The sequence below is a fragment of the Chionomys nivalis genome, chromosome 3 (assembly GCF_950005125.1).
Source record: "Chionomys nivalis chromosome 3, mChiNiv1.1, whole genome shotgun sequence".
NCBI classification, from domain to species: domain Eukaryota; kingdom Metazoa; phylum Chordata; class Mammalia; order Rodentia; family Cricetidae; genus Chionomys; species Chionomys nivalis.
In genome coordinates, this window is record NC_080088.1 from 98,141,348 (window position 1) to 98,201,345 (window position 59,998).

General features: G+C 48.1%; 2 protein-coding genes across 2 annotated transcripts in view; both read left to right on the top strand.

The window, feature by feature from the left end:
* Ssc4d (scavenger receptor cysteine rich family member with 4 domains) overlaps positions 1-5,785 on the top strand; it is an 11,454-nt gene extending 5,669 nt beyond the window's left edge. The window contains exons 6-10 of the mRNA XM_057765561.1: positions 1,195-1,272; positions 2,191-2,265; positions 2,378-2,689; positions 3,673-3,750; positions 5,042-5,785. Of these exons, the coding sequence (XP_057621544.1) occupies positions 1,195-1,272; positions 2,191-2,265; positions 2,378-2,689; positions 3,673-3,750; positions 5,042-5,358 (860 nt within the window). The 3' untranslated portion in view covers positions 5,359-5,785. The remainder of the gene's footprint in view (positions 1-1,194; positions 1,273-2,190; positions 2,266-2,377; positions 2,690-3,672; positions 3,751-5,041) is intronic.
* A 27,094-nt stretch (positions 5,786-32,879) lies between these two features.
* Ywhag (tyrosine 3-monooxygenase/tryptophan 5-monooxygenase activation protein gamma) lies at positions 32,880-56,286 on the top strand. Its single transcript, XM_057765502.1, has 2 exons — positions 32,880-33,195; positions 53,014-56,286. Exons 1-2 carry the CDS (start codon positions 33,109-33,111, stop codon positions 53,668-53,670), a joined length of 744 nt encoding a protein of 247 aa, XP_057621485.1. The 5' UTR covers positions 32,880-33,108; the 3' UTR covers positions 53,671-56,286.
* The last annotated feature ends 3,712 nt before the right edge of the window (positions 56,287-59,998 follow it).

The following is a 59,998-nucleotide window of genomic DNA, read 5'->3' on the forward strand; positions in this document are numbered from 1 at the left end:
TAGTGAGACCCTGTCTCAAAGTGAAATAAAATAGATGTGATTTTTGTCTTGCCGAGGCAGAGTCTCTGTCTAGTCCAGGTTGGCCTTCCTCCTATATTAGCTTCCCTAGTGCAGGTATTACATACACTAGCCCTCACACCCTGTCTAACAGATGAGTTATTATCGTTGTGTGCTGGGGAATCAAACCCAGAACGTTGTGCATATAAACCAGGCACTCTACCACTGTGCTAAATATACCCTTAGCCCAGCAAATAAGATTTGTGGAGCCAGGACACCATTTCACGAATGGATTCTGTTCTATTAGATGGAAAGTGTTTGCGGCAAACCAGGTTATCATTCCCATCTTAGAGATGGGAAAGTTGAGGTAGTAAAAGGCAGAGCCTTACCCAGAGTGACCCAGAGCCCAAGCAAAATCACCACTGACCTTGCTCAATAGAGTTCACGCTCTCTCCCTTTCTAGCCTCATTTTATCTAGAGAATAGGATAAAGATTTTATCTTTTATTTTAGCCTGGCCTTGAACTCAGTACTTAAAGGGTGACTCTACACTTCCGATCCTTCTGCCTCCACCTTCCTGGTGCTCGGATTACAGACATATACAACCACAATCATTTCACGAGATGTTAGGATGGACCTAGGGCTTCGTGCATGCTAGGCAAGCACTCTGCCAACTGAGCTATGTCCCCAGCCAGAAAATTAGTCTTGTTTTTTGTTTGTTTGTTTGTTTTTTGTTGTTGTTGTTGTTTGTTTTTGGTTTTTCGAGACAGGGTTTCTCTGTGGCTTTGGAGCCCGTCCTGGAACTACTCTGTAGACCAGGCTGGTCTCGAACTCACAGAGATCCGCCTGCCTCTGCCTCCCAAGTGCTGGGATTAAAGGCGTGCGCCACCATCGCCCGGCCTGAAAATTAGCCTTGTTATATTCTGTGAGTCCCTCAGAAATGAGCAGAGGTCCCTAGCAGGCAAAGCTCTGTATCTTTGTATGCTGTACACATTGGGCTTCATAAGAACACGGGACACAGAAATGAAAGCAAGCAACAGGTTTGCACCCATCTGTGTGCCACACAGATTACTAGGGTCAAGGTTGAACGGGGATCTTCATGTCCTGGCTGGGCTCCAAGTCCTGCGAGCCAAATTTGTTTTCTTTTGGGAGACAACCTCAGTCCTATGTCTGACCCTCTGTCTTTTCTCCTGCTCCAGCCCTGGGTCCTCCAACTTTCACTGCACCGCCTTCCTTGGCCACGAAAGAAGACTGGGCATGGCGCACTGAGCCAGCAGGTGAAGAGCCCACCTTCCCAGCTGCCAGGGTTGGGACTAGGCTCCAGGAAGGGGTAGGAACTAAGGAAACTGTTCTAGAAGACACGGGAAAGTGACTTCGGCTAAGGCTTTGGAGCAGATAGTAGACATGGGTAGAAACGAGCAGGTGGGAGCATGCATGACATTCAGATTCTCTGAAACAAGAGTGGGTAAGAGATTTCTTTAAAATGTTTGAGTCAAATCAGGGATTGCTGCTGAGGTAGGGAATTGAAAGTCCATGTGAGGGAATTCAAATTGAAAATCAAGGTGAGAAGTTTGGAATTAGAGCTACAACTATCACTATGATTCCAATTAGTATATTTGGGGCTAGAGGGACGGCTCAGTGTTTAAGAGCATTGGCTGCTCTTCCAAAGGACCTGGGTTCAAGTCCCAGCACCCACGTGGCGGCTTGCACCTGTCTATACTCCAGTTCCAGGACTTCTGACACTCTCATACAGACATACATGTAGGCAAAAACACCAATGAAAATAAAATAAAAATAATAAAAATTAATATATTTAAGATTTGGGAGTTGAGGGTTTTAACTCAGTTATATCCCAGCACCACATAAACACCAAGTTAAGGCCTGACGGCTTTGGAGTCCAAAGCCAACTTAAATGACACAGCAAGACCTTGTCTTCAAAACCCAAAAGATTTTAACCCTAGAACTCTGGAGGGAGATCTGAGCTCAACCCTGTCTGTATAGTGAGTTCCAGGCCATTCAAGGTTACAGGAGAACCTGTCTTGAAAAAAAAAAAAGGAAAACCTCAAAAGATGTTTATTTTTATCAAGTTTTCTGGCGACTTCACAGATAGCACTGTGGCTCTGGGCAGAAACGTGGGTGTGGTAAAATGGCCTCCTCGTCCCCCACCCCCTTCAAAGGCTCCCCTGTCTCGACAGCTACAGGAGTTGGTGCCCTGCCTTCCAGGGATACCATGCGGTTCACCACGGCAGCCTGGGCCTCGGGGAAGAAGAGTAAGTGGCCTCCCGGGTCCCGCCCGGGGTGGGAGCGGGTGGGATGCGGGCTGCAGTAGGGATCCCGCCGCCCCAGCCCGGCCACTCTGGCACCGGCCTGTGCGCCCTGCAGGCGGCAGGCTGCGGCTGGTAGGCGGCCCGAGCCCGTGCCGCGGCCGCGTGGAAGTGCTGTACGCCGGGGGTTGGGGCACCGTGTGCGATGATGACTGGGACTTCGCGGACGCGCGCGTGGCCTGCCGCGAGGCGGGGTGCGGGCCCGCGCTCGGAGCCACGGGCCTTGGTCATTTCGGCTATGGCCGAGGCCCCGTGCTGTTGGACAACGTAGGCTGCACTGGGACCGAGGCCCGCCTCAGCGATTGCTTCCACCTGGGCTGGGGACAGCACAACTGCGGCCATCACGAAGACGCCGGAGCCCTGTGCGCAGGTGAAGCTGGCGGGAGGGGTGGAGTCCGAGGAGGAATGGGCGGGGCCGCCCGCGGGCGCTTTGCGCGATGTGGGCGGGGCGCGGGCGAACGGGACGAGACGTGTAGACGCACACGCTGGGGTGTGCGCATGCGCTCGCAGGCAATATGGGCGGGGTTATGCGTGGGGCGGGGCATAGGCACACACAGCCTCGTGGGCGTGGCCTCTTGAAACCCTGCAGCGGGGGTGGGGCCAAGCCTGAAAGGCATGGGTGGGGTGGTGCGCCTGCGCCTACTGCCCCGTGGGGACCTGCGTAGCCTTTAGGGCCGGTCCAAGATTGAAAAGACGAGCAACTGCACGCAGGCGCCCACTGTTTTGTGGGCGGGTAGTCGAGAGTGGGCGGGGCTTCGCCGCGCATGCTCTGTGATAAGGGCTAAGCGGGGTCTGATGAGGAATGGGCGTGGCAGTCTCTGCTGCACTGCAGCGGAAGTATTACGCACAGGGGAGTAGCCGCATCCTCCAGGCACTGCTTGCGCCTGTGCGGTAGCGGTGTGACCGGAAGGGCGAGTCCTCTGCAGGGAGAGAATAGGGTGCGACGTAGGGAGGGTTCGTGCTGTGCTGTCTCCGACTTGTATAGGGTTGTGTGATTCCCTCCCTGCTGAGTCAAGGTTCCTCCTAAGTACTAGTGTTGGAGAGGAAGCAGGTGGAGTAAACTACTTTCCCAGAGATAGCCTTTGACTTTTCAGAGAAATCAGTGAAAAAAGGCTGCTTACAAAGTCTGACGAGACATGGTGTACTCCTTTTGTTCATTGCTTGCTGAAGAAAGTGGCATCTCCATCTTTATTGGCTGCCCAGGCCTCGGGGGCCCTCCTTTGTCTTGGCAGTTCATTGGGGTCCTTTCTGTCTCTACAACATGGGAAGGTTAGGAGAGGTGACCTGGCTCTAGGGAGCATGTTTCCCAACGTGACAGCCCCCTACTTTTTTTTTCTGCTCTTGCTGAGCCAGGCCCAGAGGAGCTGGGACTCCAAGTCCAGCAGGATGGTTCTGAGACCACCCGAATGCCCAGTCCTCGGCCCAGAGATGGTAGGTGCTTACTGCCACTGAAAATGAGGTTGGAACCTTGGGGTTAAGATGAACCTGGACTGAGGAAGGGCAAAGCAGAACTGACCAGGTCCTAGAACACTTGTCCTTTTGTGGCTGTTCCCAAGCCTCACTGATGGGAGTATAATACCCAGGAAGGAGGAGGTGGATTTTAAACTAGAGTAGTCTGGAACTGGGGGGTCGGGAGTAGGGGATATAGTCCTGTGGGTGGAGTGCTTGCCTGGCTTGCAGGATCTTCAGGTTCAGTCTCTAGCCATGTCATCCGTGGACCAGCCCTTTCTGACCCCTGGCTTTATCTATGACACAGCACCTCATAAATTGGGTGTCTTGGAACACCCCTGTAATCCCAACACTTTGACTGAGGCAGAAAAATCAGTTCAAGGCCAGCTCTGTGTATTTGAAGCCCAAGTCTAAATACTAGAGCAATCTAGAGACTTCTAGTGTTGGGGTGGGATCGAACTGAAAGGATAGAGATCCAATCTAGGAGCTAGAGAATGCAGAATTAGCGTGATGGGCCCATGGCTTTCATCCCGCCATTATGGAGATTTAGGTTGGAAGGATAGCGAATCCAAGGCCAGCCTAGGCCACATACTTCTCAGAAAAACAACTAGTTATCTCAGGGAATCCAGGGTGCAGAAGGGGAGACAGGAAACTTTGGGGCATAAGAGAAGACATGGTCACAGCCCCCAGGTAGCTAACCTATGGCTAAGGGACTGAGACTGTGAGCAGAGGCCTTAGCAGAGAGCACAGCACTGAGGCACGAGTTGTTTCTTCAGTCTCAAGTCCTGCTGCGCAGCTTCAATGTCACGTACTGTCCTGAGGGCTCCCAGGGCATCCCTTGACCTAGTCTAGCATGGAAGTTTCCAGCATGTCAGTTCCTCCTTTTAAAAACAGTTTTTTATTATTGTCTCATGAGGATCTTACTACATAGCTCTGGTTGACCTGATATTTGCTCTGTGGGCCAGGCTGGCTTCAAACTCGCAGAGATCCGCCTGCCTCTGCCTCCCTAGCGCTGGGATTAAAGGTGTGCACCACCGTGTCCAGCATTATTTATTGGTGTCTGTGTGTATGTGCATGCATGTGTTCACACCCATGTGAACACACAACAGTATGAATGTGAAGGTCAGGGGACACAACCTGTGGGAATTGCTCTTCTTCCTTCACTGATTGGTTCTTGGGGGTGGAACTCAAGCCACGTGACGTGATGGCAACCATGGAGCCATCTCTTGAGCCTGTGGGCTCTTCTGACCTTCCGGCCTTATCTCCAACACAGGGCACCTCCGCTTGGCTAGTGGAAGCCACCGATGTGAGGGGCGTGTAGAGCTCTTCCTAGGACAGCGGTGGGGCACTGTCTGCGATGATGCCTGGGACCTACGGGCAGCCATTGTCCTGTGCCGTCAGCTGGGATGTGGCCAGGCTCTGGCAGCCCCCGGCGAGGCCCACTTTGGCCCAGGCAGAGGCCCCATCCTCTTGGACAATGTCAAATGCCGAGGAGATGAGAGCACCTTGCTACTCTGCTCTCATATCCGCTGGGATGTCCACAACTGTGACCACAGCGAGGACGCCAGTGTCCTGTGCCAGCCATTGTGACACAGCTGGCTGTGCTCTCTGGATCGTTTCAAAGGAGCCTATTGGGGAACTGCCCCTCCTTTTCAAGGATCCCCTCCTGTGATTTCTGCAGCTCCTGGTGCCCCTTTATCCCTTTGCAGGGGGAGCTACACTGCAGTGCCCACCCCCGTCCTCTTGCTGTGTGGCCTCAGACTCTTGTCACCTGCTAGAGACCCAGTACAGTGAACGTGGTCATGTGCCCAGTCAAAACAGACGTGGGAGAATGACCCACCTCTTCTCTTTGGGGAAACTCATATCGTACCCCCAACCGTTCTTCTCTCCACCCATGTCCACAAGGCTTGGGCTTACGGCAAATGCCCTTAAACACTTCTAATGACCGTTTTGGTCCCCCCCCCCACAAGAGGGGAGGCAGAAGGGGTTGGGCTGTTCTTTCTACAGACTGTCAGGGAGGGGACTGCAGAAGGTCCTAGGTCCTCACCTTCCCTGCTGGGTGAGGACCTGGACTCAGATGGTGCTCGGCTGAACAAGGGGGCTTCAGGGGACAAAGCAGGGACAGGAGGAGCCCCTTCCTACACCGTCTCTGATTTCCACTGCCCCTGGCACAGAGCCTCCACTCTGCGGTAGCAAAGAAGCCTGGAGGCCTGTGGCCACTGTTTATAGGTGCCAAGTCAATAAAGCATTATTCCTTGGTCTTTTAACTGAGGTCATTGTTTGAGAACCTGTATTGGGGCAGCTGGAAAGACTCCAGGCAGGACTTTCTGGAGAAAACCCAGCGTAGAGATGAAAGGCTGTGGTCCAAGAGCATCATCCAGGAGTTCTTCACTGGCCCATCACAGCCTGGAAATGCTGAATCACCATGGAGCCTCAGGCTCCTTGAGGAGCTTCTGGTCATCCTCCCTATTCTATCACACACTTACAAATCTAGATCCAGGAAAGGAGAGGAAGTCCAGCTTCCAGTCCCTGTACTGAGGGTGCTGAGGAAGCAAGAGCGCTGAAAGTTTCAGGCCAGCCAGAGTTAGAGTGAGAGAGCCTGAATGAATAAACCAGGAAAGTAAAATGACAGAAACAAAAGCCTCTACCCGGGTAGTACCCACTTGTGCTGTTACCTCTTTGAAGGAGTCATTGGCAGGAGGATCAGGAGTTCAAGGTCAGCCTGAGCTACAAAAGACCTTGTTTAGAGGGAGAGACCCTGCCTGAATTGGTGGTGATGGTAGAAGTCTGTGATCCAAGAATTTATAGGCTGAAGCACGTGGATTAGGAGTTTAAGGCAGCCTGGGCTTTCAGAGAGGCCCCAACACCTTCTTCCCTTTTCCGCCTATGCATTTCTAGATTGGGTTTTTGTTTGTTTGTTTGTTTGTTTGTTTTGTTCTTCAAGACAGCCCTGGCTGTCCTGGAACACACTTTGTAAACTAGGCTAACCTCAAACTCTGGAACAAGAGTTGGAAACAGTGTGAGCTGCCATGTGGGTACTGAGACTTGAACCCAGGTCCTCTGGAAGAGCAGCCAGTGCTCTTAACCGCTGAGCCATCTCTTCAGCCCCTATTCAGGATATTCTTTACTGCTTTCTTTAGACTTCATTTCTGCTTGCTTGTTTTTTTCTGTTTGTTTGGTTTTATTTTTGCAGGACTGGTGATTGAACCTAGGACCTAATTCATGGAAGGCAAGTATTCGCTGAGCCACAACTCCTCCAATTGTTTCTCCCCGACACAGATTTTTTTATTGTGTGTGTCTGTGCTCATGTGCATGCGTGTGCACTCATACGTATATACAACATGTTTGCATGTTCCCCTGGAGATCAGAAGAGGGTGTTATATCTCCTGGAATTGGAGTTAGGAGCAAGTTGTGAGCTACCTGATTTAGGTGCTAGGAAATGAACCCAAGGCCTCTGGACGAGCAGCCAGTTCTCTACACTCATTCATTTCTCTAGCCCCTCCCCATTTTATTCTTAGGTTAGCATACAAGGTATTAGATACCCGTCTCTCTGTCTCTCTCTATATATAGTCTCTCTCTTTCTATTTTTTAAAACAGGGTCTCACTCTGCAGCCCTGGGTGGCCTGAAACTCATTATGTAGATTAGGCTATCCTTGACCTCATCTCCTAAGTACTGGGATGAAAGGCCTGTGCCACCATGCCTGGCTATTTATGCCTTTTTGTTTGTTTGGTTGGTTGGTTTTTGGTTTTCGAGACAGGGTTGCTCTATAGCTTTGGAACCTGTCCTGGAACTAGCTCTTGTAGACCAGGTTGGTCTCGAACTCACAGAGATCCGCCTGCCTCTGCCTCCCAAGTGTTGGGATTAAAGGCGTGCGCTACCACTGCCTGGCACTAATTATGACATTTTCAAACAAAGTGTGAAATCGTGGATTTTCCTCCTCCTTACCTCCGTCCCTCTTCCCTATCTCTCTTACATCTGCCCAGTCTCTTCCTCCTGTGTCATGTCACTGATGCTTATCCCCTCTTGGTTTCCTCTCTAGAGGGTTTTGCCCACAGCTGCATCCTAGAGGAGCAGTGTGGGCTCTAAACCACTGAGCCATCTCTCCATCTTGTCCATTTCTCAGTTGGCATTTTGCTCATAAAAAAAAAAAAAAGAATTTATGTGTATGGGTGATGTGCCCGCATGTATGTCTGTGCACCACATGTGTACCTGGTGCCCGAGGAGGCCAGAAGAGAGCATTAGGTCCCTGAAGATTAGCGTTATAGACAGGTGTGAGCTTCCTGTGAGTGCTGACTCAGTCCTGGGTCCGCTGAAGAGCAGCCAGTGCCACTAACTGATGAGCCCTCTCTCTGATGCCCCTTACCCACTATGCTAAATAAAAACTGGGTGTGGGCCGGGCGGTGGTGGCGCACGCCTTTAATCCCAGCACTCGGGAGGCAGAGGCAGGCGGATCTCTGTGAGTTCGAGACCAGCCTGGTCTACAAGAGCTAGTTCCAGGACAGGCTCCAAAACCACAGAGAAACGCTGTCTCAAAAAACCAAAAAAAAAAAAAAAAAAAAAAAAACTGGGTGTGGTGGCCCATGCCTTTAATCCCAGCACTGGGAGACAGAGGCAGGTGGATGTCTGTGAGCTCAAAGCCAGCCTGGACTACAGATCGAGTTCGAAACCAGCCGAGGCTACAGAGAAACTGCCTTCAAAAAGCAAACAAAAAACTAGTTGTCCTCTGGCCCCTACATTCTGACCCTACATGTGGATTACCGCACACATGTGTATTTCCACACACAAGATAAATATGTAAAAGCAAACAAAAGGCCGGGCCTTGGTGGTGCATGTCTTTAATCCCAGCACTTGGGAGGCAGAGGCAGGCAGATCTCTGAGTTTGAAGCCAACCTGGTCTACAGAGGAAGTTCCAGGATAGGCTCCAAAGTTACAGAGAAACCCTGTCTCAAAATACAAAACAAAAAAGAAAGAAAAAAAAGAAAGGTATTTCGTGCCTGTGTTTGGTAGAGGTCATGGGAGGTCTCTCCTTCTACCACGCGGGTCCCAGAGATTCTTACAGAATTCTAGAGAGAATCCCTTTTCCCACTGAGCCGTCCATCACGCCAGCCCTGGCCCCTCATCATGTAGACATGAAGTCCTTGTCTCTAAGTTCCTGCAGCTTGCTATCCTCCCTGATTTATTTGTTGTTACACCTGCCTGACAACCTGGGCTGGAGCCAAACATTGAGGATTGAGGGATTACCAAAAAAATTAAAATAAAATAAAATTTAAAAAAAAAATGAGGCAGTTGAGGTTGTCTTCCTGTAAGGTCAAGCTCCAAATTTCCAGGGCTTTGCACTCGAAGGCACTGCCCCGGGAAGTGTTGATGTCTCCTGTGCAAAGGAAGGAAACAAAAGCCCAATGACAGTTCTAGGGTTTTGCTGGGTCACCGAAAAACATCAGGGACCAGGTGCTGGCATTCCCACTCGAGCCCCACAAGCCTCGACGACCTGGACGCGGACAGGGTAGCAGAGGACGTGACGTGGCTGTTCCCTTCCGTCCTACTCAATTCGTGCCTTCCTGCTGAGTCACCACAGGAGCGCAAGAAAGGCCAAGGCCACGCCTCATTCTCCTTGAAGGATTCTGATTGGATGGCCCGGGAGCTGGTACAGCCAGTCACAGCAAACTGCAGGTTGCTGCGGGGTGGGCCGGAGGGGGGCGAAGGAGCCGCCCTCTTTGGGACAACCCCCCACCCCCATTTCCCCCAGGAGAGTTCTAGGTCTGGTCGGACAATGGTTTGTGGTCCTAGGTTACAGCATCCCTTCCCAAGAGTTTATGCGACGTTTCAGCCCTGCAGACATTGCCAGTTACCGCCACCAACATCTGGGCCACAGGGCAGCTCTTCTTTCCTTCTTCATCTTTTTTTATTTTATTTTATTTTTTTGTTGTTGTTGTTAATAACTTATGTTTTATACTGGGCGGTGGTGGCGCAGGCCTTTAATCTCAGTACTCAGGAGGTAGAAGCAGGCGGATCTCTATGAGTTCGTGGCCCGAGTGATCTACAAAGCGAGTTCCACGACAGCTACCACTGGTACACAGAGAAATCCCGTCTAGAAAAAAAGGTTGTTTTAGTCAAGATCTCAGGTAGCCCAGGCTAGCTTCCAACTTTCTACACAGCCACAGATGACCTTGAACTTCTGTTCCTTCCTCCTCTACCCACCTCCCCTGTGTTGGGTGTTAGCTTGGGAGCCTAGGCCCCGGTCCCTGGCATCTATCTCAGCCACTAGGCCTGGTCTGGACTTCAAATCCTAGAAGGCCAGGTCCTGACCCCACCCCCAGGGTACTTAAGTGATCCCCCCCCAAAAGAAGAACACGTGGTCCCCTCCCCCTTCCTTCCGGGGGTCGCTTTTCTGTGGCTTCCCGTTTCCCCTTCGGGGCCACCCGAGAGCGCAGATCTCCCATTAAACCTGGATATTTCTTAATTCGGCTTGTTTTGATTTGGCTTGATTGGGAATTTTTGCGTCGTCAGAGAGCTGGGTTAGGAAATATTCCTAACATTGGGATTACTGACGTGCGCCACCACCCACCCGCCGCTCATTTATGCTGTGCTAAGGAACCCAGAACTTCATGTAAGCCAGCACTCTACCCACCGAGCTGTATCTTAACCCCTACTGTCGTTTACATGGAGGACTTTTTCTTTCTTCTTTTTTTTTTTTTTTCTCAAGACTGGGTTTTAAAAAAAAAAAGGCTGGGCCGGGTGGTGGTGGCGCACGCCTTTAATCCCAGCACTCGGGAGGCAGAGGCAGGAGGATCTCTGTGAGTTCGAGACCAGCCTGGTCTACAAGAGCTAGTTCCAGGACAGGCTCCAAAACCACAGAGAAACCCTGTCTCGAAAAACCCCCCCAAAAAAAAAGGCTGGGTTTCTATGTGTTGCTCTGGCTATTCTGGACACTAGCTCAAAACATACAATAAACAAAAAGGGTTGGAAAAAGTTACCCACCTCTGGCCGGCATGAGCAAGAAACTGAGGGGTTTTGTTATTTTGTTTTGTTTTGAGACAAGATAATGAAGCCCATGCTGGCCTGAAATTTGTCATGTGACTAAAAATGAACGTGACCTCCTGACCTTGCTTATCCTCCTAGGTGTTCAGCTCTGCACAACCATCCTTGACTTTGAGGTCTCTGAGGCCTGAGGCGGGGTCTCACACTGTAGTTAGGCTGACCTACCTGAACTCAGTTTTCCTGCAGGTCTTACCAGGTGTTGAGCTACTCGGTGTATGTTAAGTTTAAACCCAGGGGACAAAAGGCTGAGGTATCTATTTAACATCAAAAGCGAACCTGGCCACCTCTCCCAGTCTCTCAGTCCTCACCTGTACCTGGATAAGGCTGATATTCCCTGCGCTCTACCCTGAACTATCCAGCCCGGAGCTGGACTGCCCTTAGGCTTTTCCTATATAACCCAGACACGTTGGTTACCCTCCCTTTTGCACCTTTGGCCTCCTGGCTGCTGCACCTGGTCTGTCACCATCACCGTTGTTGTCATTTTCCCTACCCCACCCCCATAACCCAGCTCAGTCTGGTCATACCCACTCTGGACTTTCCCAGATGTTCCCGCCTCTGACTATGCTCTCCGACCACACCTAGGAGGGTCACGTCCGGTTAGTCTGAGGATTTTAACACGGCCTGCTCTATCACAGCAATTTATGTGTAGGATCACCCTAACGGAGCCTGTATGATTGGCCCTGCCACTCCAGTGGAAGTCTTTAATAACTCAGTCTCAGCAGAAAGAGAAAGCAATGTGCAGAGCAAGGACTGACCTGCCCGAGGTCACCCACAGGCCGACTGGGACACGGTGTTTGCACCATCATTGGCTTCTATTTCCCCTGTCTGATTGCCCCTGTGTGAGAGGCTTCGGGCTAAGAGAGCCCCCCTCCATCGCTTGTCAGGTAGGCTGAGAAGGCTGCAGACAAAGTGGCACCTGCTCTCTGCCACCCTGGTTAATCTTCTGTCTCAAACCTTGGCATGAGTTGGAGGAGCCTGTGTCCGTGCCTAGTTTGGCAGCAGTCAGCTCATGGGAGCGCTTTTCCATGTAATATCTTGTTCGGTCCACTTGGACACCTTGAAAAGTGAGAGTTGTCTCTACTTATTGTGAACAGACCGAGCGTCAAAAATACAGCTTTGTGAGGTGTGGTGGTGGCGCACGCCATTAATCCCAGCACTCGGGAGGCAGTGGCAGGCAGATCTCTGTGAGTTCGAGGCCAGCCTGGTCTACAAGAGCTAGTTCAGAGAAACCCTATCTCAAAAAAACCAAAAAAAGAAAAAAAAAAAGAAAGTAGGAGAGGACTGACCTCCTAAAGTTATCCTCTAAGTGCCTCATGCACACATCTGCACTCTTACCAGACACCCACGTATCCAACACACACACACACACACACACACACACGTTCTTACATGCTCACATGTGTGAACACACACTTGCAGAGCATGCACCATAAAATATTACTGGATCTGGGCATGGAAGCTCATACCTATAATCCCAGCACTTTGGAGACAGAAGCAGAGGCAGGTGGACCATTATGAGTTTCAGGCCTGGGCTACATGGTGAGAACCTATCTGGGGGAAAAAAACAAACAAATACAACAACAGAAAAACTTGGCCTGGGTTGTGGCTCAGTTGGTAGTGTGCTTGCCTAGCACGCATGAAGCCCCGAGTTTGATCTCCAGCACTGCTTGAACTGGGTGTGGCAGCAGACAACTGTGGTCAGAGTCCTAAGGAGGTGGAATCTGGGGGAGTCTCAGCAGAGCAAGTTCAAGGTCAACCTGAGTTACTTTAGACTGTCTCAAATAAACAAATAAATAAAAATAAAGAGTGTTGAAGGTCATGGATGTGAATAGATGGAAGATGGGTTTCTCCACGTCTGATGGGCTGCTTTTAGTCACTATGACAAATACCTGAAAAAGAAAAAGATTAATTTCCATTTTCTGTTATTATTGTGTGTTTGTGTATATACTGTCTATGTAAGAATGCAGGCAGGCCTCTGGCCACCACACACAAGTGGGAGGTCAGTTCTCTCCTACCTCCAGCCGAGGCTCTTTGGTCTTTGCACGAGGCACCTTTACCCAGTGGACCACCTTGCAAGCCCCAGTTGGTAGGAATTTTAGAAACTAAGACTCCACCGGGCAGTGGGGTTGCACGCCTTTAATCCTAGGACTTGGAAGGCAGAGGCAGGCAGGTCTCTGTGAGTTCAAGACCAGCCTGGTCTACAAGAGCTAGTTCCAGCTACAGAGAAACCCTGTCTTGAAAAAAGAGAGAAATTAAGAATCCATGGGAGCTGGGGTCACAATCAAACTGCCTGGCTAACTTCACCCCCTTAATTTTGTTCATAAAGCAGGATCTCCTATGTAATGCAAGCTGCCCACAATGCCCTGAGCCTCTTGCTGCCACCTCTTGAGGACTGTGTTTACAGCATAGTGACTTGAACCTTTGATCCTAGCACTGCTGAGGCAGGAGGATCTCTGTGAGTTCCAGGATAGCCACATATATATATATATATATATAGCGAGATCCTGTCTCGAAATAAACCCAAAAACAAACCCAGAAATCTTTGCACTCTTTGTCTTTCTTTTTTTTTTTTTTTTTTTTTTAGTTTTTCAAGAGAGGGTTTCTCTGTAGCTTTGGAGCCTGTCCTGGCACTAGCTCTTGTAGACCAGGCTGGCCTCGACTCTTTGTCTTTCTTTTAGCTTAAAAAAAATGTTTATGGGGGCTAGAGAGATGGCTCAGCAGTTAAGAGCACTGGCTACTCTTCCAGAGGACCTGGGTTCAATTTTCCAGGACCCGTATGGCAGCTCACAACCATCTGTAACTACAGTTCCAGGGTATCCAACACCCTCACACAGATATATATGCAGACAAAACACCAATGCACATAAATTTAAAAAAAATGTTTATGTGCATGTGTGCCTGTGTGCATGTATGTGTTACATGTGTGTGCAGGAGCCCTTGGAGGTCTAAAGACATGTCAGCTCCTCTATAACTGGAGCTTGTGAACTACCAGGTGGGTGACAGGAACCAAAACTAGGGCGGTAATCACTTTTAAAGACTGGGCCATTTTCTCCAGTCCCCCCCACACACACACTTTTTTTTTTTTTTTTTTTTTTTTTTTTTTTTTTGCTTTTAGAGGAGCCTGGTGTAGCCCAGCTGGTCCTTTCTATGTAGCTGAGGATGACCTTGAATTGCTAATCCTGCTTCTGCTACCTAGTGCTGTGGTTACAGGCTTGCACTACCCTACTGTACAGTGCCTGCTCCAGGCTGGGCTTTTTCTGCAGATCATACTGAGAGAAGAGACAGGCCAGCTGCCTAGACTGGTGGCTTTTACCTTCTCAAAGCAGCCATCCATCTTGCCCTGATTGGGTCCAACCCAGCCGTTTCCAGGATGACCCTGGCATCTGACCAGCTTGTTCAGCACCTTCTCTTTCACCGTCTCCATCAGGTTGACTTCCTGCTTGTTCTTCTGTGGGCTCTCTCTCTCTCTCTCCCCCTTCCACTCCCCCCACCGCCTCTTCCTCCCTTCCCCTCCAGAGTCTCCTATTTCATGGGCTATCCTCCTCCTGTCTGTGGTGTGGCTAAGACTGACCTTGAACTCCTGATCCTCCTGCCTCTACTTCCCCAGTAGGAAGGAGGACTACAAACCTACTTCCCCTGCTGTCAGTACACAGTCCTAAACCTTGTTTCTTTACATCTGCTCAAGGAGGGGGGGGAACCACACAATTACAGTCAAGGTGCAAGCCCCCCCCCTTTTTTTCTTTTTCTTTGTTTTTTTTTTTTTTGTTTGTTTGTTTGTTTTTTTGGAGACAGGTTGCAGGTTTTCTCTGTGTAGTCTTGGCTGTCCTGAAACTCTGTAGACCTGGCTAGCCTCGAACTCCAGATCTGCCTCCAGAGTGCAGGGAATGGAACTTGGACCTTGCTCATGATGGGCTGGGCTCTACCATTGAGCCACACCCCAGCCCCTCACTGGGGGATTCTAGGCAGGGGCTCTACCACTGAGCCACACCCCAGCTCCTCACTGGAGAATTCTAGGCAGGGGCTCTACCACTGAGCCACACCCCAGCTCCTCACTGGAGAATTCTAGGCAGGGGCTCTACCACTGAGCCACACCCCAGCCCCTCACTGGGGGATTCTAAGCAGACACTTTAGTCCTGGGTCCTCAGCCCACCTCCCTAAGAGATCAGGGGAAGGTCCTCTACAGCTGAGCCACACCCCCAAGTCTTGTCCAGGTCAGCCCCATTCTCCTGAGTGTTCTCTGATTGTCTAGGGGAATTTGCTCTTATTCTGTCTCTGGGTTTCAGTGTCCGCAAGGCTTCCAGTTCCCTGCTCGGACGGAGGTAAGGCCAATATCTACACACACTCCTTGCCTGTACTATCCTTCACCCATCTCGTGGCCATGCTGAATCCTGTCTCTCCTGGTGGTGTGATTTCAACTTTCTCAACCTACACCGCTTAGCGCTGTTAAGAGAAAACCTCAGGGTGGGATAGATGGCTGGCCCTTAGGACATGGCTTCCAGGCCCTCACCCTCACCCACTTCAGGAGCTCCGGGAAACTGTCCTCTTAGCCTCCTCCCCTCCTCCTGCCATGACTCAGCAATGACTTCAGCTTCTACTTTCCAGAGAAACAGGTTCCCAGGAACCTCCCTGCTGGCCACTCTCAACCCCATCCCTCTCACCTGTCATCTCTCAGGATGCTCCTCCAGGGACAGATCTTCCCCTCAATACCTCAGATGATCCGCCTGTGCTCCCCAAACCACCCCAACCCTCCAGGCTGATTGTTTCCTGGCTCCTACATTTATTTTCAAATCTGTGTTTGTTTTGAGACAGGGTCACACTATAGAACTCTGGCTGTCCCGGAACTCACTCTGTAAACCCAGGCTGGCCTCAAACTCAGAGATCCACCGGCCTCTGCCTGCCAATGCTGGGATTAAAGGTCTGTGATGTTACACCTGACCCCAATTCTTTATTATTATTTTATTCAGGACCAGCTCTTACAAACCCAGGGATCCAGAGCCTACATAATCTAGTGGTCTCAGTATGTAGCCCAGACTGGCCCTGAACTCTTGCTTCAGCATCTTGAATGCTGGGATTACAAGCGTGGTCCATACTAGGCTATCTCTAATTTTTTTTCATTCATTGGTTTTTGTTTTGTTTGCATTTATTTCTTTACTGTGTATACATATCTGGCTGTTCTCATGTGGAGGTCATGTGGAGGTCAGAGGACACTTGCAGAAGTTGGTTCTTTCTACCATACGGGTTCCAAGGATCAAATTCAGGTGGTCGGGTTTTGTATCCAGCACATTTACTAACTGAGTCATCTTGTTGAGGCTGAGACAGGAGGATCACAGGATCGAAGTCAGCCTGAGTGACATACCCAGCCCAAGGCCAGCCTGGGCTTCATTTGGAAACCCTGCATCAGAACCAAACCCACAAAGATAAACGATCTCAAGACTTGGGAGGCTGAGGCAGAAAGATCAGGAGTTCAAGGTTATCCTTGGCTACAGAACAGTTCAAAACTAACCAGGGGAGCCAGGCGGTGGTGGTGCAAGCCTTTAATCCCAGCACTCGGGAGGCAGAGGCAGGCGGATCTCTGTGAGTTCGAGGCCAGCCTGGTCTACAAAGGGAGTTCCAGGACAGGCTCCAAAACTACAGAGAAACCCTGTCTCGAAAAACCAAAATAAATAAATAAATAACAATGTAGTGGGAGCTGCGGGCTGTGTTCCTGCCGCCCCAGCTCCTGGTAGCCTGGCTAGCTTATGCCCCAAAATAATTACATGGAAACTGTATTCTTTTAAACACTGCTTGGCCCATTAGTTTCAGCCTCTTATTGGCTAGCTCTTACATATTTATCTAACCCATTTCTAATATTCTGTATAGCACCATGAGATGGTGGCTTACCGGGAAAGATTCCGCATGTCTGAGAGGAGCTGCCCTGCATCTGAGCTCACTTCCTCTTCCTCCCAGCATTCTGTTCTGTTTACTCCACCCACCTATGTTCTAACCTATGAGGGCCAAGCAGTTTCTTTATTTTTAACCAATGACCTTCCTCCATCATAACAACAACAACAACAACAAAACTAACCAGGGACACATGAAACCCTGTCTCAAAGACAGGGCAGAGGCTGGTGTGATTGCTCAGTGGGCAAAGCACTCACCATGCAAAACTGATGAGTTCCATCCTAAGAATCCAAGATGGAAAGAGAATTGACTCTATAAACTTTTGCCCATCCCATGGACACACCACACACACACACACACACACACACACAGTCACACCAATCAAGTTTTAGGGCCAGCAACACAGGTCAGTCAGTAAAAGCTCCTGCCTTGAACCCTGATGATCTATCTCAGGGACTTACATGATGGAAGGAGAGACATAACCCCCGCAAGTTAACCTCTGACTTTCATGCATGTGCACACACACAAACCCAAAATAAGTAAAATAAATAGTCTAAATTTTAAAAAATCAAAATAGCTGGGCAGTGGTCGTGTATGCATTTAATCCCAGCACTCAGGAGGCAGAGGAGGGCGGATCTTTGCGAGTTTGAGGCCAGCCTGGTCTACAGAGTAAGTTCCGGGAGAGCCAGGACTGTTTCACAGAGAAACCCTGTCTCCAAAACCCAAAACAAACAAACAAACAAACAAAAACAATAATGTCAATAAAAATAAATTGCAAATGCAACCCTGACCCCCACATTATGCTTGCTCCAGGTTCTTCCCCGCTGAAGAAGCTGAAGGAGCAGCCGCTGGCCCACTGCAGGCTCACATTTCATGCTTCAAGTTTTAGAGCTGGTGACATGGTTCCATGACACCAACCTTGAAGCTGCAACCTTTAGTGCTCTGCTGGGACTTGTTTTATTTAATCCTCTCCTCCTCCACCCCTGGAACCTAGGAAATTTCCCATGAGGCCATTGAGGGCCAGAAAATCCCCAGGATATTACTTTGTTCTTCTGATCTGGATGGGACAGGTGAAGGTCAAAGGGTCTCGGGAGAAGGCAAGAAAGCATGGATGTTTTTAGTATTAGCCTGAATGGCTTGTTCTGAGCCCCTGCACCACTGGTCTGTCATCTTCAAAACAGAGGCGCAAAGACCAGAAACTCAAGCCCTTTGGTTGAGGTTAATCAGGCTTTCTGGCTAAACTCAAGTATAGAAACTTAGCCTCTTAACTTATATGTGGACAGTGTTTGGTAGCGGGGCCTTTAAGGAGAGAATTGGGAGTGGATGGTGTGATCAGGCTGACTTTAGTGGTATTCTAGAAGGAGAAGCCAGAGTTAGTGGTGGCTCGTACCTAGTATCCCAGCCCTCTGGGGACAGTCAGGACCAGAGTAGACCGTGGAGATAGACCCTGTCTCAGAACAGCATGCAGTAATAACAGTGAGGGGGAGCAGGAGGAAGAGGAGGAACGGGAAGAGGAGGAGGAAGAGAGGAAGGTGCAATTTGGCTTCCCAAACCGAATAATCATAAGCCAGATAAACTTGGTTTTGTCAGTGCCGAGAATTGAACCCAATGCACACAATCACTGAGCCATGCCCCCAGCTCTTGTTAGTTTTTGTTTTTTCTTTTCTTTTCTTTTTTTTTCTTTTTTTTTGGTTTTTCTTTCTTTCTTTCTTTCCTTTTTTTTTTTTTTTTTTTTTTTTTTGGTTTTTCGAGGCAGGGTTTCTCTGTAGCTTTGGAGCCTGTCCTGGAACTCCCTTTGTAGACCAGGCTGGCCTCGAACTCACAGAGATCCGCCTGCCTCTGCCTCTCGAGTGCTGGGATTAAAGGCGTGCGCCACCACCGCCCGGCAAGGTTTTTGTTTTTTTGAGATGGGGTTTCTCTGTGTTACTCTGGCTGTAGCCCCGGCTGGCCTGGAACTTGCTCTGTAGACCAGACTGGTCTTCAGCTCAGATATCTACTGCCTTTGCCTCCCGAGTGCTGGGATGAAAGTGTGTACAGGTGCGGTGTGTACATGTGCCATCCACATGTACGGAGGTCAGATGGCAACCTGTGGGAGTTGGTTACTGCCTCTACCATGTGAGTCCCAAACACAAAACTCAGGACATCAGGCTAGTGTCTTTACAAGCTGCATCTCATCTTCTTAAACATTTTCATTTGTTTTTTTGAGATAGTGTTTCCCTCTGTAGCCCAGGTTAGCAATTCTCTTGCTTCAGCCTCCCCAGTTCTAGAATTTTACACACACACACCAAACCTGGCTCTATATGCAGTTCTTTAAACAGAGGAGTTGAAGTCAGGTGGTGGTAGCGCACGCCTTTAATCCCAGCACTTGGGAGGTAGAAGCAGGCGGATCTCTGTGAGTTCTAGTTCCAAGACAGGCTCCAAAGCTACAGAAACCCTGTCTCAAAAAAAAAAAAAAAAAAAAAAGAAAGAAAGAAAGAAAGAAAGAAAGAAAAGAAAGAAAAGGAAAAGAAAAACCCAAACCAAATAACAGAGGAGTCGAGTATATGGGGGTCACCAGCTTAGTTCCCATCTTTCTCTTTAGCACCTTTCCCATTCCCCTTATGCAGCTGGCCTTGTGGATATATAGAAGAACATGGCCAGGTCAGGTGCGGTGCATGCAGAGGGTCAGGCATTCAAGATTAGCCTCAGCTTCATAGTAGGTTTGAGGTTAGCCTGTGCCACATCAGCCCTGTTTTAAAATGAAGAGGACATGGTAAGAATGTATGCTTCTCTCTTGGGGACTGTCCAGTTGTCTAGTGTGGAGACAAACAGACCTCTCATAGGACTGGGGGCCAGTTCATTAGCAGAGTGCCTGCCTAGAATCCTTCAGAGAGGGATTGGGGGTGGAGCTTAGTGATAGTGCATTTTCTTAGCATCACTGATGCCATGGACTCTATACACAGCTCCACACACATCAGGTGGGTGGTGATGGTGCACACCTTTAATTCCAGCACTCAGGAGGCAGAGGCAGGTATCTCTGAGTTCGAGGTCAGCTTGGTCTACAGAGTCAGTCAGGACATCCAGGGCTACACAGAGAAATCCTGCCTCAGAGAAAACAAGAGGGGGGTGGGAGAGAGGAAAGAACAAAGATGGGTGGTGGTGGCGCACACCTTTAATCCCAGCATTCTGGAGGCGCAGGCAGGTGGGTCCCTGAGAGTTCGAGGTCAGCCTGGTCTATAATGCTAATTCCAGGATAGCCAGGGCTTCACAGAGAAACCCTGTCTCCTAAAACAAGCAAAAACAAAAAGAGAAAAGAAAAAAGGAGGAGAAGGAGAAGGAGGGTTTCACACCTTCCTAGCCTCATTGGGAAGAAAGGTTATCCTCCTTTCTCTTGTAACACCCGCGGTCACAATGAAGACACATTAGACACAAGGGCGAGGCCATTTGAAGGCTGTTTCCACCAAGCAAGAAGGACCCCCCGAAATGGCAAATTGCCTGTGTCTGGAAGTCTGCGGTGGGGCCTGACAACAAAGGGGTGGTGCTATACTGCAGTAAGGGCTCTCTATTCCAGATGAATAAGTCCCTCTTGCTGTACCATCCAGTCTGCCAACCCCCAACTCCCGACAGGACAGAGAAGACACCTGCCTGGCTTAGAAATTTAGCTGCCGAGACGAGCTCTGTGCCCTGAGTCACGTTGACTCAGAGGCTCAGGCTGCAATGGGTGCCTCTTGTCCTTGCCCGTCCCCATGTTTAGGGCGAGGAGTGGGTGCTGGGCATCCAGGCCTCCCTCCAGGCTCGGGCACAGCCCAGGCTCCGGTCTGCATGCTTCGTCAGCACCAGTGTTCCTATTACATGACCAAGTGGGATTTGTACTCCCCAACCATTAGCGCCGGGCTGACGCTGCAGAACTGGCTGATGCCAGCTCTTTCACCCTTTCCAGGAGATTCGCTGACCACTTCACTTCCTTATCAGAGGGCTCAGCCTGGCCTCCTTTCAGGGACACCCCCCTGCTATGATGCTATGATTTAAACCAGAAACATCCCCCCCCAGGCTCATGTTTTGAACACTTGTTTTCCCCATGTGGCGTTGCTATTTTGGGGGGCTGTGGTACTTTTAGATGGGAGCTAGCTGAGGAAGTCAGGTCTTTATTAGCATGCAGACCTTTGAAAGTTACAGAAAATTATAGACTGTTTCCCCTTCTCTTCTTCCCTTCCCTTCATTCCTTCCTCCCTCCTCTTTTCCCTCCTCATCTCCATCCCTTCCTTTCTTCTTTTTTTAAAAAATATTTATTTATTTATTATGTATACAATATTCTGTCTGTGTGTATGCCTGCAGGCCAGAAGAGGGCACCAGACCCCATTACAGATGGTTGTGAGCCACCATGTGGTTGCTGGGAATTGAACTCAGGACCTTTGGAAGAGCAGGCAATAGTTCTTAACCTCTGAGTCATCTCTCCAGCCCCCTTCCTTTCTTCTTCGTTTTTATTGTTCTTTTAAAAAATTGTTTTGCAGTCGGGCAGTGGTGGCACACACTTTTAACCCCAGCACTTGGGAGGCAGAGGCAGGCAGATCTCTGTGAGTTTGAGGCCAGCCTGGTCTACAAGAGCTAGTTCCAGGACAGGCACCAAAGCTACAGAGAAACCCTGTCTCGAAAAACAAACCAACCAACCAAACAAACAAAAATTGTTTTGCTCATGTAGCCTAGGCTATCCTCCAACTCATTGTCCTCCCTCAACTGACCAAATACTAGGGTTACAAGTGTGTGCTACCACATTCAACCCTCCATTGTATTATTAGTGATATCTCCAGTAGCCCAGGCTGGCCTTGAACTGGCTATGTAGTGGAGGATGATACTGAATTTCTCATCTTTGTTTTTTTGTCTCTCTAGTGTTGGGATTGTGGGTGTGCCTCTCCACATCCAGTTTATGTGAATCCTGGGCTTCTTGCACGGTAGGGAAACACTCTACCCATGAGCTCTAGCCCTGGCTGCATGCCTAACTTATCAGTTGTTGTGTTTATGTAGGAATGAAGACTGCTTGGATTGGACTGAAATTGGCCAGCCCTCAGCAGTTAGGAGTCCTCTAAACACACCAAGCACTGGTCTCTCTGCTTGTGGTCAGCAATCTGTGCCCTGTTCCCAACACTGTAATTGTCCCATGAGTTTTTGGCCCTCTGCTGGAGTTCCAACTATCAAACCAAATACTTACTTCAGACTCTTTCCAAGTCCCATTCTAGGGACCGGACTGAGGAGATGGCTCAGTGGGGTAAAATGCCTGCTGTACAAGCCTGAGGACCTGAGTTCAGATCCCCACAACACACAGAGCCATAACCCCAACTCTTGGGAAGGTGGAAGTCAGAGGAACATTGAAGCTTGATAGTCAGCCAGTTTAGCCAATCGGTGAACTCCATGTTCCGTAAGAGACCCTGCTCAAAAAATACCGTGGAGAGCTGGGCCTTGGTGGTGCACGCCTTTAATCCCAGCACTTGGGAGGCAGAGGCAGGCGGATCTCTGTGAGTTTAAGGCCAGCCTGGTCTACAAGAACTAGTCCCAAGCTGGGCGGTGGTGACACACGCCTTTAATCCCAGCACTCGGGAGGCAGAGGCAGGCGGATCTCTGTGAGTTCGAGACTAGCCTGGTCTACAAGAGCAGGACAGGCTCCAAAACCACAGAGAAACCCTGTCTCGAAAAACAAAAAGAACAACAAAAAATACAATGGAGAGTGATAGACGAAGATACTCAACTTCGAACTCTAGCTCACATGGACCTTGAGAGGTAGAGAAAGGAAGATTGAAAGGGGTTTAGGGCTACCCTAGGCTACATGGCAATTATTGTCTCAAAATCACACCTCTCACCCACACACAGAGCAGGGAGAGAGAGGCATGGGGGTCGGCTCGTTTTATCCACAGTGCAATTCTGAGAGCCAGTTGCCAGTTTTGGCTTACATGTTATGGGAAACCAAAGATCCCAATCGGTAAAACCCATGGCCCACACTCAAACAACTCAGGTTGCTAAGAAGTTTCTAGCTCAGGTCACATTGCTCCTCTCCCTCCTGGAAATAATTTGTCTCTTTATTTGAGGCAGTGAATCTTTCCCTCCTTTCTCATTCTCTTTGTTTCCTACACACGGTCTTACTGTATAGCCCTAGTTGGCCTGAAATCTGCCACTGAGATACCAGGCTGGGGACCTGTGAGATGGTTCAGTAGGTAAAAGTGCTTGCCACCAGGCCTGAGGACCTGACTTCAGTTCTCCAGATCCATCTGGTAGGACAGAACCAGTTCCCACAGGTTCTCCTCTGAGTGACACAGAGACACAGATATATGAGTGTGCAAATGTGTGTATACACGTGCACACACACGAACACACACACACCACACTGTAGCCCATATGTGCCATCCCACTAAAAAAATCAATGTCTGTAATAAAAAGAAATACATACTATACAGCTCTCAAACTAGTTCTGGTACTGCCTCTTCCTGATCGCTAGGAATATAGGTAGGTTCCTCTGTGCCCTTCCTTGTGTGTGCGTGTGTGTGCGTGCATGTGTGCGTGCGTGTGTGTGTGTGTTGCTATGTAGCCTATAATGGCCTTAAACCTCTTCAAATCTCTTTGTCTCTACCTCTCAAGTACAGGAACTACAGGCATGAGTCAGCTCACCCATTTTGTATTAGTCATTTCTTTTTAGAAAGATTTACTTATTTATATAGTTTACATATATGAGTGTTCTATTTGCACATATGCCGGCAGGACAGAAGAGGGCCTCAGATCCGTTATAGATGGTTGTGAGCCACCATGTGATTGCTAGGAATTGAACTCAGGACCTCTAGAAGAGCAGCCAGTGCTCTTAACCACTGAGCATCTCTCCAATCCATGCCCTACCCTTATGTCTCACATAGCTAGGGTTGGTCTCAAGTTCACTCTGTAGCCAAGGATAACCTTGAACTCCCATCCTTCTGCCTCCACCTCCCCAGTGCTGAGATTACAGGTGTGTGTCACCAAGACAGACACCTAATTGTTCCCCTAGATGACAGAGTAGAGTGTTTGGCCCACACACAGTAGGTGTGGCATCTGTGATGCAGCCAAAGCAGCAGATGGAGAAGCTATGACGTACATCTTTAAAGGCCTTTCAGATAATCTAAGGCAGATGGAAAGATGCTGATATCGTGGGCTTAGCTGCTGCAAACTTCAGAACCCTTCTCCTCCCGCCTCTTCCCAACTCACCTCGCTTCTTCCCTCCCCTCCTCTTCCAGATGGGTCTTGCTGTATTGTCAGCTCATCTGAACCTTGTGGGTTCAAGGGATCCTCCTGCTCAAGCCTCCTTAGCAGCTGAGACTTCAGATGGGAACCATAGCTTAGACTGGAAGATTTTGTTGTTATTGTTGTTTGACACAGAGAATCTTTCTGTAGCCCAGCCTGTCTTTGAATTCACTATGCAGTCTGCAGACTTGAACTTGGAGCAATTCACCTATTTTAGCCTCCCAAGTCCAGGGATTACTGTTGTGAGCCTAATACCCAATTTTTAGATTGAAAAGATTTTTTTTTAGCAAAGAGCCTTTATTCTTTTTTTTTAATATTTATTATTTATTATGTATACAATATTCTGTCTGTGTGTATGCTTGCAGGCCAGAAGAGGGCACCAGACCTCATTACAGATGGTTGTGAGCCACCATGTGGTTGCTGGGAATTGAACTCAGGACCTTTGGAAGAGCAGGCAACGCTCTTAACCACTAAGCCATCTCTCCAGCCCCAAGATTTTTTTTTTGAGGCAGGGTCTCACTATAAAGCCCTGACCAACCTAGAATCTGATATGTAGCCGAGTCTGGCCTTGTATTTATAGAGCTCTACCTGCCTGTCTCCTGAGTGATGGAATTAAAGGTGTGTAGCACCCTCTTTTTAAATTCCATTTATAATTTTTCTTGTGCTTGTGGTGTTGTGTGTGTGTGTGTGTGTGTGTGTGTGTGTGTGTGCATGAACCACAATGTATGCCGCCCACCATAATTTCTGGCCTAAGAATTGAATACCCTTTTAATTTTTGGACAGCCTCACTATAAAGCCTTGGCTAACCAGACCTCCCAGATCTGTCTGCCTCTGCCTCCCCAATACTGGAATTAAAGGTGTGCTCCACCTTTATTGTGGAACATCATTTTTATTTAATTTTACTTTTATTTGTATGGGTGTTTTGTCTGCCTATGTGTCTGTACACAGTGTGCACTGCTCTCGGAGGCCAGAAGAGGGTAGCCAATCATCTGGAACTGGAGTTACAAACCACTGTGAGCAGCCATGTGGGTGCTGAGAACCAACTGAGTACTCTTAAAGAACAACCAGTGCTTTTCACTCTCCAAACCCTAGACTGGATTTTTTTTTTAAAACAGAGTCTCACTGTGTTATCCTGGCTGGCTTGGAACTCCCTATGTAAACCAGGCTGGCATCCTGAGTGCTGGGGTTAAAGGCATGCATAGCCATGCCCCATTATAATGTAATATCGTAAGAATCATTCACCTGGCTTGGAAAGACAGCTCACTGGGTGAAGGTTTTGCTTTGCAAGCATGAGGACACCAGTTCAATCCCCAGCACCCATGTAAAAATGCTATGTGTGGTAGTGTGTGCTTGCTATCCCAGCACTGGGGAGGTGGACACAGGTGGATCCCTGGAGCTTGTCACCCAGCCAGTTTAGCCTTATCTGCAAGGCTGTTTTAAAGAAGGCAAATGATATTCTTGAGGATGACACCCAAGTTTGTCCTCTGGCTCTACATGTGAACCTGCACACACACAGAAGAGAGATACAGACACACACAAAATAATTATATATCCAATATTTGTTTTTTATAATTTCACAATCTGAGACCCAGAGAGAGAATGTACTTGCCCAAGGTCACATTGCAAGTCCCGTGGCAAAGTCAGGGTCTTAATATTTGAGTCCTGCTTCTCAGCATAGGCCTTTTCTGCTGATCTAGGACCTCTGGGAGAGGCTTGTACCAGGCTTTTTCTTTGCAGCCACCACCCAGCTCCTAAATCATGACACAAAGACTTAATATTACTTTTGAATGCTCTGCCTAATTTAGGCATATTTCCGGTTAGCTCTTTTAATTTAGCCTGTTTCTCTTTGTCTACTTTTTGCCTAGGGCTTTTTACCTTTTCTTACTTTCTTGTTGTCTCTAAGTCTGGCTGGCTGGGGCTGCCTAGCTTCCTGCCCTGGGTGTGTCCTTTATTCTTGTTCTTTTTTCTCTACTTCTTTTCTTTTTCTTTTTTTTTCTTTCAAGATAGGGTTTGTCTGTGTAATAATCCTAGCTGTCCTGGAACTAGCTCTGTAGACCGGGCTGGCCTTAAACTTACAGAGATCCACCTGCCTCTGCCTCCCAAGTGCTGGGATTAAAGGTGTGCGCCACCACCACCAGACTCTCTCTTTCTTTTCTCTTGAGCCTAGATTTCTCCTCCTATAGTCTCTCTCCCTGCCAGCCCCACCTATCCTTTTTTCTGCCTAGCTATTGGCCATTCAACTCTTTATTAGACCAATCAGGAGCCTCAGACAGGCAAGGTGAAACAGATGCAACATATTGTTACATAATTAGACACTCATCCTTACATCCTTAAACAAATGCAGCAGAAACAATGTAACACACCGGTCCACAGTTAAAGTAACATTCTGCAGCAGAAACAAATGTAACACACCTTTGCTTAGTTAAAATAATATTCACAACAGAGGCTGCCCAGTGAGGTTCTCCCTTCATCTGAACCATGGTGTTTTCTGCCCCTACTGCAAACTGCCCACGCTAAGAAAGTGATGGTGAAAGCAGTCCCAGAGCACAGGATGGGTACATTGTTGGTAGGGTGTGGTTGCTGCTGCCACTGTCACCTAATTGGGGGAGGTCTTCAACTTCCCAAGGAGGCCAGCAGCCAGGGTACAGGACTGTGATGATTCAGGACTGCATAGAAACTGCAGGGCACTGATTTCCATGGCTGGCCCGTTTGTCTGCCAACTGAGCCAAAGAAGATGCAGTTAGAAGGTCATGCCCTTCAGCACCAGAGAAGGATGGAGGGTGCTCTTGCATCAGATCAGTCCACACAGCCAAGGCCCCTCCCTCTTTTTCTGAGCAGGTGCCAAGATAGATCAGGCCTCTCACAGCTGGACTTGGAGTGGGTGACTCTGCTGCTGAGAACCCAGAAAGCCTGCCTGAGTTTCATTTCATACTCAAGCTAGTCAATGCCTGTGTGAACTCTGGTTTATCAGGAAGCCTCTTTGTGCCTGAAAAATGGGGACAGGGCTGGGGGCATAGCTCAGTGGAACGGAGATCAGTAGCAGAGTGTTTGTGTTTGCATAGCATGTGTGAGACCCTGGCTTTAAGCCCTAGCTCTGCATAAATCAGACGTGGCGGCTCACATCTGCAATCCTTGCACTTGGGAGGGGGAGGCAGGAGGATCAGGAGTCTAAGACCCTTCTCATCTATGTGTTTCGTTTGTTTTATTTACACAGGTTTTCAGATTGTAGCCTTGGCTGGCCTTAAATTTACAGCCATCCCGCCTCCTGTACAAGTTGGCATTAAAAACAGGTGGCACCACTCACAGCTCCTCTTTCTTGTTTCTTTCCCAAGACAAGGTCTCTCTGTGCAGCCTTGACTGTCCTGGAACTCGCTCCGGAGACCAGGCTGTCTTCAAACTCAGAGATCCGCCTGCCTCTGCCTCATGAGTGCTGGGATTAGAGATGTGCACCACCATCACCCAGACATGTACTCTAAAAAAAAATTGTTTTTTACATTTTTATTTTTTTTTGATAGTGTGTGAATGTGAATGCATGTGTGTGTGTGCATGTGTGTGTGAGTGTGTGTGTGGCATGTGGAGGTCAGAAGGCATTTTTCTTTGGAGTCAGTTCTTTCCTTCCACCGTTAAGTGGATTCTGGGATCAACTCAGATTGCCAAGATTTCTCTGCAATTGACATTATCCACTGAGCTACCTCGCACACTCCCTACTCTCCCCTTTTACTCCCTCCACCCAGTTTTCCTTTGCCTATCTTGGTGATAAGGTTTATAATCCAGAGTGTGTGGGGTGAACTGGTGAGGAGAAGCAGTTCAAGGAGTTGAAGACTAGCTTGGGGCCACAAGGGGAGTTGAAAAACAGACCATCTCAGAAAAGAAACAAATTTAAAAAAAAAATTCTTTTTTCTTTTGAGGTAAGGTCCTAGTTAGTCTAAAGGTCCTTAAATAAATGAGTAAACAAATTGTTTCTCTTGCTTCTCACCCAAGACGGCCTTGAACTCCCCTTGAACTCCCGCTCTTCCACCCTCCACCTCCCAACTCCTGGATTTATTCATTTGCTCTGCACCCCTAGGCTTCATTTATTGACCTGTTGAAGGACTCTCAGGTCACACCAGTGATGAACCAGCACAGACCGGATCCGGTTTACAGGGAGGAAGACTTACTGGAGGAGGCTTCTGCTGAGCCAGAAGGAAGTGGGAAGGATTTTTTTTTTTTTTAACACCAGGGGTCTGAATATTGCCCAGTGTTGTGGCAGGAGAGGAGGCGGGGCCAGATACTGTGCAGGAGATGGTGGAGAGCAGAACCATTTCTAGAACTTCTCTCCTGGCCATCTGTGTCTTACACACGTGCTAGAGTGGCCCCCAAAATGCATTAATTCACTTACTCATCTTCTCATTCATTCATTCTTAAAAATGTTTTTTAATAATTTATTTATTTATACTTGCATGTATGTCTATGTGAGGGTGTCAGATCCCTTGGAACTGGGGTTACAGACAGTTGTGAGCTGCCATGTGGGTGCTAGAAATTGAACCCAGGTCCTTTGGGAAGAGCAGCTAGTGCTCTTAACTGCTGAACTATCCAGCACCCAATCATTTTTTGTTTGTTCAATTTTGGATTTTTCTTTCCATATTTATTTTGTGTATGTATGGTGAGGTGCATACACCGTTATGTGAGTGTGTGTATGTGGTGGGGTGGGTTATCTGTAGGGCAGAGGACAATTGATGGGAGTCAGTTCTCTCCTCCTAGCATGTGGGTGTCTGGGATTGAACTCTGGTTGTCAGGTTTGATGGCAAGCACCTTTACCCACTGAACCATCTTGCTGGTTGGTTATCTTTTGGGATTAATTTTTTTAAATTTTTAATTTTATGTGTATGGGTGTTATGTCTGCATGTATGCTGTGTACTATGTACATGTCTTGTGCCCATGGAAGTCAGAAGAGGGTGTCAGATCCCTGGGAACTGGAGTTACAAATGGTTGTGAGCCACCATGTGGGTGCTAGAAACTGAACCCAGGTCCTATGGTGCAGTTAGAACTCATAAACATTGAGTCATCTTGCCAGCCAATCTTTTTGAACTTTTCAGACAACTTATTCTGTAGCTGAGTCTAGTCTTTTTATTTATTTATTTATTTATTTTTATTTTATGTGCATCAGCATTTTGCCTGCACCTATGTCTGTGTGAAGGTGTCAGATCTTAGAGTTACAGACAGTTGTGAGCTGCCATATGGGTGCTGGGAATTGAACCATGGTCCTCTGGAAGAGTAGTCAGTGCTCTTAACCACTGAACTGTCTCTCCAGCCCCCCTGAGTCTAGTCTTAAATTTATAGGCAATCCTTCTGCCTCAGTCTCTCCAAATGCTTCAATTAGAGGGTTTCGATGCCATACCTACATCATTCATTGATTTAAAATTTTTTAATTTACTTATCATTTGATGTGTATGAGCATTTTGCCCACATGTATGTAATTGCATCACAAGTGTGTCTGGTGCCTGCAAAGGTCAGAAGAGGGCATCAGATTTCTTTGGAGCTGGAGTTATAGACTGTTGTAACCTGCCATGTGGGTACTGGGAACTGAACCCAGATTCTCTGCAAGAGCAGCCAGTGCTCTTAACTTCTGAGCCATCTCTCCAGGCCCTTCATTCATTGCTTGATGTTATATGTTCTGTATACTTGCTGTGGATCAGGTCCTGTGTGAGGCTTGCCTGGCTACAGAATGAGGCTATGTCAAAAGAAAAAAATAAAAAACAAATAAAACCAAAAGTAAACACCTGATACACTTGAAATATCTTAGGCTACATACCCTAGTGCCTCAGAGGTGGAGGCAGGAGGGTTAAGCATTCAAGGTTCTCCTTGGCTACCTAGGTAGAAGTTTACCTGAACTATGTGAGGCCAGGTCTCAAAACAGAAAACAATAGCCACTTTATAAAAGAGAAAGTTAGCCGGGCGGTGGTGGTGCACGCCTTTAATCCCAGCACTCGGGAGGCAGAGGCAGGAGGATCTCTGTGAGTTCGAGGGCAGCCTGGTCTACAAAGGGAGTTCCAGGACAGGCTCCAAAGCTACAGAGAAACCCTGTCTGGAAAAACCAAAAAAAAAAAAAAAAAAAAATAAAATAAAAAAATAAGTAAATAAAAGAGAAAGTTGCAAAAATAAACAAACCACCACCAACTACGAGAACAAAATTGATCAAAAAATAATATAGAGGTTTCATTTATTATTTAAAAATGACATGATTCCTGGGCGGGGGAGGGGCTAGGTGAAAATTCCCAGGCTAGGGAATAGGATTCAGATGGGGAACATTCCTATAAGACTCTGGGTTGGCCGGGCGTGGTGGCGCACGCCTTTAATCCCAGCACTCGGGAGGCAGAGGCAGGCGGATCTCTGTGAGTTCGAGACCAGCCTGGTCTACAAGAGCTAGTTCCAGGACAGGCTCCAAAGCCACAGAGAAACCCTGGCTCGAAAAACCAAAAAAAAAAAAAAAAAAAAAAAGACTCTGGGTTGTAGTCTCAGCATTTTAAAACTAAAAAATGAAAGCAGTCCTGCCCAACGCCATCTCCCAACTCCTGAACTACTTAACCTACCACTCAATGCCTCTTAGAGATTAATAACCCCATTAGAATTTTATGAGACAGCCAAACAGCCGATTAATAAATATGTCCCAACTAGGTGTGACAGCACATACCTTTGATCGCAGCACTAGGGAGGCAGAGGCAGGATGATCTACCTGAGTTTGAGGCTAGCCTGGTCTACAAAGGGAGTTACAGGACAGCCAAGACTACACAGAGAAACCCTGTCTCAATATAAAAGGAAAAAAATAAGAAAAGAGAGAAAGAAAGAAAAAAGGGAAGAGACTAGAGATATAATCCAGGTCCAGAGTAATATTTAACATGTTTAATTCCCAGTCAAAAAACAGACTATAGCCAGATAGCCGGTGGTGGTGCACACTATCTATCTATCTATCTATCTATCTATCTATCTATCTATCTATCTATCTATCTATCTATCTATCTGGTTTTTGGAGATAGGGTTTCTCTGTAGCTTTGGAGCCTGTCCTGGAGCCAGATCAGAGCCAGATCTGCCTGCCTCTGCTTCCTGAGTGCTGGGATTAAATCTTGGAACTTGCTAAGTAAATTAGCCTTGCTGGCCAAGGAACCCCATGAATCTGTTTTGCAGTGCTGGGATTACAAATCTGTGGCACCACACCCAGCTTTTTTTTTTTTTTTGTAGGTGCTGGGTTCAAGCTCCAGACCTCATGTTTACAAGACAAGCACTTTACATCTGTCTCTGTTTCCTTCAGTCCTGCGGGAGCCTCAGCTGGAAATGTTGCTGATCCCCTTGTAGAATCTGTGTAGCCCTGGCTGTCCTGCAACTTGCTCTGGAGACCAGGCTGCGCTCGAACTACCTGTTTCTGTCTCCTGAGTGCTGAGATTAAAGGCAATGGTGGCATGCCTTTGGAACTCACAAAATCTGCCTATTTCTGCCTCTGCCTCCCTGAGGTTGAAACCAAGATGATTACCACCAAGCTTGTTTGTCTCCTGTTGTCTTTCCTTCTTTTTTCTTCTTCCTTTTCTCTTTCTTTCTTTTTCCTTTTTTTTTTTTTTTTTTTTTTGTAGGGGTGAGGTTTTGAGACAGGGTTTCTCTGTGTAGTTCTGGCTGTCCTATAACTTGCTTTGTAGACCAGGTTGGCCTTGAACTCAGGTAGATCTGCCTGCCTCTGCCTCCTCAGTGCTGGGACTAAAGGTGTGCACCACATAGCACAGCCTGTCTCCTTTACTTGGGCAGAGTTGTTTATTTTGTTCATTGCTGGACCCCTTTGTACATAATGACTGAAACAGGGTAGGTACTCAGCATGTTGAAGAGATGAAGCAAATAAAATATGCAGTCAACGCCAATGTGTTGGTACATGCCTTCACACATGAATTTTGTGTGAAGGAAGGAATTCAAGGCCAGCTTTAGTTATATAAAGAGTTCGAGGCCACCTGAAGAGTAATGGGACTCTGTTTCAAACGAAACAACCCACAAAAACCTAACGAAAATAAGATACGCAGTAAAACTATAGGTGGGGGTGTTGGCGGTGAGCTTAGGCAGCTGAATTGAATCTTCAGTACTCTCCACTGGAAAGGAAGAAGGGTGTTCCCCAGGGTCAGCCTGCACACAGCTACATCACTGAGGGAAGTTAATGGATGTGCAAGGCGGATATGTGTCATTCCATGACTTCACCCAGTGAAGTCTCATGTCAAAGTGCAACCTTGGTGTGTGTGTGTGTGTGTGTGTGTGTGTGTGTATGAGACAGTCCTCTGAGGGTTGCATCATTTACGCAGCCATCTCTCGGGCAGGCTCACCCTTTCAATGATGCTGATCGGGCAATTTGGATTTACCGTGTCTGTCCCTATCTTGTCTACTCTATACCTGTGTTCTTCCTTGATCTTCTGGCCACGATCTGTTTCACAGAGTTCACAAGTGAGGCCCTGGCCTTCTCTCCTCCCAACTGCCTAGAAGCCATGGGGCGGGGCCGTGAATCAGCACTCGCTTGGACTAGTGCTGGCTGCATCCCCGCCAGGGGTCCCCAGCGGCTGCGGGTTTAGACCCTACCCCCACCCGGTCGGCCTTTGACTGCGCTATGCCCGCTGGGAGATGTAGTCTCCACCGCCCCTTTGTCCTTAGTCTCCTCTGCCGGTCAGTTCGCTGCGGGTCGAACTACTACTCCCAAGAGTCCACGCGCCAGAAGCTAGGCGAACTGTGGGGGCGCTCAGAGGGCGAGGAACGACTTGAGGAAACTGAGGCGAAGGATTGGAGTGAAGGGGTACAGTAGAGATCAGTGGAGAATTGGGGAGACGTTGAGAAAACCGCTAGGAATCACAGGGAGTGTTCCAATAGGGGAGAAACCCAGTAAAGGAAGGGTCGGGCGGGGCCGGGCGGGGCGCGCGCATGCGCGAGTGGGAGGTGACTTTTACGTCACTTGTGTGGGCGGGACCGCAGGGGGTTGTCCGCCCGCGGCACGCATTGGAGCCGCAGCCTCCTTGCGCCGGGTCCCGCGGTCGCATCTTGTGCCGCCTCCTGCGAGTCCTCTCCTGAGCAGCTTGCTTCGTGGGTCGGCCCTCCGACACACGAGCTCCAAGCCGCCTCTCTCTTTCCCTAAAGCCCTTCAAGGCGGTCTTCGGTTTCCTTCTTTCCAGCCGACCCGCTTCAGCCCAGCGAAGATGGTGGACCGCGAGCAACTGGTGCAGAAAGCCCGGCTGGCCGAGCAGGCGGAGCGCTACGACGATATGGCCGCGGCCATGAAGAACGTGAGTGTCTCCTCCCCTCCCCCCTGCCTCGCCCTAGCGCTCCCAACACCACGGTCCTCGGCGTGGAAGGCATGCCCAGGGGCAAGTCGCCCTGTCGTGACTGTGGGGTCACCTCTCCATCTCACTCTTTGGAGGGGATTAGGGACGGGTCCAAAAGAGCGACTCCGGCACCCGAGTGGTGACGCGGCCTCTTTCCCAGCCTCTCCGAGCTCGGGGCTGGGGCGGGGTCTTGTGTGGCTGGTCTCTGCTCGGGGGTGGGGGGTGGTCTCAACGTGACCCTGAATGTCCAGGGATCTGAGTTGGGGGCCGTGCGCATCCTTTGTGCCCCACTTCCCCTCCTCCCAGCTCAGGCGTGGGGGCGGGGGGACCGCATGGATGCGGTTCCTCTTTTCTCTCCCTGGTGTCTGGGCGGCGCCTTTCCCATTCACTCAGCAGGTCTCCCAGTTTTCCGCCTCCCCACTCCCAACACCCCCCCCCCGTCATCTTCCCCACTGACACAACCTTTAAAGAACATTTCGGGAAGGAAAAAAAAAATGTAGATTCCCCCTCCTCCCAAAAAACCCGAGCTTAATGGTGTAAAATCGAAACCACCTTGCTCACGTTTTCTTAACAAAAGGTTTCCCTTTACCCATTCCCCAAAGCAAGTCCTCTGGTTTTTACGGAGGGAGGGATAAGTGTGTCGCTGGCATTTCCGTTCATGGCCCTCAATATGCCATCTTCATTTTTCATTTTTTTCATTGAAAAGGGTTAAATATGCCTTTGTATGTTAACTGATTCAATTTGTGGCATGCAGTTTCTCTTTTGAATGTAGGCACGAGTCTCCCGAAATTCCCATAAGTGTAAAAAAAAAATATTCTGTCTGATCTGATATTGCAAACAAAGCGCTGGTGGGAGGCAGTATCAAGTCATTCCAGAAGATTCTGCATTTGTCATATTGCAGAGAGCCTAGACTGGGTGGAGGCTGGGAGGAGTTATTTTAAAGGGGAAAAAGTCTTTTAAATTTTTTTCTAAGTAAAATGTATCTGAGGCTTTTTTTCTCTGACCTAATGCATCCTTTTACTAAAGAGAATACTGGTCTCCGTCTCCAGTTGTCGCATTTTTGTCTTAGATGCAAAACCCTTCCTATTTGCATCAGTTTGTCAGTAACACTCATTTATTAATGAGTTGGGGTCCAGTTTTCCAGCAGAGGAGCTAGCAGTACTGCATATTGCAAAATTCAGTAGAAAAATGAATAATTGGGTTTCCCACTCCCTTAATATTTAACTTCCTGCCTTATGTAACAAAGGTTGTTAACTGCAGCTCTTGGTGTGAAGTGGATGCCAGAGTGTGCCTTGCATGTTCAACCTTTCAAGGAAAAGAATAGAGAGATGGTATTTTTTTTTTTAGCTAATTTTTTCTAGTTTTTTTTTCAAATGCCAGGTGCTTATCTTTTCCCAATTCAATGAGCTACATTTTTTTTTGTCATCCCCTGAAAAATTGACTTTAAAATCAGAAATACTGTTGTATTAGTGTGTTCCAGTTGCCTTTTTGTAAGGCTTTAGCGATTAAAGGATACAAGCTGGACTTGAGTGGGTCACTAATGTTGGAAATGTCTTCAGATTGTGATATTTAGACTCTAATTCTCCCCTATTTCTAGTTCCACAGGAGAGCGAGTGACCTCGCACCTATATCCATAGCAACCCAGTGATGTCACACACAATGACACAGAGGCTGCAATGCACCTAAGGGCTGGTAGGGAGTTTTCAGATGGCATTTGTCCAAGGTAATGCAGAAATGAGCTGACAAGCCAGGTGGCATCGAACACTCCATCTTCTACCATATAGGCCTTGGTCTCCAAAATAAAAAAAAAAAAAAAAATGATTTCCCTGTAGACACGCACAAGGACAGTAACTGCTGGAGACAAGCCCATTCACCGTAAACGGCCCTCACAAAGCACTATAGGATACTTCCATATTTTTTTTTAAGTATTCATCTCACTTATTTTAAAAACCCAGCAATGAAGAAGTGAGGGAATTTCTAAATAAGAAATGCCCCTGTGGTCGTAGTGCAGAGATGGGTTGTGCATTTGGGGTTATCTCAATGAGGCAGGCTTTCATAAAAGCCGGAAAACTGATGGCTGACCCTCTGCAGTGACTGTTAGGGAACGAGCACCCGATACACAGTGTTTCCCGTCTAAATGTGGGGAGGTTGTGCTCTGCTCCGGGCTTGTGTCTGCTCAAGATTACCATATGTGAAAGGGAGAATTGATTTGTAAAATAAAGGTCTCGTAAAAACGCTTTTCCAAACCACATCAGCCTGCCTCTCACCCCCAGTTTCCACACAGTACTTATTTGAAACAGGAGCAGAGTTGGTTCCCAGTGTGGTGCTAGCTCAGCCACCGGGTCTCATGTGTGACTCTCTGGGTTCAGCCCCCGCCACCAGAAAGATGGAACAGTCGTCATTTGGGAGATTTTTAGTCTTCCTGCCCCAGTTGAGCTCTCCTGTAACTTTCCGTGGTGAAAGAGATTAAGGTTTAGTTGCATCTAGGGAGATTATTCTGGGAAAGCCATGTTTGGAATCCGTGCATAGCCATGTGTGTAGGCTAGGATAGGAAGAGTTATGGGACAGTATTCTGAACTGGGAAAGGAGAGTTAGGTCATTCAAGATAAAAACGCGTATTCTTGCAGTCGAGCCGAGTGCCCAGCTTGTTAGGTAGTGTCACTGTCCCCCAGCCACATTTTCAGTTGCTGTCTTCTCATTTGCCTTTGGCTACTCATAGGCCAAAATTATTACAGTGTAATAAAGTCTTCAATTTCTGTTCCAGCCTGTTGTTATAATTGTTCTGTTTTATTATCAGTTATTACTCTTACTGTGCCTGTCTAAGAGATTAAATTCATCACAGGTATGTGTGAGAGATGCAGTATTTGGAATTAGCTGCAATTTCATGTATTTCCTATGGGTCTTGGAACACATTCTTTTGGGCGAGGGGGAGACCACTGAGCTACCCTGTCTTTGGCTTTCAGTAGCCTCTTGAGAAGTTAATATACTAAGTAGGCCGCGGGTATTTGCATCCTGTGGGAGAGGAGGTTCTGGACTACTCCATTCCTTGGAATTGCTGGGTTAGGAACTCTCAGCTGGGAAGTCACAGTGGCTGAAGGCAGCCATAGTTACATAAACAGATCTTCCTGGTAGAATCAATGGATTTTAGAATTATTCTTCTCTGCTAGTTCTTCCAGGAGCCAGATCAATAGCTATTATCCCTAATGGAGTAATGATGCCTTCACAGGTTCCTCCGAGGTGGCTCTCTGCCAGCTGTTCTCCTTAGAGTGGAGAGAGCGTTTAACTTTGCTTCTCACGTGATCCTTCACAACACCAAGATGAAGATTAAATTCTATTGCCAGCCAGAGGGCCAGCCTGCAGGAGTTGGTTCTCTTTCCACCGTGTAGGTCTGGGGGATTGAACTCAGCTCCTGAGGCTTGACAGCAAGCATCTCTACCCGCTGAGCGCCCCGAAGTACTTTATTCTCCCAAATAATCGAAAAAACAAAACAAAACACAGAAAGCCCTCATGTGCTTCCTGAATTCTTTAAAAGATGTATTTGAATATCTGTTGTCATTATATTCTTTTAAAGGTAGAGCACAGCAGATGGATCCTGAGTCTTAATACTTGAGCTGTCATTTATGAAGAATACTGTTTTTTTTTTTTTTTTTTTTTTTGGTTTTTCGAGACAGGGTTTCTCTGTGGTTTTAGAGCCTGTCCTGGAACTAGCTCTTGTAGACCAGGCTGGTCTCGAACTCACAGAGATCCGTCTGCCTCTGCCTCCCAAGTGCTGGGATTAAAGGCGTGCGCCACCACCGCCCGGCTGAAGAATACTTCTATATGTTGAAAAGAAGGGCTGGGCAGTAGTGACGCACGCCTTAATCCCAGCACTCTGGAGGCAGAGGCAGGTGGATCTCTTGAGTTTGAAGCCAGTCTGGTCTATAAAGTTAGTTCTAGGACAGCCAGGGATACACAGAGACTCTGTCTTGAAAAAAAGGAAGAGAATGTTGTTTTTTGTGCCCCCCCCCCCTTTTTTTTTGAGTCAGGTTCTCACTATGTAGACCAGATGGGCTTTGAACTCAGTTCCAGCTATTTAGCCCCTTTGTCTCCCAAGTGTTGGAATTATAGGACTGAGACACCACACCCAACTGATGTATGTGGGTGTTTTTTTTTATAAAAGTCACAACATCTTAATCTCACTCAGTCCAATAACAAAATTTAATAGTACAATTTAATGATATTTAATATTTCCTACATAGTTAAGCAACCATTGCCCTTATTTAGTTCAAAAATGGAAGCTGGATATGTCTTGGAAAGTGGAGGCAGGAGAACCTGCCAAAGAGGAGAAAGACAGGCCGTCTGTTTAAGAAGAGATACTGGCCTGGACTATAAACCCAACTTGCTGGACTTAAATGATTACCGGCTCTAGACTGTACCCACTGCCACCCCCAGCCATTGGTAATTAGTTAGTTGTCCCTTGGTCTTTATTATCAGACGTCTCGACTGTTTCCTAAAGCAGAGGAAGGGACCTAGCTTTTAACTAGGTTTGTATTTCCATGTAAAGAGTCACAGGACTTAAAAACCATATGACGTTCACCTAAACAAACAAGAGTAATTCATCTGAAATCTGAGCCAACTGTTAAGCCTTGGGAGATTGTGGAAACATGGCTGGTGTTCTTACAAGCCCAAGACTGACTCTTGTGAATGACTTCCATGCTGTGTGGTAGTAGGTCCCACATGAGCACTCCCCAGGCAGTGACTGAGCCTAGTGAGCTATAGAAGCCTGCGTTCTGCACTGGGAGATATTGAATGTATCTTGGTTCCCAGCATGTTCTGTGGCTTGCCAGGCTCAGGGGCGCATGCTCCTTTCTCATTCACCTGCAGTTCTACCAGCCATAGCCCTTTATCTGGCCGGACTCTGATTGTTCTGTATTTCTGCCAGATCCATGAGAAACATGGAAGAAAAAAAGCAAAGGATTTATGTGTTTGAGTGCTTTGCCTCCATGTAAGTGCACCAGGTGCATGCAGTCAGTGCCTTTGACGGTCAGAAGAGGGCGTCGGGTTCCTTGGAACTGGAGTTGCTTACAGCTTTGAGCTGCCGTGTGGGTGCTGAGAACTGACCCAGGTCCTGTTCAGGAGCAGCCGGCCATTGCTCTTTTCACAGCCAAGCGTCTTCCTGGCCCTTTTAGTTTTTGGTTAGTTCTGAGGCAGGTCTCGTGTAGCCCAGGCTGGCTCCAAACTTGCTTTGTAGGTGAATATCTTGCATTCCTAATCCTTCTGCTTCTACCTTCCAAGCCATCTTTCCCACCATTTTAAAACTGTAAGCTGTATACAGCTACTGTATGGCCTTTAGTCATTTTTCTGCTCTCAGATTTCATTTTAGGTATCAGGTATTATTTTGATTATGAAACTATCATCTGGTTGGCTCTAAAAAAGATTGGTTTTAATTTTAGTTAATTATATGTATGTGTCTGTATGTGGGTATGTGCATGTGAGTGTAGGTGCCCACAGAGGGCAGAACCATTGGCTCCTGAATCTGTAGTTAAAAGCCCAAGCCCTCAAGTCAGGCGGTGGTGGCGCACACCTTTAATCCCAGCGTGTGGGAGGCAGAGACAGGTGGATCACTGTGATTCAAGGCCAGCCTGGTCTACAAAGCGAGGTCCAAGCCAGGCTCTAAAGCCACAGAGAAACCCTGTCTCAAAAAACCAAACAAAAAAAGCCCAAGTACTCTTAACCAGCACCTAGAGACAGGTCTCAGGCAGGCAGCCTATGTTGTTTTAAGGTTTATTAGAAACTGGCCTTGAATTTAGTATCCTCAGACATAGGGAGTGCTGCCCTGGTAGGCCTGTGTCCTTGCACTCAGTGGGCCCTGTAATTTTACAAAAGTAACACAAATGTAGCCTTTAAACATTTTCTTTTTTTGGGGGGGGGGGTGATTTTCGAGACAGGGTTTCTCATAGCTTTTGGTTCCTGTCCTGGAACTAGCTCTTGTAGACCAGGCTGGCCTTGAACTCAGAGATCCGCCTGCCTCTGCCTCCCTAGTGCTGGGATTAAAGGCGTGCACCACCACTGCCCGGCTAAACATTATTTTCATGTTATTTGCATGTAGACTCTAAGCTCCTCTTATTTGCAGGGCTGGAGATTGAACCCAGGTCCTCTGCATGCCAAGCACGCACTTTAGCTGAGATAGATACATGCTCAACACTCTTGTTTTTGAGACAGTTCTAAGTTACCCAGGCTTGTCTTGAACTCTATTATCAGTGGGCCTTGAAATTGTGGTTGACCTGTGCCATCAGCGCCCCCCCCCCTTTTATTTTTTTGAAAACAGGGTCTCTAGTCCAAGACTGTAGACCAGGGTATCCTCGAACTCACAGAGACCTATTTGTCTGCCTCTGCCTCCGAAGTGGTGTGCCACTGGTGTGTCACCATGCCTTTCTTTTCTAATTGGTTTGCGAGGGAGCTTTAGACAGTAGCTTTTTACTGAGGCAGACACTTGTTGATTAGCTCTTACTGACCTGAAACTTTGTAGCCCAACTGGGTGGTGGGATTACAGAAATAAACCATCATGTCTAACTCTTGCAAGGGGCTATTGGAGGTAAGCAAATTACCACCAGCATTTCACCTGATTGGAATGCCTCCGATGTGCCCTGTGCATTAGCTTTGTGAAATGGTAAAAAGGAAAAAGTTGTCGTTTTTCCATTTTCAAATGTGTTCTCGCATATGGAAAAAGAAAAGCCCTACTGGCATTGTACTCACCATGTAACCTGATCTTGAACATCTGATCCTCCTGCTTCCACTGCCCTACTACTGGGGTTACAGGTACAGGTACCAAGACAGGCTCAGGATCTTTTTAGATAGAGGTTTTTGCGTTGGCTTTTTTTTTTAGGTTTACTTTAGTGTGTGTGTGTGTGTTCATTCTGGAATGTATATAATGTGCAACGCATACTTGCACATGCCTTCAGGGACCAGAAGAGGGCGTTGGATACCCTAGAACTGGAGTTCCAGGTGGTTGTGAGCCATTTGATATGGATGCTAGGAACTTACGCAAAAGCCCCCAGAGCTCTTAAACTTCTGAGCCATCTTTCCAGCCCCAGTACTGGCATTTTTTGAGATGGTATCATGATCAAACCCAGGCTGACTTGTGTAGCCAAGCCTAATCCCAGAATTTACGTTTTCTCATTCCTCCACCTCCCAAGTTCTGGGATTATAGGACTGTACAATCATGCCTGGTTTTATACAGTGCTGGGAATGGGATCGTTCTTCTGTATGTTAAGAGGGCCCTCTGAACTCAGCCACATCCTCAGCCCAGGCTATAGAATATTTCTTTGGATGCCGTGGAAATCATTTTGGTATCCTCAGCTTACTGAAAGCTGATGTGATGTGGTACTCGGGATCTGTGAGATGCCCTGTGGTGTTTGTACTTTGAAGGTGTGGGAGGCCAAGCTGTGGGGTTTTTTTGTTTTGTTTTGTTTTGTTGTTTTTTTTTTGTTGTTGTTGTTGTTAGCAGTTGAACTCAGATGTTTACCTGCTACTCCCCTAGACTAGATTTCCCTGTGTTGCTGAGGCTGGCTCCAAACTACTGAGCCATCTCTCCAGCCCCTAAACCTGTGGGGTTTTGTTGTTGTTTTGTTGTTTTTTTTTTTCTTCATTTTTTGGGAGTAGGAGAAATAGCTCAGCAGTTAAGAACACTTGTCCCTCTTGCAGAAGACCTGGGTTTGATTCCCAGCACCCCTATGGCTCACAGGCATCTGTAGCTCCAGTTCCAGAGGGCTTGACTCTGCTGACATCTGGGCATTGTTATACACATGGGACACAGACATGCATGCAGGCAAAACACCATATACATAAAGCAAAGGAGGAATGTTAGATTTTACAAATAATTTTTATCACATTGTGCTTATATTGAGAGTATATTTAGGTCTGAGACTAACGTGGGAGGTGGCTGTCTCCTTACACCATGGAGATTTCAGAGAACAAACTGGTGTTGTCAGATTTAGTGACAGACACCTTTACCTGATGAGCCATCTTACTGGCCCCAAATACCTTTTTCCCTCACTGACAAGATTCTACTGTGTAGCCTAAGTTGTCCTGGAACTTGATCTTTCTGCCTCAGCCGTTTGAGTTCTGGGATAAAACTAAAACTGCAGTTGGATGTTGTGCAGCTCAGTGGTGAGAGTATTTGTGGCTCTTCGGGAACACTTAACACCCATCACCCATGTTGGGCTGCTCACAGTGTTTGTTACTTCTTGGGGTTGGAACAGTGGTATGATAAATAAACCCCTCTGCGCGCGCGCACACACACACACACACACACACACACCAGTGTTCCACTTTGCAACATTAGCAATCTGTGTCTAAATACTTTGCTGCTCTCTTGGCCCCCTTTGGGATTATTTACCATTTCAGAAAATGGCTTTTTGACTACTTAAAATTATCCCTTATTTGCCACAGATGCTCAAATTACCAGCAGTATCTTTACATTCACAGTTAGCCTCAGAATGTAGTGGGGTTTTTTTCTGCAGATGGTAGGTAATTTCCTTTCCCCCTTGGTGTTAAAGAGATGCTTACCCTCAGCTCCTGCTCCCATGAGGGACCTGGAATCTTGGGTGGGTTGGGAGTGGGTGGAGAGAGTGATGCTGACTGCTGAGCTGGTTGGTAGGTGAACTCTGCTCAGTAGAATGGGCTCTTCTATGCCTTGTCCATGCTGCTCTTATGCTTACTTGCTTTCTCACTCCCTCCCGTGTTTTTTTTTTTTTTTTTTTTTGTTCTGTTTTTTTGTTTTTTGGGTCCCCCCCGCCCGACGGTTTTTTTTCCGTAGCTTTGGAACTCGCTCCATAGACCAGGCTGGCCTCTACCTCACAGAGATCCACTTGTCTTTGCCGCCCGAGTGCTGGGATTAAAGGCAGGCAGGCAGCACCACTGCCCAGCTCTTTTCTCTTTTTGAGATAGGGTTTCACTGTGTAGCTTTGGCTGCCCTGAAACTCGCTATATAGACCAGGATCTCCTTGAACTTGGAGGCTGACCTGTTGAGACTGACCTGTTTCAGCCTCCTGAGAACTGGGATTAAAAGTATGCACCATTGTGCCTGCTTGGTGCTGCTTCTTAAGGGGCAGTTCTTTTAACTCTGGTAGACTAGTAAACACCCAGTTGATTTCTTGGCAACTGCATGTTTTAAGTCCATTTTGCTTTTAGCTTGGCACTGTTGCCTGCGTAGTATGTGTGCACGCTAGTGCGTGTTTTTTTCCTCTGTAGCTTTGGGTGGAACTCCCTGAAGAGTCCAGGTTGACCTTGACTTTCTGTTCTGCCTCTGCATCTTGTGTGTTGGGATTTCAGGCTTTTGACACAATAGGCTTATGTTTTTCTCCAGCAGGGTCTCTCTAGGTAGCCAAGACTGGCCATAAATTTCATCTTTGTTTCCCAGTCTCCCAAGTGTTGGGATTACAGATATTCTCAATTGGTTTAGTTGATGCATGTGTTAATATTGGTATGTATTCCATTGCAGTGCATGTAAGATTCTTCACATTTATTTAGCCCCTTGACCTTGTAACTGCTGTCCAGTTTAGGGCTGTTTTGTTTGGGGAATTTCAAGATTGTTTTATTAACTATCATTGACCCCATCTTTCAGTATGCTTAAATGTCATTTAACCAAGGAGAACTTAGACTTTTTAGCATGAGAAGGTAAGTGCTGTAGTTTTCACCATCAGTCTTGGAGATTTTTTTCCGGAGGGAAGAAATGAAGGCAGACAACTGAACGGAAGCCTCACCAGAAGCAGATGTGGGGGAAAGTGGAACCTTTTTGACACCAACAGTGTTGCGATTTTAGCCAGCTGTGGTGGCATGCACCATAGTCCAGCTCTTTGGGAGGCCAGTGCAAAAGAATTGCTTGAGCTCTGGTTGAGGCCAGCCTGGATAGCCTAGTGAGTGAGTCTGGGTCTTTAGAAAACAACAGATGGGCAGGGGAGATGGTTCAATGTTGAGAGGCTCAAATTCGGAATTCCTAGGCTCACCCAAAGCCTGGTGTGGTAGTGCCCATTGTAACCTCAGTGTTACTTTAGTCCAGGTGGGATGAATCCAAATTCACAGGCTGGTGTATGCTGCGGACAAAAATGAAGGGGCCTCATTTCAAACAAAGTAGAAGGAGAAGACACACGTTTTGGGAGCTGAACTGTGGTGGGTGGTGGGTTCAGGGCCCTTTTCACAAACACTGGGTTGGATTGATCCTGTGCATTGAGAACTGCTTGTCAGGACACTGGCGAATCAGGGCGAGTCACAGGAGCAGACTTGGGGTACAGGGTAGAGGACAAGTGGGGCACTAGTGAAAAACGGCCTTTCGGAGGCCTGCAGCTAAGAACAGAGCTGCCTGGAGGTAGGAGCCAGGTTGTCGTCTCAGGTGTGTGGTCTAAAGTAGGTCTTCCTCCTGGCAGCGGTCTTCGTCCTGACCACTGGTAGAGGTGCAGTAGTGCCCGCGGCCCCCTCGCAGGAGGAACAAGCATGGGGCTGGGGAGTTCCTGCCCCAGGAGAGAATCTGAGTTCGCAGTTCTAGCACTCATATAGAAAGACACGAAGGGTGGCACATGTCTGTAATCCGAGCACTAGGGAGGCGGGGGCAGGGGCTCTCTAGAACCTCCTGGCCAGCTAGTTTTGCTTACTCTGTAAGGTGTAGGTTCAAAGAGACCTGCAGAGTTGGTCCTGGCCGCCATTACACATATCAACAAGGACACAGAAGGCAGATGCTTTGGAGGGTGGTTATTTATTTATTTATTTATTTATTTATTTATTTATTTATTATGTATACAATATTCTGTCTTGTGTGTCTACCTGAAGGCCAGAAGAAGGCATCAGATCTCATTTCAGATGGTTGTGAGCCACCATGTGGTTGCTGGGAATTGAACTCAGGACCTTTGGAAGAGCAGGCAATGCTCTTAACCGCTGAGCCATCTCTCCAGCCCTGGAGGGTGGTTTTATAATTTAAGATTCATTATTTTAAATTGTGTGTCTACATGGAGATACGTGCCCTTAGAGCCAGAGGCATTGGAGCCCTTGCAGCTGGAGTGGGCAGACCTGAGCTACTTGACCTGGGTGCTGGGACCCCGACAGCAGCAAGTGGTGCTTCTTTCTGCTTAGCCATCTCGCAAGTGCTGTGCTCCTACTCCCCTTTTTTTGAGACAGTTTCTTTATGTGCCTCAGACTGCCCCTGAAACTCAATGTGCAGATCAGGATAGCCTTGAACTCACAGAGATCTATCTGTCTGCCTCTGCCTCTTTTAGTTTTTAAAGGCGAGTTCTCCTCATTCCAGACTGGCCTAGAATTTGTGGCGACCCTCCCCCTCGGTCTCCCTAGTGCTGAATTTCCTGGTTTGGGTCACCCTTATTTATGAATGGCAGTTCTTTTTCTTCTTTCTCTCCCCCACTTTGAGATAGGGTTTTTCTGTAACCTGGCTCTCCTAGAACTTACTTTGTATACCAGGCTGGCCTTGAACTCAGATAACCTCTTGCCTCTGCCTCAGGCCTGCACCCTCACTGCCTGATGAGAAGAGCTAGTTTTTAGTGGAAAGTGTTTTTTTTTTCTCTCTCTTTTTTTTTTTTTTTATTATTTTTTTTTTTTTGTTTTTTCGAGACAGGGTTTCTCTGTAGCTTTGGAGCCTGTCCTGGAACTAGCTCTTGTAGACCAGGCTGGTCTCGAACTCACAGAGATCCGCCTGCCTCTGCCTCCCAAGTGCTGGGATTAAAGGCGTGTGCCACCACCGCCCGGCTGAGTGGAAAGTGTTTTTAAGATTTGGAACTAGTTGATGTGAGTTCTTTTGGCTCTTAAGTCAGTCTCTTTAATGGAGCCTTTATTTATAGATAAATTTTTATGAGGTGGGGTCCTGTGTAGCCTAAACTATCTTCAGTCACTATGTAGTTGAGAATGACCTTGACTTTCTTATCTGCCTGTCCCTACCAAGTGCTACCACCACAGTTTTATTGGGGGAGGGGGACACAGGCTTCATATATGCTAGGGAAGGCAGTCTTCTATATCTCTACCGACTGAACTGTACATCACAGATGTCAAAAATTTATTGTGATTTTTAAAAAATTATTATTTTGGGGGATAGGATCTCACTATATAGTCCCAGCTGCCTATAACTTGTTGTGCAAACCAGGCTAGCTTCAAACTCGTGGGGGTCTGCTTGCTTTTGTCTCCCGTATGCTGGGATTAAAGATCTGTGCTACCATGTCTGGCCCTATTGTTTTGAGACAGGGTCTCACGTAACCTGGGCTATCCTTGAGTACATGCATCTCCTGCTTTCAGACTCCCAAATGCTGAGATTACAAGCCAGCCTGGATCACCACACCCAGCTTTATCTTTCTCATCTTTAGGAATAACAGCATTTAGTCCAGTTGAGGGCTGGAGAGATGGCTCATGGGTTAAGAGCACTGACTTCTTCCAGGGGTCCGGTGTACAATTCCCAGCAACCACATGGTGGCTCACAACCATCTGTAATGAGATCTGACACTCTGTTCTGGCCTGCAGGGATACATGCAGACAGAATACTATAAACAAATCTAAAAAAAAAAAAGACAGTTGAGTAGGAACCCATTTGTTTATTTATTTATTTATTTATTTATTTATTTTTGTTTTCTCTGTGGCTTTGGACCCTGTCCTGGAACTAGCTCTGTAGACCAGGCTGGTCTCGAACTCACAGAGATCCGCCTGCTTCTGCCCCCCGAGTGCTGGGATTAAAGGCGTGCGCCACCATCGCCTGGCTCCATTTCTGATTATAAAGTTTGAGAACTTTATAATGTGGAACCCAGGCACATAGCTGTAATCTCTCACAATCTCTGCAAGACCCAAATGTCGAACTGCACTCATTCTTTTAAAAATGTGTGTTTGAATGTATACCACGTATATGCAGGAATCTTTGGAGGACAGAAGAGGGGTTAGGGCCTCTCCAGCTGGAGTTATATAGAGGAGTCTGATTCTGAGGTCTCCTGGGAACCAAGTTCAGGTCCTCTGCACTAACCGTGACTGTTTAAACTGCCAAGCCATCTCTCTCTGGTTAGAATAAAATCTTCGAGGCAGGTTTTTATGTAGTCCTGGGATGGTTTGGAACTTGTGATTCCCCTGCTTCAGCCTCCAAATACTGGGATTATAGCAGTATGCCACCATACCTGCTAATCCTGGAATTTTTGGTGGGGTGGTCTTCTGAAACAAGGTTTCTCTGTGTTGTCCTGAATATCCTGGAACTTGCTCTGTAGACCAGGCTAATCTCAAACTCACAGAGATCCTCCTGCCTCTGCCTCCCGAGTGCTGGGGTTAAAGGTGTGTGCACCGCCACCTGGTGATCTTTAGGAATTCTTAGTCTTTAAGTATTCGTTAGTGAAGTTGCTGTTTTCTCTGATTGACTGGACCTACATCATCCCTTGCTCCTGTGCAGAACGTGTGTGAGCTCTGGGACTGGGGAAGGACATTTTCTCACTCGTGGTCACATCTGTAAAGTGAGTTTAGTTGCCCACTTTACAGGGTGATTGTAAAAAGACCTATGGACTCAGTGACTGTTACAAAGTCTTGGGTTCTAGCTCAGTTTTATCCCCTCTGAGACCTTGATCTTGGGTCTGAATGTATTCTCAGTGTCTCATGATTCTTGTAGGATTTTTTCTGGGATGTTTCCCTTTTGTCCCATTTGACCCGGCGTGATAGCTGTTAGCAAAACCTCCAGCTTCCCGGGCTGTTTTGTAACCTTAAGGACACAAACATTCCTGAGCTAAGCCTACTGGTCCACACTAACTATCTCTCCGGAGGTGGAGCTTGGAGGATCAGAGGGCCGCCTAGGCTACATGAGATCCTGCCTCAGACAACAACAAAGGACAAAGCCTGACCCACAGAGAGTGAGACTGGCTCCGGTGCCCCATGAGGCTCAGTGCATTGTTTGATAAGTGCTGTCCCTTTAAGGGCGTGTTCCTTTGTCATACTTTTTTTTTTTTAATATTTATTTATTATTTATTATGTATACAATAGTCTATCTGTGTGTATGCCGAAGGCCAGAAGAGGGCACCAGACCTTATTACAGATGGTTGTGAGCCACCATGTGGTTGCTGGGAATTGAACTCAGGACCTTTGGAAGAGCAGGCAATGCTCTTAACCACTGAACCATCTCTCCAGCCCCCTGTCACACTTTTTGACAGGGTCTCACTGCATAGCCCATGATCTTCCTCCCCTGGGCTGCTGAGTGCTAGCTCATCAGATCTTTTTTTTTTTTTTTTTTTTTTTTTTGGTTTTTCGAGACAGGGTTTCTCTGTGGTTTTGGAGCCTGTCCTGGAACTAGCTCTTGTAGACCAGGCTGGTCTCGAACTCACAGAGATCCGCCTGCCTCTGCCTCCCGAGTGCTGGGATTAAAGGCGTGCGCCACCACCGCCTGGCTCATCAGATCTTAAGAGGTGTGCTGACTCAAAATTTCTGGGATAAGCTTACTTTGGGGTCCCCAAGGTTACCCTTACATTCATTAATTAGTCAAGGCCAGTTTGCTCATGGCTAAGATCCGGTGTGGCAAAAGTTGGCCAGGCATAGGCTTCCAGGGACATCACATGGGGTACACTTCAGCTGCACGGGTGGCAGATGACTAGTATTCACAAGGGAGTCCTCTAAAGACTAGTACCTTAGGTGTTTCTGGGCACCTGTCCCAGCACCCAGAACTCCCAGAAAGACTTCAACCTAAACCATATAGTTTGTACAGATGGATCAGCCTTACAGAGGCCTTCTAAAGATAGCAGTGCTGAAGCTGTCTCTCAACCCTTCTGCACAGATGCTCTTCAAGTTAAAGGCTCTTCAGTTATCCAAGGTACAACATTTCTCAAGTTTTAGTTTATTACTTAGTAAGTATGGGCCATCTGTACAATACACACATCACTATAACTAAGCAGAACTGTACCTGGTTATTTTTCAGTGGTTTATTCTATTGCCCAAGCAGATTGTACATTCTAGAACATTCTGTAGATGCCCATGCATGTCTATGGAGAGAAAGTGTGTGTGTGTCTCACTAGGTGAAGCAAGCCTCAGATTCCCAGAGAGTTCCAGCTTCTGCTTCCTGAGTGCTGGGATTAAAGGCGTGTGCCGCTATGGCTGGCCTTATTCTTAGCTGGCCCAGTGTTGCATTCCAGGTATGGTGTGAATGACCTGGTACTCCAGGGCTTTAAGGTCAAAGCCATTAGGTAGCTACCCCAGGATCTCCATAGTTGCTGATCTTAGGGAAGATTGTGTACTGCTGTAAGAACTCGAGGGGAGAACAGTTGGCACTACTACTGCTACCTGACTCCTTTCAAACAGACTTGACATGGGGAGAGAATTATAGATTCTCATCCCTTTTTACTCAAAATTTTTTATTTCTGCCATTTTCAGTCACTAACAGAAACTTGAACTTGAGTTAGTAGTTCAGAAAGTGTTTCCCCCCATACACACACACACACCTACACACACACAATGCTGCAGATTAAATCCAGCATCTTTGAATGATTCCAGGCTGGCACTCTTGTCCGTCTCCACTGTCTCAGTTGTGTTTAGGCAGAACACACAGCTCTGAAGAACGGGGACTTGGACTCTCTACCCTTTCTAGTTACAGAGAAGGTAGCTTTTGATCGTGTTCACACGATAGACGGGCACGTAAAGGACACCTGATCCTAGCACCCAGGAGGCAGAGTTTTGTGAGTTCCAGTCCAGCCAAGGCTAGACAGGTTTGTGACCAGAATGGAGGTGGGGCGGAGGGACCATTTAGTGGTGGAGCTAACCCTTTCTTTCCTCCCTAGTGTCAGGCTCTTTGTCATGGAATAGTCTGTCGTGGTTGAGCCTTCTTTGAATACCACTAGATTTTTTTTCCCTCTTTAAACAAAACAAATCAAAAAGGCTTTGGGGCCAGTATATGACTCACTTAGTAAGGTCCTTGCCTCCAGCCCAAGGATCTGTGTTCAGTCTCTGGAACCCAAATGATGGAAGGATGAATTTCTACAAAGTTTTCCTCTGATTCCCACAGAGCTTTTGAAGGGGATCCAGGTTCAGTTCTCAGCACCCATACAGCAGCTCACAAGCATCTGTAACTCTAGTTCCAGTACCCTTTTCTGGCACCTTCAGGCACTACACACATGGTGCACCTACATACATGAAGCACAACAGTCATGCACATAAATGAAAGGTTTAGGGGCCTGGAGATAGCTTGGTGGTTGGAGTGTGTGCCGCTCTTACAGAAGACTTGGCTTGGCCCCCAGCGCTCACAGGGGGCAGGTAGCTCACAACTGCCTGTAACTTCAGCTCCACAGGACCTGCTGCCCACTTCTGACCTCCGAAGACACCTGCACTCAGGTGTACACAATTAAAATTGAGTAAGTTTCAAAAGAGGACCATAAATCGTATGGTTAAGTGTCTTTTGTGTTTGTACATACGTGTGTGAGCATGCCTGGTTATGGGTGCTTTGGACTGGAGTTAAAGAAGGTTATAGGTTGTTGTGTGCGTCTAGGAGCCAAACCTGAGTCCGCTGAGAATAGAAGTGTTCTCAAATGCTGAACCATCTCTCTTCCTGACTTCAGTTGTCCTTCATTTTTGTTTTGAAATTGCAACAGGGTCTCTGTGTACCTCTGGTTGTTCTGGAATTTGATTTGTAGCCTGAGCTGGCCTTACATTGCCCCCTTAGTGGCCTGGATTGCAGGTCTTAGAGCCTAAGGTTTCCCTCTAACTTAGTTTTCACTGGCAGAGAACATGGAGACTGTTCCAGATGTGGCTGAGTTACTCTAGCTAAAGGTTTTTGTTGGCCTTGCACAATCTCCATGTTGCAGTTGGCGGCAAGGAGTCTTAAACTCTGTCTCTATAATCACCACTGCTGCTTCTGAACTCTGCAGCCAGAAGTCCTGCAGCAAGAGCAGAGCCAGTGGAGTGTGCTGATGAGGTCACCGGAGCTTTAAATAGTGCCAGGCTCTTGAAATAAGGACAGCATGATTTAGGGCAAAGGCCAGAACTGGATCTGTGGCTGCAGGCACTTGAGCTGTCCTGGCATCTGAGACAGTGCTTGGGTTGCACTGCAGCAGGACTTTAGTTTCCGCAAAGACCAGAGAACAGGCCAGGGCTGGTGGCCTGAGAGCCTCAGGGACTGGGGCCCAGTCTGTCCTAGGAGCTTGTTTTTTACAGGCTGTCGTTGGGGTTCATGGGAGAAATATAAAGAGCTAAATTGTCAGGCCAAAGAGACTCCAGGAAGACCTCAGAGGTGCCTTTGTGGGGTGCTGATGAAGAATAGTCAAGGTCTCTCAAAGGCGCCATCCCACACCTCAGCACTGCGTGTCTGCATGGGTGCTAGAGCCAGAGACCGGTGGATAAGTTAGAGATCAGCCAGGGCTATGTTACAGTCTCTCTCTTTGTTTTGTTTTTTGAGACAAGGTTTCTCTATGTAGCCCTGGTTTCCCAGGAACTCTCTCTGTAGACCAGACTAGCCTCAAACTCCACCTGCCTCTGCCTCCCAAGTGCTGGGATTACAGGAGGACACCACAGCCAGGCTATGTTGTAGTGAGACCTTGTCTCAAACGCCCGAGGATAGCCATGAACATGTATAATAAGTATGTGGATAGAGGGCTGACTTAGCATGCCAGGGGCCCTGGACTCGCTCCCCAGCACCACTTAAAATGTAATGATGACCGCACAGAGCAGAAAAATGGAAGTCACTCAACAAGCTCCCCCTTTGGGAGTTTTGTCCTGACTTAATAGGCCTTAGAACTGAGCAGGAGTGAGGCAAGCTGTCCACACATGCAGGCCAGCTGTGGAGAGGCTAAAGCAGAGGAATTGAAAGGTCAAGGCCAGGTGCCCTGGCTGCTTCCCCCTGCCCCACCCCCCACCCCCGACAGGGTTTCTCTGTAGCTTTTTGGTTCCTGTCCTGGAAGTAGCTCTTGTAGACCAGGCTGGCCTTGAACTCACAGAGATCCGCCTGCCTCTGCCTCCCTAGTGCTGGGATTAAAGGCATGTGCCACCACTGCCCTGCCTTGTTTTTGTTTGTTGTTGTTGGTGGTGTGGTTTTTGGTGGTGGTGGTGGGGGATTTTCTTGTTTTTTTGTTTTGTCAACTTGACACAAGCTAGAGTCATCTGTGGGCAAAGCTGTGCAATGTTTCTTGAATAGTGATAGATGAAGGTCCAGCCCACGGTGGGTGGTGCAACCCCTGGGCGGGAGGGGGGGTCTTGGAAGGTAAAAGTTGAGTAAGTCATGGAGAACAAGCCTCCGTGATCTCCACCTCCAAGCTTCCTGCCTGACGCCCCCCCAACAAAAACAGAAACAAACCAGTGTGAGCTGAGAGCTCTAAGAAGAAATACTGGTTTTGGTCCCGTGTTCCTCACAGTAGCAGGAACCTGACTGAGGTGATGGTAGCCTGTATCCTTCAGGCTGCATTTGGCATGGAATAGTAATAGAGCAGAAAGTGCTTCTTGCTTGACTTCCTTTGAGTCTTAGAACCAGAGCCCGGCTCTTTCCTCTAAGGCCAGAGGTTAGCATCACATACTGGGCTCAGCATGGTGCAGTGGCGGGGTGGTGGTGTGCTTGTCACCTGGGTTCCATCTCCAGCACCAAGTGGCTGCCTCTCTTGTCCCTTCTTGTTTTCCCCAGTGGAGTATGAGGACAGGACTCTGCTGCTTAGCTGTGGCCCAGCCCCAAGAGGTGGTGTAGCCCGTTAGAGACCATTAGTCCAGTTCCTCGGCCTGCTGCAGTCCCACGTGATCAGAGTCTTAAGTTGCTAGTCCCGTTCTCTTTTGAACTTACTATGTAGACCAGACTGGCCTCAAACTCAAAGATTCTATGTGTGGGGATGTTTTGCCTACATGTGTTTGAACTATATGTGATATACCTGGTACCCGCAGGGGTCAGAAGAGGGCATCAGATCCCCTGGTCTTGTGGTTACATGTGGTTGTGAGCTATCATGTAGGTGCTAGGAATCGAATCCACGGTCCTAAAAGAGCAACCAGTGTTCTTAACCACTGAGCCATCTCTCCAGTCCATTTTTTAGAGACAGGGTTTCTCTGTGTAACCCTTGCTGTCCTGGAACTTACTCTATAGACCAGTTTGGTCTCAAACTGAGATCCACCTGCCTTTTCCTCTGGAGTGCTAGAATTAAAGGCATGTTGGCACCACTGCCTGGCCTCATTTTTGAATTCTTTATTCCATTTATTTTTATGTGTGTTGGGGGAGCACATTTGTATGACATGTAAAGGTCGTAGGACAACTTGGGAGAATCAGTTCTCGCCACTGTGGATCCCAGGGTCAGTTCCCAGTTGTGAGGCTTGACAGTAGGCGGCTTTACCCTCTGAGCCATCTTGTCTGGCACAGTCGCCCAGTGTTGACTTCCTTTCTGTGACATGTCATTTGTTTGGTGTTAGTGAAGGAGTAGGAAAAGTTCCTCTTTTTTTCTCAAAGGTCATTTGAGGGTGACTCATTCTTTCCCAGAGGGCCTAGGGCTCAAGAGGACAGGGCAGGTTGAGGAAACTCGCTAAGGATTTACACAGCCATCTCACGCTAGCATGGCCCATGGCACATGAGAGCTCTTGACGTTTGCACTTGGTGGATCTGGCTTGTGTAAGACCTGGACTGACAGGCACTCTGGGGGCGCACTCTGCTCACTGCTATGGAACTCACTGCCTTTCTCCCTTTCTGTCCCTTTTTCCCCGTCTGCCCAGCAGAGCACAGTCTTTCTGCCGCTAGCTCTCTGGGTAGCTGAAGGATCTGTTATGGGTGGACTGGTGGGAGGATATGCTTTTCCCGTTATCATCATCTCGTGTCCTAAAGATGCTTGCTTCCTTCTTCTCCAGGTGACAGAGCTGAATGAACCGCTGTCCAACGAGGAGCGGAACCTCCTGTCAGTGGCCTACAAGAACGTGGTGGGGGCTCGCCGCTCCTCCTGGAGGGTCATCAGCAGCATCGAGCAGAAGACCTCCGCGGACGGCAATGAGAAGAAGATAGAGATGGTCCGCGCCTACCGGGAGAAGATCGAGAAGGAGCTGGAGGCCGTGTGCCAGGATGTGCTGAGCCTGCTGGACAACTACCTGATCAAGAATTGCAGCGAGACCCAGTATGAGAGCAAGGTGTTCTACCTGAAGATGAAAGGGGACTATTACCGCTACCTGGCTGAAGTGGCCACTGGGGAGAAAAGGGCGACCGTGGTGGAGTCATCTGAGAAGGCCTACAGCGAAGCCCACGAGATCAGCAAGGAGCACATGCAGCCCACCCACCCCATCCGGCTGGGCCTGGCGCTTAACTACTCCGTTTTCTACTACGAGATCCAGAATGCCCCGGAGCAGGCGTGCCACCTGGCCAAAACCGCCTTCGACGACGCCATCGCCGAGCTCGACACCCTGAACGAGGACTCCTACAAGGACTCCACTCTGATCATGCAGCTGCTCCGAGACAACCTGACGCTCTGGACGAGCGACCAGCAAGACGACGACGGCGGCGAAGGCAACAATTAAGGCCCAGGTGGACTGGCAGCGCACGCTGACGCTACTACTGCAGTCTTTATTTTTTCCCATGAGTTGGGGGTCGGGTGGGGGAGGGGAAAGGGAGGGCTGACCTTCCCAGGGAGAAACCCACGACTGTCCTGTCTTTGATCGCCTCTTTGACATTTTTGCCAAAATACCACTAGTGGAAAGTCAGGCTTGCTATGCTGGTATCGGAGTAGCAGCCTCACACGGGCACCCGGACTGTTGTGCAGGTTCGTGCAAGTGGAGCTGTCTGCCTTTAGTTTAACTTATTGCTAGACGGTAGGCTTTTAAGATGAGAAGAGAAACCGGAGACGGATGGCCCTCATTCAGTGTGTTCTGTGGTTCCAGGAAGGATTCTTACGTCCATACGCTCTCCTCTTCAGCTCTATGGCTGTTTTCTCTCTGTTGTGGCTGTGCTGGTTTTTTGTTTTGTTTTGTTGCCCCTTTCCCCAGGGTGATCTCTACCAGAGAAAGCATAGTTTAAATTGCCCAAGTGGACAGGCTTATTGTGGAGAACACAAGCTTTACTGACGGGTCAGGCCTGGCCCCGAGTCTGAAGTCTGATAGGTTAACAGTATTAACACTAAATTCTAGTTTACAGTATTTCTACATGACAGCCATACACAACATCAAGCCATTGGTTCTGGGTTTTTCTTCCTCAGCTCAGCTTTGCATCCGTATTCCACTGTATCCAGGTTGGTCTGATGCTGAGAATCAGAACTTCCTCTTAGGTGTGGTTAATGGGTGCTTGGCAGGTGACTGGCCGTGGATACCTTTCTTTTTTAAAACTCTTTAAGTTAAACCCATCACAAACAGAAACTGTTAAGCAGCACACACAGAGAAGATGGAGAAGAATCAGGTCTGTATGTCGTTTCTCATGTTGGTATTTTCAGAGACTCCGCTCTCCAGCAGCCGGGGCTCCTTCCTCAGTCACTGCCTGTCTAAGTTTCTCAGCACTGAGTCTCCCCCGCGCCTTGTGCTGGCAGCGTGCAGGTGTCTCGAGACCACTGAGTTAGGAGTGTAGGGCTGGGTGGTCATCAAGAAAGAGGAGCGTCAGGTGCAAGCTTTCTGAGCCAGCAGGAAACCCACTGGGAAGAGACAGCTTCACTCAAGCCTGTCCAGGGCGGGAGCCCGGTCCCCAGGTCAGTTGTCCTTGTCCCCTTCCCACGGCCCAGCACTCCTTCTCCAAGTGCTTGGTGAAGGGTAGCTGATGCTCTCACCAGGGGCAGTGCTCACCGTGGGTAGTGCTCAGCGCCTGTCTGATCTGAGCTTTCCTGTTCTTTTGAATGAAAGTGTAGATGCTGGAGATGGGCTTCTCAATCATGAGGTCACTGTACATGTGACATTGGCGGAAGCTGTGCTGCTATGTCCTACTTGGTCCGTCTCCCTTAGAGTCCTAGGTCCCTCGTTCTCACTGTGGATAAGTTACCCAAAAACATGCCTTGTTGCATGGAGAGTGTGCAGTTTGTCTTCTAGAGGATCCATGGTCGCATGGGTTCCCAAGATGGGCAGCACCCCAGCCTTGGTTTCCTCATGTTCAGACAAAGACCTGGCAGCCACCTTTTCTCATACCAAAACCAAGCTTCCACTTACGAAGTGAGTGCGCTAGCAGGATGCTGGTGATGTCCCTCTGCACAGCCCTAGCATGCCTTTCCTCAGAGGCCCCTCCTTTGTTAGTGCGCAAGGACCCACTAACCGAGGCCCACGGAAGAACGGCTGGAGGAAGCTTGGCCGCCAGAGCCGCCATGGACAGAGGGGTCAGTGGGGCTTTACCTAGTCTGTTTCTGTCCGCAGTGAGCATGTCCTTGTCCTGCCTGTAGTGTTTGGAAATGACCTACCGGAATTGCAAAACCTAGTTTCTCTTTCAGTGTCAGCCTTGACCCTTGCTGTGTTCTAGAAAAATCATGTGAGAGGGTAGAACTGAAGAGGGAAGAGCGGGACCTGATGTTTGAGCTTGGATGGTTTCTTCTCCTCTCCGTTACTGTTGAGAAGCGCACCTGCCCATGACGCTGTCTCCAGTGCCGCGGTTGCTCCTCCGTCCTATTGATACAGTATTTGTGCATGCTGGTGTTGCATTTCTATGCGGTAGCTTGACATTTATTAACTTATACTGTAGGTGTTATGTATTCCTATGACAAAAAAAACTAAGACTTCAAAATTTTTTAAAGTTTTTTTTTTAATTTAATTTTTTTTTCCTTTCAGGGTAAAGTTTGCTTTACCAAATAGTGATTGTAACAAATTGATCTGTTTTGGATGTTGCTATAGTGACATGCAGTTCTATATTTTGTTTTTCGGGGGGAGGGAACTAAAGAAACACCAGTGTTAGCTTACTCTTAATGTCTGGTGTTTGTCCTGGTGAAATTCTAACTTGCAGTGCAGGAGAACGCTGCGGACGTTCTCTGAATGCCTGTGCTTACTCGTCATGTATGCAGTGAACTACTTTAAGGTCTAATCAAGTGATTTCCCCCCCAACTCCGTGTTTCGCTAAGGAATTATTTCGCACACGGACCATTCTTAGCAGTTTTCCTCAGTGATGGAATATTCATGAATGTGAGTCACTATGTAGCCGTCGTACATTGAGCAAAATAAACGTGCAGATCCTGATGGCGGTGCTCCCCGGCTTCATTTAATAGGCCTTAACTGCTTTGTTGTTGAGGGTTTGATTGGAAGTGGGTGTCCTCCACCCCCACTCGGGAATGAGGCTGGGTGGTGCTGTGGGGGCATGACGATACATGAAAATCAGGGCGCGGGTGGTGCTCGGTGGTGGAGCACTTGTCTGGCAGGTGGGCGGATTGAGGTTTGGTTTCTTGGCACCACACACACACAAAAATGACAAAGCAAGTTGAGTGTGGAGGTTTACACTTGGGATCCCAATACTTGGGGGTCTGAGGCAGGAGGATTACAAACTCAGGGCCAGCCTATATTCTACAGTGGGACACTTGTCTCAAGAACCCAAGAAGTGATGCAGGTGTGGTGGCATGTGCCTCTAGTCCCAGCACCTAGGACGGAGGCTGGGGGAGCTCCATGAGGTTGAGGCTAGTGAGACTCTTCTGGGGACACAAGAAGTGGGGAGATATATTTGTAGTTTAGCTGGCCTAGATGCTCAAGGCCAAGTTCAGTCCTAGCAGTTCTGTATTCCAGCACCTTGAGGGTCTTCTGGACTCAGGTACACGTTGACATTGCTGCATCACAAGTATTTAAGAGGGATGGATGAGCCTGGGTTGAGGCCCATATAGACCGATGCTAGGGACCAGGGTAGGGCTCTTGCTTTCATGTTTTGAGACGGGGTCTAGTCCCTGTCACTTAGGCTGTTTAAAATGAAGACCATCATCCATCCTGTCTGGCAGCCACCTAGTGCTGGGAATTGATGCGGGTACCTCTGCTGCGGGCTGGTTTAGAATAGACTGTCCAAGAGGCACAAAGCACCTTGGAGCCTGACATCGGGTCTCAAGTTCAAAGCCAGGCTAGACAACCAACAGGGAGAGCCTGTCTCAAAAACAAAAAAAAAGCAATGAAGAAAAAGATGATGGACAGGAATGGGGGAGTGACCTAACCATGTGTTCGGGACCCCTCTCCACCCAGGTAGAGCTAGCTGCATCCAAGAACTTGGGAGGTGGGATCATGGCGGGACCTTTCTGCCCAGCAGATACATTGCTGTTTGAAGTGTTTTCTCCACTCTATTTATATGTGATTACCACATGTGTTGGCCTTGACACTGGTCAGCTGAGTGCGTGTTGACTCAGAGAGTGATCTGGGTGGCTAAGAATGACAGCCTAGACCTCAGAGCAAGCTTGGTGAAATGGCCTCTGAAAACTAACCGGATAATGCTGGTCTCTATTTCTGGGTGTTGATGTTAAGTAACCAACAGACTAATCAGGACCCTGAGGTAGGACAGACCGCTTGGACAGACAGTGTGCCTGGTGAGCCTGCTGCTGCCGTCCTCATTCCAGGTCTCAGGGGCCTACAGTTAAATCTGAGTGACCACAAATTTGACCTGGTCATAAACTGGATATCTGGGCAGAGCAAGGGTGGCTGGTTCACATCACACAAGACAGAGCCTCCCCAGGGCAACCTGCCCACTGCTGTCGACCTTCTAATGCTGTGACCCTTAAATAGTTTCTCATGTGACCCTAACCACAAAATTCTTGTTAACTCCTGTTAGGAATCCTGGGAAATATCTGATCTTCAGAATGTCCGATAAGCAACCTGAAATGGGGAACTGCTGGGCTAATGAGAGGCCCTGACTCAAAACCACAGAACAAAACCCCAAACCAGCCGGGTGTGGTGGCACCAAGACTTTAATCTCAGCCAGAGACGGGCAGATTTCTGAGTTGGAGGTCATCTAGGGCTACAGAGTAGGATTCTGTTTCAAAAAAACCAAACCACCCCCTACCCTCCACACAACAAAAACCAAACTGATCTGTGTGTGAGACAGAGATAGGATTCTATGTAGCCCAGGTTGGCCTCAAACTCCTAATTGTGCGTCTACCTCCCAAATTCTGAGACGACAGGTTTTGGTCACCACACCCACTCCAATGACTGGAGACTGCTTTGTCCTCCAGCCTTTGCCCAGCTCTTGGGCAGCAGGGCCCATGACCTATGCTGCTAAGGCCCTGACTGCAGCAGTGGGTATTGCCAGCGCCCAGAGAGGGAGGTTTGGCTCCCACCCAGTCCCCCACCTCCTGTGTGTGCCTGGTGAGGTCGGTCTGCTGGTCTGGAGTCATCCTGCCTCCAAAGACAAGGCCAGGAAACTGTAGCTCCCCATGCTCCCAAGGGACCTCAGAGCAGGAAGGCATGTCTGAGAGAATCTACATTGTTGGAGTCTGGCCACCAATGTGATAGACATGACTGTATTTTTTTTTTATCAAAAAATATTTATGTGCCTTGGTGTTTTTCGTGCATCCATGTCTGTGTGAGAGTATCCAGTAGCTTGGTACTGGAGTCACAGTTGTTAACTGCCGTATGGGTGCTGGGACTTGAGCCTGGGTCCTCTGGAAGAGCAGCCAGTGCTATCAACCACAGAGCCATCTCTCCAGCCCCCTGTTATTTTTGAATCACATAGAGCCAGATTTTCAAGAGGGGATCTTGAAGTTGTGGGTTTTGAGGTTTGGGTTGTTGGGGTGGTTCTAAGGATAGAACTCAGTGATTGAGGCACCACAGGGCAGTGCTGTTGCATGCCTTTAATCCCAGCATTCAGGAGGCAGAAGCGGGAGGGTCTCTGAGTTCAAGGCCAGCCAGGTCTACAAGAGCTAGTTCCAGGACAGACTCCAAAGCCACGGAGAAACCTTGTCTCGAAAAACAAGTCATTCTCGCAGACTGGAGAGATGGCTTAGTGGTTAAGAGTACTGGCTATTTACCCAAAGGACCTGGGTTCAATTCCCAGCACCCAAGATCTGATAACCTCACACAGACATTTATGCAGGTAAAACACCAAATGCACATTAAATAAAAATAAAAAATTGTTTAAAAAAGTACTGGCTGCTCTTTCAGAAGTTCAATCCCAAGCAACCACAAGGTGGCTCACAACCATCTATAATGAAATCTAGTGCCCTCTTCTGGTGTTCGGGCATATATGCAGGCAGAACACTACATATAATAAATCTTTAAAAAAATCACTTTACATCCCTACCCTAGCCAGTCACTAGGGAATGCTAGACAAATGCTTTGGCTGAGTGACCCCTTGATGGGGGACCACCACCAAGCTATGCCCTAGTGTTCTTAGTTGGAGGACTGTCAGTTCTTTGGATCTCACGTGGCGTATCAGAGCAGTAGTGCTTTCTAAAGGTACATTTTCCATACCAGTTAGAAGTTTTGCCAGTTGAATGGTGGCACACACCTTTAATCACAGCAGAGGCAGACAGATTTCTGAGTTCAAGGCCAGCCTGGTCTACAGAGCAAGTTCCTGGTCAGTCAGGGCTACTTAGAGAAACCCTGTCTCCAAAGAACCAGGAAAAAAGGGGTTTTTCCTGCAGTGGAAGACTGTCCGCCTCGTTCTGCAATGCTGATTGCTGGAAATACTGCCATCCCTTCTCGGTGCCGAGTTCAGCCTGCTAGGAGTCAGGCGGGGGTAACAGAACCGTGAAAATCTTTACCTGGCCCCAAATCGCTGAATTAGGGTCAAGACAGATTTAGCAACCAACAGACAGGGTCTCACTATGTAGACCATGCTGGCCTGGAAACTCAGCACCATGCCCCTCACCCTCACCGCCTGCCTAGTGCTGGGATTAAAAGCATGTGCCAAAGACTGATAACCTAGTGGTCGTGGACAAAACGAAGCCGGGTAAGTATAAAATAACAGAACATGGGCTGGAGCTCT

Bases quoted from the DNA above. Each gene is read 5' to 3' on its own strand.
- Ywhag (XM_057765502.1), top strand. From the start codon at position 33,109: ATGGTGGACCGCGAGCAACTGGTGCAGAAAGCCCGGCTGGCCGAGCAG. The intron at 33,196-53,013 runs GTGAGTGTCTCC...CTTCTTCTCCAG, and splicing joins TGGCCGCGGCCATGAAGAAC to GTGACAGAGCTGAATGAACC.